The sequence below is a fragment of the Sorex fumeus genome, unplaced genomic scaffold, assembly GCF_029834395.1.
Source record: "Sorex fumeus unplaced genomic scaffold, SorFum_2.1 ptg000007l, whole genome shotgun sequence".
In the NCBI taxonomy this organism is placed as follows: Eukaryota; Metazoa; Chordata; class Mammalia; order Eulipotyphla; family Soricidae; genus Sorex; species Sorex fumeus.
This window is the reverse complement of record NW_026606064.1, coordinates 26,501,615-26,573,703: the sequence shown is the minus strand read 5'-3', so window position 1 is coordinate 26,573,703 and position 72,089 is coordinate 26,501,615.

Here is a 72,089-nt window from a genome sequence, read left to right as displayed (position 1 = left end):
TTACTGATTGGCATTCCTTTTCCTAATGTTTATTTAACCCTTTGCTTATTTCATTGTGCTTTCAAGGCTGTCAGGTGAATCCCCTATTCCATTGCCTAGAATGCATCTTTTCTATTTCACACTAAGCTTAAGTCCATTTTCCTTCGGTTAAAGATTATTTGCAAACACCCCACAATGCTATTTCAGATATCACCATCTTTCATTCTATATCTATGATAATATCTCTAAAATTAAAATCCAATCATGTAATTTCCATTATCTCTTACTAACAATTATGGATTTATTTCTCCTGTATTTTATTTATCTAGCATATTCCCTAGCCCCAACTAGTCAACACCAGTTGACTTTCCAACTATACCACATTGACTTTTTCTTGGCCAACCCATTGACTTTTGACATTAATATATTTCTTTGGGGGGGCATACTTATCAGTATTCAGTACTTACATCTGGTTTGGAGCTCAGAGATCATTCCTGGTGATGCTCATGGGACTGTATGAAGTGCCAAGAATCAAGTATGGGTGGACCACTTGCAAAGAAAGGATGCTATATCCTCTAGTCTCTCTGGCCCTGATATATTATTTTTAAAAGATAATATTTCTCCAAGACTTCTACGTTTTTGGACGGGGTAATGATCAAAGCCACATCTGGTGGCCACCAAGTTCTGTGCTCAGAGATCACTCCTGGATATGCTCAGGGTAATATATGTGGTGTCAGGGATTAAATGAGCAAGAATCCTGAGTAAGACCTGAGCAATCAGATCTCATCTGCAAACAAAAAAAAAAAAACAAAACAAGAACAAACAGATGAATAGAAGTCTTTTTTCAACCAATATCTTGGTAAAATGTAAACTGGTTAAATGTGTTTAAAGTAAAATGAAATAAATAATAAAAACAATTTAAACAAACCTGAAATTTTGATCATGAAGTAGAAAATTACAAATGGAACAAAGGTATGAATGAGATATTACAGAAAATGTACTTCCTTTTTTTTCTGAAGACTTAATAAGCAATTTACATTTTATAAATTAAAATACCAGGAAAGTTCCAACCACCTCACAGCAGTCAGTGTAATCTTTCTAAAATGTAATTCAGATCATGTCTTTCCTAGACTAAAAATTCCCCAGTGGTTTCCCATTATACTTAGAATAAAATTCAATTTCTTCACTATGATCTACCAGGACCAATATAATGTGATTTCTAAATACTTTCTGATCTCATCTCATCTTATCATTTTTCATACCTTGTATTAGTTACCTATTGCTGTACTACAAGCTGCCCCCAAATTTAACCACTTAAAATAACACATATTTATTGTTTCCACATTTTGAAAGGCAGGAATTCGGAGGTACCACTACCCCTTTAACCCCCACCCCACTTTTAAGGTCTTTCAGAAGGCTGAAATAAGATAGACAGGTGTGCCACTTAAAGATTCAATTGAGGAAAAAAAAACTCTGCTTCCCAGCTCACATATGTGGCTATTGGGAGGATTCTGTTCCATAAATGTTGAGTTTTTCACAACTCAGTAACATGATATAAGAAACAAAAACCAAACAAAAGAAATAAGAAACAGGGGGCTGTCTGGGCACAGGCAGGATTCGGGGGCAGCATTTAGTGGACAGGAAATGGCCTCCCCAGGTTCTTCCAGGACAATGGGAGAAGGATGGGTGCGGGAAGACTCCCTGAGTGGGCATACAAAGGTAAGGTTGAACATTAACAAATAAACAGAGGTAAAGCCACTCCTCCAGGAGATCAACTCAAGGACAAAATCTCATCTAAAGACATTACTCCAGATTACTAAAGAGATCACTCCAGGGTCCATCAGCCCCTCATCAGGACCCTGATCTTGGAGTACAAGAGCAACTGAGTCTTAAGTCAAGTAAATATGGATGCCCAGGAGTAAATATTATTTTGGAGTCAATTAACTCCCATGTTACATAGTATAGCAAGTGGTGCTCAGGGACCACTGGATTCACACACCTTCCAGTGCTCTCATAGGTCATGTTTCAGTTATCAAATTGAAGTCCTGGTACACACAGGCATGCATTTTATCCTCTTGATCTAATTCCTGGCCCTTTATTTTGAAGATATCATGCGTATTTTGTTTTGTTCACCACTCCACTTAGGGATCACTCCTGGTGGGGCTTGGGGTACCTATGTTGGTGACTGAACCCTAGTCAGCCTCATCAAAGCAAATACCCTCTCTCTTTACTATTTCTATGGCACCCATGCAAATTTTTTTAGTAACAGGTTCTGAGGAGCAGATAATAAATTAACTACTAAGATCACAACCCTGGAACACTATTAAAACTCCAATCATTCTGACTTTAGTGATGTCCTTTGTCTCATTACTATCTACTAGGGATGTTGAGCCTGATGTCAGGGTCTTGCAAATGGGCAGAGTGGATGAAGCTCCAAGATTGTAGCTGAATTTACCTAGGAGCCTTTTCTAGGATCAAGTGATTCTCCTTTGCCTTCTGCTGCTCCCTAATGTTCAGAACAGTAATTACAGCTAAGCTCATAGCACTAGCAGAGATGGCCAGGGGAGGTAGGCAAGAGACTGAACAGCACAGTATCATCAGCTAACATTTCCAGTAAAATAAGGGATTTACTTTTTAAAAAGGAAAAAGAAGAAAATTAAAAGGTGTGTTTATGTAATATACTGAAATGTTCATTTGGATAGGTGTTTTAGTGTTGTTGTTGTTCTTCTTCTTCTTCTGCCCTGCTTACAAGAAAATTAATCCATAAAGGGAGTGCTTCCTCTTTGAAGGGATTCAGACTCTCCAGGAAACACGTTTTTTATTTGTTTTTGTTTGTTTGTTTGTTTTTTATGAAGTAGCCTTTCTCTTCTGACTTTAAAGAAAACATGAGGGGCTGGAGCAATGGCACAGCATTTGCCTTGCACGCGGCAGACCCAGGTTCAATTCCCAGCATTCCATATGGTCCCTTGAGCACCTCGAGAGATTCCTGAGCGCATGAACCAGGAGCCAGGAGTAACTCCTGCGCATCGCTGGGTGTGACCCAAAAAAGAAAAAAAAAAAAGAAAGAAAACATGAAAGCTGGTAGAAAAGTCTAGAGAAACTATGTAATGAAATCTAGACTACGTCATAAACTATTAAATGTTCTTTAATTAGAAAATAATTGCCCAAACGTAAAGCCTAAGTTAATTTTTAGATGCAGATTGCATTATATCATACTAAACATGCTTTATTCTCACATTTATTTCTCATTATCCCCACTTTACTAAGGTGAACTTTGAGTTTGGGGACAATTATTTATGTTTGTTTGTTTGGAACACACCGAGCAGTGAGTGCTAAGGGCTTCTTCCAGGCACCACCCTCTGGGATCACTCCTGGCAGGCCTCGGAGGACCATATGTGGTATCAGTGATTATCCCCAGATTAACTGTATGCACAGGTATTACCCTATGTGCTATATTATCTCTGCAGGCCCAAGTTTTAGAGCACTTTAAACTTGCTCTTAAGGGACTGGAGCGGTAGCACAGTGGATAGGGTGTTTGCCTTGCACGCAGCCAACCCGGGTTTGATTCCCAGCATCCCTGAGTGCATGAGCCAGGAATAACCCCTGTGCATTGCCGAGTGTAACCCCAAAAGTAAACTTGCTCTTAAAGTCAGTTAAAAATGGCAGAACTAGACAGAACTTTCTATTTTCATATTCCAGATTCTGCTTTTCCCATTATAGTATGTCTTTGCAGTCCCTCTCTTTTATTCTTTTAGCTCTAATTCCCTCTCTAGGTGACCTTTTACATTTCCTAGATCAGTTTAGGCTTCAGTGTTTAATTGCAGCTTCTCAGTCTTTAAAGTACTGGCAATAGTTCTTATGTAATAAACTTTCACATCCAGCCACAACCACCCACACATTCTTCCCACCTACAGACAATGCAAACTTAGAATACTTTGGGAACTTTGAAAAGATATATAATGAAAGATATCAATAAATTTAAAATCCGTGACCTTTATCTTTTAGAGATGGTGGGAGGGAGCAAGGTGTCTAATTAAAAGTTAATTGATTATATTTCTTCACCCCCACAGGCTTTTCCCGATCATCCCACACTTCAATTATATGGGCCTTGAGAAAGACCATTTCAAGACCCACCAATGATTCACCATGTGAATATAAAGCAGAAGTAATAATCACAGCTTGGAGAGGCGGGAATGGGAACACGCTTGCTGAAGAATAAAGGGCAGTTTTGAAGGGAGAACCAGGAACTGCTCTCTCATTGTTTTTTTCTGCCTGTCTTCAGTTCATTGTGTTCTTGAAAATGTTACTTTTCCAGTACCTAATGAATGATACATCAAGGACTGCCATGAAACTGTAGGGAGAAACTTTATGGTATGACTCATGAGCCGTGCCGAATTACAGATCTTTTCTCATTAGTCTGATTAAAAACCTAAGCTCATTATGGCTCAGGAAGTGATTTAGTTTCAATGCCTTTTGGTTATGTTCCTTTTTTATTTTCCAGGAGCACATATTTTGGCTAAGAATTCATTTTCTATTTTAAATGGTTCTAAATTTCAATTTTTTAAATGTGTGTTCATTATCATATCATTCAGACCTGTAAATGTTCTTTTTATGTTTTAAGAACTATTTTTTAGAAGCAAAAGTGATTTTGATTTTATCTCACATAATATTTTCTTCATAAAAGAAACTATACAAGAAATATTTTTGGCACGTACATATTTTTTTTATCTTTCTGAAGAAAACAGACCCACGATATTGTGATAGATAAGACAGATTCATACCTTGGCTATTTCATGCAATTCATCTTGATCAATTCACTGAAAGTACTAATCACAATTTTTATCTTTCTGAAAAAATAATAGTGATTTAAAAGCAGAAATATGAAGAATGAATATGGATTTAAAAAACATGAAACAGCAGCTATCAAACAAATGGTAGACCCTCTTTCTCTGCTAATTTTTATTTCTTTTATATTTCTCTGCTGGTCAAAATTAATTTCGTAGACTAATTTTAAAATATCACATTTCTGTTAAGGAAGCTTAAGTATATGTTTGTAAGTCTGTTGACAAATGTATGTTTCATAATTTAAAATAAGAGTCTATTGTATGAAGCTGTTTGAATTATCTTTTTACAAACTCTATCTGGCACAAAGCCATGGGCTATATGTGAAGATGTTTTGAATGCCAATTTCCACGACTTTCCAATGAACACCTCAGAGCAGTCTACTTTCCTATCTTCAAAATAAGCTGATTATACTTATGAAGGTATTTCTTCTCTCTTGATAAATAGCACCTCATATTTTAGCATCCAACTGATGTACTGACAATATCAACATTTTTTATAATAAGTAAATATGCCACTGGTCAATTGTAGCCACAGTCATATCCAAACCAATATGGTCATGCTTCTGAATGAGTGGGTTATTTTCACCTTCCAGGGAATATTTAACAATGGATGTAAATGCCTTTGATTCTCACAAACAGAAGTTTTGTAAGGTATCTTGAGCATGGTAGACCTTAAAGTGCACAGACCAACACCCTTACAAAATGTTATTTGGCAAAAAGTCAATGTAATAACTATTAAAGAATTCTACTTTGATAAAAATCACCATATTCCAAAGTGTTTCCACCATATTTCAAAATGTTTCCTCGGTATCATGTAGAAACACCTAGACACTTTAAAAGCCTAAGGAGTTGTCATGGCTATCGAATAGAGATGTGACCAGCTGTGCTTTCTTTCCACACTGAATTGATCGAGTGAAAATAGGTTTGAGGTGCAAGAAACCTAATCAGAATTTAGGAATAGCTTTCTGTTAAAAAAGAAGAGTTGTGCTATTTATATTTATCTTGGCATTAGAATTTTAAGACAAATTAGGAAAACTGATTTTCTTACATATTATTTTATATTGAAAGAATATATCTTTTCATATCTCTAGTTAGATATGTTCAAAAAAATTAAATAATGGAAAGAGTAGAGCTTGGGTTTCATAAATATTTACAAGCTGAAACTGTTTGTTATGCTCTCATTAATACTCAAATTTCCCAACAAAATGCCATCTTACAGCAGAAGAAAATCTTCAGAGAATGCTCTTTTCTCTTTTCTCTCGTTTTTTCTCTCTTAAAATTATTTTTGATTTGGTTTCCCCTGGTTATGTTACTGTGTCCTTTGGGTATCTATGGGAGTCAACAGTAGGTTCTTAAACACAACCAAAATGACAAGTATGTGTAATTATCTGTTTTAATTGTTAGAAGACGCATACTGAGAAAGAACAGGTGTTTAAAGGAGTATTTTTATCAGCAACTTGAGACCATTGAGGTATAAAGTTTCCACTGTGTCCACAGTCACACCTGACTAGTCCACTTAACAATTTCCATCACCTTTCACTCCTATAAAGTAGGGTTTGGTGTGTGTGTATGTGTGTGTGTGTAAAATTGACAATTTTATTTAATAAAAAATAGAAAGATGTGAGGATAAAGAAAGAGAGGAATACATGTTCAAGAGACAAAATAGATTTAACAAAGAATCAGAGATAAGAAAGGGAAATACATGTTTGAGGGAGAACTCTGACTTGAAGAGTAAACCTCTTGTGAAGTAGTTTTATGATAAAACCTAAAGTTCCATGACTTATTACACACTAATTTTAAGTGAGCTACATATTGTTAATAAGAGCTTTATTTGTGTTATTGTTTATAGGCTGCTAAAATATCTGCCCTAAGAAAACTATCTACAAATCAACAATGCATGTGCTTTTATCCTATTTGACCTCATTATTCTGTTTTCCTTATGTGAATTATTTCATTACTATGAGTAAGGTAAGGTAAAGGTAAAGGTAAAGGCCCTCCCGTTGATCGTTGATTTGCTCGAGCGGGCCCAGTAACGTCTCCATTGGAGACTTTGTTGTTACTGTGTCTGGCATATCGAATACTCTCGGTAGCTTGCCGGGCTCTCCGAGAGGGGTGGAGGAATCTAACTCGGGTCGGCCATGTTGGCCGCTTGTAAGGCGAACACCCTACCCGCTGTGCTATCGCTCCAGCCTAAATTTAGAATTTGCTTTTAACTGTGAGGTGATATGTACACATGTCAATATATAATATAGGCATTTGTTTGTTCTCAAATGTTATTGTTAGAATAGTAACGTATAAGGCTAGACATTATTTACTTGTGGAATTAAGCTACATGTACATCAATTAGGAACTAATAAAATATACATCAATTCAATGAAATTCCATGTTTTGTTTATTTTTTGAACAGCATAGGATTTATTTATATGATTTGGCAGTAGGTAGTGACAGAATAAGCAGAGAGGATTCATGAAAACTAGTCCAGGGCCAAATAAAGACATCCCAATGCACCCCAATCACCTCATAGAATAGGGCAGGTTTAGTGGTCTTAGAGACTCTAATAGAAACATATGATATCAGGGATTGAATTAAGGACTCCAGCAAATAAAGCATGTTCTCTAGTTTATTAGCTTATCTTTCTAGGCCCTTCACTATCTGTTTATTCTCTTCTGTGTTCCATGGTACAAAATGGAGACATTCTCCAAATACTTGTACTTTCATGAAAACATTTTGAATTCTAAATCTGAAGAATATGCCTGTGACACAAAACGTGTGTTTGACACTGATAAAAGCATCACTGGTATAATGAATTTAATGAGTAAAACTTACAATTTTATTCAGATAAGCAGTAAAAGTGTCTCCAGCACATCTCTGAAATGAGGAGACAGTAAAATACCTATCAAACACAGGGGCGTTTTCTCTTTGATCTGTCACATGTCATCTATGTCTGCCTCTTCTGAGCTGTACACCAGCTCTCTGCCAGACAGAACTTCCATGCAGATGAACAGGTGTAGTGACTTATCCCAATGGGAGGGCAAAGATTAATGAAGTGAGTGTGTACATTCTAGGAATAAGAGAAGCAACAGTTAGCATTTAATAATGCCTTCATTAGCACTGATATAATGCATTAACTAACCTTCAGCAACACATTTTGATTTATTTGTTAATCTTGTTCTTAACAGCAGCTGTTCAATTGTCTAAAAAAGCAATGCTTTATTTTTGCCTGTGATTGGAGGCCAGAGCCAGATAAGGCAGCCTACTGGACTGAGAGACAGTGATCAGTGAAAATAAAAAGAGCACAAAACAGTGGGCAAAGAAACAGATTTTAAGTCATTATTTATATATTCAGAATTATCAGGATTTATGATTCCAGCACAGATGTTTATTTTTAAATTTTAGGGAGTTTTGGGCCACACCCGGTGATGCCAAAGGCTTACTCCTGGCTCTGTGCTCTGTGCTCAGGTATCACTGCTGTCATAGCTCAAGCAACCATATGGAGTGGTGGGGAGAATTCATTTGCTCTCCAGTCCCTCACACAGCAAATTTTATTTAGAATTTTGTTAACAATTATGACAAATCACATATTAGTTTTATTTATTAGTATTTGTCTTTATTCAAAGCTAGATCACTTTTTACTAGTTCCTCTTCTTTACTGATTCTTATTAAATAACCAGTGTTCATGCTTCAGTAATTTATTTGCTTCTATTATTTCATTGATCACAATAATACACATTGATCACAATACATTGATCACAATACACATTGATCACAATACATTGATCACAATAATACACATCACAATAATACACATCTGCTTAAATTTACCTGAAAATCCCACTAGTCTTTCTTTGAGACTTAGGGACTAAGTCTATGTTTAACTTATTTCTCTATTGATTGAGTTTAGCACAGTGATTGATACCGGTATTGGTCTTAATAAATGTAAAATCAATTAATAGAATCTACTCGAGTCATGAAGACATTTGATGTAAATTCATAATTACTTATATTTACTTACAATCAATAATATATAAAATAATATTTTATATAATATGTCTGGGCCCTGCTCACAGTGGGCAGGGCACTTGCCTGACATGCGGACAGCCCAGGGTCAATCTCTGGCATCCATTATGGTTCTCTAAGCACTGCCAGGAGTGATCCCTGATTGCAGAGCCTGGAGTAAGTCCTAAGCACTTCTGGGTATGACACAAAAACAAAAAATAAAAAAAACTAATAAGTAAAATAACATATCTAAGAATGTTTTTATTTTATGAAATTTATGATAAAAATTAGGTGTTAAAGCCAAAACTGTAGCCTTATCACATTTTGACTGATCAATGCCTGAAAGTTCTGCTAAGGATAAAAATTCTGCCAAGTGTTGTAATTAAGCATCGAAAGAAAGGGATGCCAAAGAAATTTTCCCAATATCTATGGCTTTAAAATTCTTTGTTTCATTTTCTGAGTCACTCTATCACTGATCTGCTAACACTTTTTCACTTTTTAAATCAGCTTCATGTAAAAAAAGGATAAAAATATTATATAGATATAGATATGGATATATACCCAGCCAAGTAACTATCTTGGGTAAAAAAATTCAAAGCAGTGTTTTTCACTAATTTATTTACTTTGCTATTACCTAAACTACTTTACATCTTTGAATTTAATTTTTCTATAAGTGCATCCAACACACATTAGATTATCAAAAATATTTTTAATATGTTAAAGCAGTAAGAGAAGCTTTGGATTGTGTTTAGTCTCTATGGCATTTAGTCTCTATGGTGACAATTTTCATAGGAATATTTTCTTATCAATAATAATAAATTTATTTTAAACCACAACTGAGTAAACAAGTGAAGATACTGAATCAGGGCTTATGTTCTGATGCACTGTCTTTTCTATGTCATTCTTGAATTGAAGCGCACAAGGAGTTTAATATGTTTAGTCCTATATTACTCAATAGCTTGCTTGGGATATTTTGTTTTGTTTTGTTTTGCTTTGCTTTGCTTTGTAGCTACACTCAACAGTGCTCAGGGCTTTCTCTTGTCTCTCCACTCAGGGGTCCTTCCTGGCAAGCTTAGGGGATCACACTCACTGAGCGCAGGGCACTGAATTCTCTGCTTTGTGAAAGGGAAGTTTGCCACCTGTTGTATTATTCTCTCCAGTCCCCAACAGCTTGCTTGATTTACTGAAAGTAAAGTTCATTATTTTAAAGAGTGTATCACCAACAAACTCTGACCTCTACCCCCAAGACTCTCTTGGTTAATAAATGTAATAGAGACTTTAACCTACACCATTTCTGAAAACTATTTCATCATGAGGTGGCATGTACAATACTGTCTAGCTACATCAGGCCTATGAAGATTAAAAATAAAACAATGCCTTGACTGTTTCAAAAATTTTATTTTTGGAATTCTTAATACAAATATCTATTAGATTTGGCAAATCATAACCCCTGTAATATTTTGTTTATAGAGGTTGGGTTTGCTAAGTCATTATATAAATTTTCTTTCCTCATTCATTTAGGTTATTCTCACTAATTAAATAGTGTTCTGAATCATTACAATAAGCATTGTGACAAATGTCAAAGATTACTGAAAGTATTTATCTCATACTCCAATAAGAGTTCTTTGATAATGTGGACTTTGTCTTATTCATCTTTGTATACTCATTCTCATAATGCATAATATAAAACATGTAGTATATATTTGGTAAAAGTTGTGTAAGTTATCATTTAATATATTAACAGTGCTACAGTGCTACATATTTAAATGCTTTTTTCTTACTATAACACATGTACACATGTATTTATACTTCACATTACATAATTTGGGATATTAGAAATTCTTGAAGTCTACATTACTGTAAATTCCATCTTTTGTGCTACAATTGCTGGCTCTATATTTCCACATTTAATGTTACATTTTCCACTTTATGAATTATAACTAAGAGAAGTCTCATTCTCCAGTGGATTCCTTACATAGCAGAATCGAAAAATTCCTTTGATATCTTTATGACATGAAAGACGTTACTAATAGTTCCTCCTGCAAAGCAGAATTACTTAATTACATTGTCAGATTGGTGGTGGTCCTGGTAGGACTTGCTGATAATTGGGGTAAGATAGGGAGGAAAAATGCATGATTCTAATTTTTTGGAATGGAGGTGATTTTCTTGAATGTGGAGTTAATACAGAAAAATTTTTCACATTAAATATAAAAAAGCTATACCAAGAAATGACATTAAAATAAAAGTATGGAATTAACCATTCCATAATTTTTATGTTATTCCTATTTGTAGTTGTCATCATCATTATGATCATAACATTAGCCTATTTTACTTTGTGAGGGCATCAGCCACAGCTGTTTCTGGAAATATGGTCTAGCACAGATATGTGATATTGAAATAATTATTTTGTCTCTGGAGAATTAAGAAAAACAGAAATTAAAGTAGACTGGGGATAAACGGTGCAGCAATTCTTTAAAACATGGACGGAAAAGCAAAGATGATTTGGGCATTGATTAAAACATTTTCAGGTCTAGAGAATTTTTAAACCCATTTGCAAACCTGATCAAGAATTAGTGGAATAAATTAAAGCTAAGTAACAAAACAAACCCTTTTGTGTCCCAGGGAGAGATAGTTTGAGTAATTAAGGAGAGGTCTGAACTTTTATTTCAGTAGAATAATATTTGCATTGCATATTAGAACTGTATTAATCTGACAGTCAGTCTCTGTACTCACAATTCCCTTTCTTAGTCACTGATACCAAAAATGATTCAGAATCTTCCTGTAATAATAATCTCTCAACAAATTTCAGCCAACAAGATTCCATTAAAATAAATCCACTCACCTGATCATTTTCTACAAAAGCAGATTTAGTTGTAGACAAGCAATATCCTGCAAGTTTAGTATATGGATTAGAAATTGTAGTATCTAACTATGAAGTGTGATTTAACAAGTCCTTTTGGAATAATATTTTAACGTAGTTTTGAAAAAAAACAGTTGTACAAGATGCAAAATAAATATATATGTATATAATATACAATTTATAATTTGTATATAATTTAATATGTAAACTTCCATTTATGTATTCCCAGTCTGTCAAATGATTTAGGAATATTTAGAGTTTGAGGCTTTAGAGTTTAAGAGACACTACCTTCCAATATATTCTGTCTGATCCAAAGCACTCATTAACAATCTACCTACTTTTAACACTGATTTATCCCATTATTCAAGAGCAATTATTCCCTACATTTCAATTCTTTTTCTCAGTCAGTATCCTTTGTCAATGCAATACTTTAAGGTAGAAAAGTTTACCTCATGTTTTCTATATCTCTTAGTTTCCCTAATGCTTAGATTTCAAAGAATGCCTCTTTCTGGCTCCCAATCAAATCAAGGCTCAAAGGCTTATTTTCAAACTTCCTGTTATATAGTGAAGACCATAAAATTCTTCACCTAGATCCTAAGGATAAGATTGAAGTTACCCCCTATTGCCTTTATAATTAATTGCTCTTTTTTCTATTTATCACCTTCAGCACCTTTTAAACTATGCAGAAAGTGTGGAGAAGAAAAGCACTGACTATGCTCTCTATACTGTCACTTCCTACTCAGTACCCCACAATGAATTGTAGTCTCATATATTTTACCCATTTTTTGAACATTAAATTTACAAACCCTTCTCTTTTGCAAAGAGATTAGGGCTGGAGTAATAGCACAGCGGGTAGGGCGTTTGCCTTGCATGCGTTGGACCTGGGTTTGATTCCTCCATCCTTCTCAGAGAATCCGGCAAGCTACTGAGAGTATCCCGCCCGCACAGCAGAGCCTGCTTGGCAAGCTCTCAGTGGTGTATTTGATATGCCCGAAACAGTAACAACAAGTCTCACAATGGAGACATTACTGGTGCCCCCTCAAGCAAACTGATGAACAACGGGAGGACAGTGCTACACACAGAAATGAAGACCTGAGATAATCTTCCCAATTTGATAAGTAATTTTCATATTTTGATACCCAATCAACTGTCACTGTCACTGTTCTCCCATTGTTCATTGATTTGCTCGAGTAGGCCCAGTAACGTTTCCATTGTGAGACTTGTTGTTACTGTGTTTGGCATATTGAATATGTCATGGAAAGCTTACCAGTCTTTGCCGTGCAGGCGAGATATTCTCGGTAGCTTGCCGGGTTCTCCTAGAGGGGCGGAGGAATCAAACCCAGGTCGGCCAACTGGCTGCGTGCAAGGCAAACATCCTACTTGCTGCACTATAGCTCCAGCCCCCCCAATCAACAAACAAAATGGAAATGTCTACGCAATATCTTGGTGCCTTTCCAATAAAATGTTTTACTTTTCTGACTGTGTGCATATTGTAGATTCATGGCATTGATGCTAGAAGACTATTTCAGATTTGTATTCTGAAAATCTGACATTCTATAATTAGGAAATTAAACAGAGAAAGTACAGATTTTTAACAAGTACTGGTTATCATACCATTTCAAGGATTTAGCAAGACAAAGAAAGTTATGTGTCTGGCAATCCAAGATAAGTTAAGGGGTGTGCAGGAACTAAAACAAAATTTTAATAGCTTAGTTTGTTGGTAAAAATGCTTAGAACAAAAACAGTTTAGTACTAATTTAGTATTCTTTCCATGCAACCACACTAAAATTAAAGCATTTAAAATTCCCAGACTGTGACAATAATAGTATAAAAGCCACTGCCCTGGGTCTTAGAACTTAAGGTAATAAGAAATTCAAATCTTTCTCAGGCCTTTATATTAAGATATACCTCTCAAGTGGTATCTTGGTTAAAAAATATGACTATTCTCTGCTTTAAAGAAATAAAATAAAACACATGAGTGCAAGATGGACCTACATTTAGGATCTATTGCTTTTGTCTAACTAATGACAGAGACCATTAAGTCTCCATGGTACGTTGCAGCAGTAAGTAGACTTTCTTTAGTGTTATTTGATTCATCTTCTGAAACTGCAACTACCAAAGGGAGAAAGAAGGGCAAAAGGGAAAAGAAAGAGTTTGTTTTACTATACTTAATTTTAATTTGGTTGGGGGCAAAGGAGACGATTTTATGATCCCTTCCAGCAGTACACAAGGTTTACTCCTAACTTTAAGTTCAAGAATCAATCCTGGAAGTTTTGGGAGACCCTGTGTGGTGCCATGAATCCAACCCCGGTGCAATGCATGCACCCTACCCTCGTTGCTACCATTATGATTCCTTATTATATTTTAGACTTGATTTTATATAAATTAAAATTTCAATCATGTATTTGACACAAACATCTTCCTTTATAGGCATATGAAATTATATTTCTCATAACTAGAATTTGTCTTTTACTTACAACTTTCTACTTTTTGTGCGTGCTTTTAAAATCAATGATATTTGCCTCCACAAATAGGGAACTTGATTTTCTTTTTGAAATAATATATACGTTGGGGCTGGAGCAATAGCACAGCGGGTAGGGTGTTTGCCTTGCACGCGGCCAACCCGGGTTTGATTCCCAGCATCCCATATGGTCCCCTGAGCACCGGCGGGGGTAATTCCAGAGTGCAGAGCCAGGAGTAACCCCTGTGCATCGCCGGGCATGACCCAAAAAGCAAAATAAATAAATAAATAAATAAAATAATATATGCCTCATCTATAACCCCTACTTGAGCACTAGAGTGCCAGCTTTAGAGATTATTTTAAGATCCATTTCCCCTGTCTATACCAAATACCACTGTAATAAACTCAATACATCATGAAATCTAAATTTATAAATAAATTCTCTGGATGCCATTATATTTTCCAATTGGTAAAAATAGCCGACAACATTTTGTTCCTTAACTAAAGCTGCCACATATCCTTTGGTCAATACTTGCTAATTAACTCTTTTTAAAAAAAAAATTCATGCTTGCTTTTGTTAACAAAGAATGTCCTTTATAATCCAGCATAGTTTGAAACCTGTCCTTCTTATTATTACATAATCATCAGCCAACTCTAAGATAATTCTTGAACAGTAACCACAAAATATATACAGAGTTTGTGTTTGATTCTTTTTTAGTCTTATTATGTATGAGACTCATGGAAATTTTTCAAATGGAAAATACTGTATCTTTGAACTACAATAAAAAGCAATCAGAGAGTGAAAGTTTACTTGAGTAACTATTGGGAGCACTCATTTTCTGAGAGGAGATAAGGTTCAATTTCATAGCTGGAAGTAAGTTAACAAAGCATTTGGTTTGTGCTTTTGTACCTCTAGCAAGTGCTGTCATTATCTTTTGTGGAATATATGCTTTTGTAGGTTAGAAAATATTTTAATCTAAATTGGTTATCTGGTAAGATTGTAATGAGGCACAGGAAATTTCTGTGTGTAATACTTAAAAATAAAAGGAAATTTCTTAGCTTTAAAATTTTTGACTTTAAAAATTGCTAGATAAAATATCACAGGAAAGAATCATTTCTTGGCCTGCTTCTATGAGAACTTAGGGTGAATACATTTACAAAGATGGATGAAAGCATTCATTAGAAGTGAATCATGGTGTACTTTCTACAAATAATTTTCCATTCAAGTGACACTTAATTCATAGTTTATACACCCAGGGCCAATAGCTACACAATTCACATTCCATTAGGAGAACCAACAATTTCTAAGATGATCCAGGTTTCCTGAAAGTAGAGTATATTATGTCTACACAGAGGATAGTGAGAGGAGTGAAATGGTGAGATTGTCAGCATCCTTTTGATGTCTTTTAAACAAATATCTTAATTAACATTGACGCATTTTCATTCCATGTGATCTTATGAAAGAAAAATTTTGTTTGGGTCTTGGGATCTTAGGCATGCAATGAACCAAGATATCATTCCAACATTTTTTTCATTTTTCTGGTGGACATATTTTCATTCTTCAGATCTCAATCTTACTAAGCTTGAAACTTACAAATACCCATAGTGTTAAGCACATTTGTGTGTGTGATGACCTCAGTAATTACAAGAGTCCCTTGCTAGCATACTACTCCAGAGAATAATTCAAAGTGGGAAATAAATTTCCTACTTGATACTGATAAAAATTATGGAAAAAGCAATGGTCAATATATTTTTAAATGGAGATAGTGTTTGTCCTAAAAGAAACAAAATATGATTCAATTAATCTATAAAATTTTTGCAGGCTTGAAGTTCCATTTTATCTTATATACACTATAAAAATAGATTATTTCTGCTTAGTCTTACTGTTGAGTAAAGTTTCTATGTTTCAAATATTTTTCTGATATTAAAAGCTAAATATTTTGAGTAGAGTTGTTTTTATTTTCTGTTTTACCGTTTCTTCCAATGGTGTGCAGCGCCCCTTGGACACTCCTGGATATATACTGCACAGGCTTGATGATTCTTTTGCTTAAGTAGCATTTCTGAGGGAAACCGGGGTTATATTCAGAGCTGGTATAGTAAAGGGTATTGGCATGTGATACCAAATTTCAAATCTGGGGCCCCATGCGATATGTCAAACTTTGGGGCTGGATCCCTGATTATTAGTTGTGTTTCTGAATATTTTTAGTGCTCTAAAGGGGTAGAATAGACTGGAGTAGCTATTGCAGATAATGTTCTACATAGTGTACTAAATTGAAGAAAATAGCTACACTTTATTATGCTCCTTAAATTGTATCTCAAAATAAGAATTATAAGTCTGAACCAATAGGTATGGACTAGAAAGTGATAAATATATTAAGTATATTCCTATGACATAAACAATGATACAAAAGAGTTTAAAAGAGTATAGCCTTAAATTTCACAAACCCTATTTTCTGCTTAGTAGTGAGAGGTTTGGTTTTCCTGCTACATCACTGTATCCAAAAATTAAGAAAATTTTTAAAAGGAGGATGAGATAGGGGCCTAAATAAGTCTACTTCAGTTTCTCTTCAACACCACAACCAGCCCTCAACCCCCAAAATTAAAAAATAAAAAACTGTATGGGAACAATGATAGCTTCAGCTTCTCTTATTTGATGTTCTGCCTGTCTATGTGGTGATTATCTTCCTTAAATTTCCTGGGCGGATCAATGAGAGGAAATCCTAGCCTTCTTTTACTGGATATTTACACATGAATCTGAAGACATTCATAGTATACAAGAAGAAATAGAGAATAGTTATTATAGTGAGATTGGAGGGAAACTATTCTGATGAGTCTTCAAATTAAGTTCAGAAATTCTAGTAAAACTAAGTAAAATAAGTGTCAAAACACTATGGATATCAGCAAATGACTTAAGTTGAAAAGAAGACAATCTCATAGAAGACACACCAATATTTGAATCTTTCTTAATCACTGAGTTAAGGACAATCTGTAATAAATATTATAATGAGAACACAGTGGGAATGATAATTACCTGATCATTAGTGATGATAATAATAATGACTTCTGAGCATTTCTGTTTCTACCTATTGGCCTAAAACATTGTTTTAAATCTGTGTAGGTATTATCATATTTAATGGTAATGACTTTGCCTGCCAATGAAAACTTTCTCTTAACTTCTGAATATTGTTTTCTCTAGTATATACCTTATACTGAACTAGGTGAATTTTACAATTTAATTTCTATGATAATAATATTTTACTCTTTTGAAAGAAACTAGATAATGAATGGATGACTCCCAGAATAAAGAAGCTCAGAGTCTTGTCAAGACACAGACTACATTAGCATCTATGAGAAGACTATAATGAAATAGTAATCCTGATAAAATGAAATTGCTATAAACTATACTAACGTCTTCTCAGATATAATATCTATTTAATAGGTATAAGGTATATAATATTTACAAATAAGAATAGATAAAAGATTTCAAAGCATGATACTGCTTACTAATTCTATTTTAAAAGTTAGAAAATAAGGTTCAAATGAGCTGTTTCTGTCTAAACATGTTTTCAATTGTAGAAAATAAAATTCAACCAATTAAGTTTAAAACATGTTCATTATACAAATATGTTTTATATTATCTTTCATTTTTTTACGAAGACAGAGAAAAAGCTTAATTTGACAACTTAGTTTAATGTAATAGACATATTGCTTTTCCAGAAACAAAGTAGACTATTTTTAATATATATTATCAGCATTTACAGAAATTTATACTTAGTCCCTAAAATATTTGTCATTTGAATTATTTTCCCTAAACTTAGGCATGTATGAATGACATAATGTAGCCATTTTATGGTAGGATTAATGGCTTGATGATCTTTTTATTATGTAATTAGATTTTAAGCTCTTTAAAATAATAGAAGCATCTTTCTATCATCATGGTCTGTGCCTATTTTCCCATATTTTCCCTTGATTTTGTGTCATCCTGAAAAAGTAATCTAGAAAATATAAATAATGAGGAGACATTGGGAACTCATGATTTTCCTTCAAATTCACTTCTGAAAAAACAGGGGAACTGAGCAGTTCTCTAGAAAGTCATCCTCCAGTTGGTTCTGGAACATAAATCATCAGCTTTCATTCCAAGGTTGTATATGCTGGCCTTGGGTAAAAGCTTTCTCTGGGGTACGTTGCATTTGTCTGGATAATGGGACACATCAAAGAGCACACATTCATGTACAATTATTCTTCTGATTATAGATCTCACAAATGTGAGATGTTGTTGCCCATTTACAAAATATGCATGACATCACTCCACATCTGCCTGCCCTGGTATTTCCTAAGTAAGTAAAGTAAAGTAAGTAAAGGCCCTCCCGTTGATCATCGATTTGCTCAAGCGGGCCCAGTAACCTCTCCATTGGAGACTTTGTTGTTACTGTGTTTGGCATATCGAATACGTCACGGGGAGCTTGCCAGGCTCTGCTGTGTGGGCGAGATACTCTCGGTAGCTTGCTGGGCTCTCCGAGAGGGGCGGAGGAATCGAATTCGGGTTGGCCATGTTGGCCGCTTGCAAAGCAAACGCCCTACCCGCTGTGCTATTGGAGCAATAGCACAGCGGTAGGGCGTTCGCCGTACAAGCGGCCAACATGGCCGACCCGAGTTCGATTCCTTCGCCCCTCATGGAGAGCCCGGCAAGCTACCGAGAGTATTCGATATGCCAAACACAGTAACAACAAAGTCTCCAATGGAGACGTTACTGGGCCCGCTCGGTATTTCCTAAATCTAAAAAAAAAAAAAAAAAGCCTTTTATTTTGATTTTTCGGTCACACCTGTTGATGTTCAGAGGTTACTCCTGGCTCCACACTCAGAAATTACTCCTGGTGGGTCTCAGGGGACCATATGGTATGCCAGAGATCAAACATGGGTTGGCTGCATGCAAGACAAACACCTTTCCTGCTGTGCTATTTTTCCAGACCCAAAGCTTGTTCTTTATTATCTACAGTTTCTCTCAAGAAAAACTGTTTTATTTACTATTTGCTAATAAAATTCAAGGGAATTTTAGTTTCTTATATTATAGTTTCAACAACCATCTTAGAAAACATATTGTACCTGAAATGAAAAGTTCAATTTTGCTATCTCCTTTCTTATTTTTTAATTAATTAATTAATTTATTTATTGAATCGCTGTGGGAAAAGTTACAAAGCTTTCAGGTTTAAGTCTCGTTCATGCAATAATCAAACACATTTCCCTTCACCAGTACTTATTTTCCACCACCAAGAACCCCAACATAACCCCCCTCCCAATGCTCCCAACGCCTTTCTTCTTTTTGAAAGTCATAATTGATGTAGTATAAAAGAAACATCAAAATAACAATTGCACAATATGTCCTCTATCCCCAACACAACCCTAACATACACCCAAATTATCTTTCATTCTATCCTCTCTTTCTCTGTACATATTCTAATTACTGTTCCTTGAAACATGCAAGATGCATTTCCAAATGAAAGAGGGTGTTGTATATAGAAGTCTTATCTCACTTGCATTTTTCTCCTATTTTCAAAAACACTAATCATATTGATTTTTCTAGAAAAGCAAAAAAGGAGCAACATACATTAAATAAAAATTGATGGAATAAAAAAACTGGTTGTTTTTGAATAATCACTTTTTTTTTTTCTTTTTGGGTTACATCTGGGAATGCACAGGGGTTAATCCTGGCTCTGCATTCAGGAATTAATTACTCCTGGGAGTGCTCAAGGAACCAAATGGGATGCTAGGAATTGAACCTAGGTCAGCCACATGCAAGGCACACACTACCCACTGCGCTATCACCCCAGCCCTTTGATAGTCACTTTTTAAAAAATAATAAGACTTGAAGAGTCCTAGAAAGTTTATGAAAAAAATCAATGGAGCAGATAACTACAACACAATTTAACACCACAAATACCTGTGATTTAAATATTTTCTTTGCATGTGTTAATATTTTTGTGAAAATATTTTGTTGCTATAGCACATAAAAGCAATACACCTTTTTTGGGGTGTTCTTGTTGTTGTTGGACTATAGTTGGCAGTGTCCAGGGCTTACTCCTGGCGGTACTTGTATGTAGTGATGGGGATCAAACCAGAATTTGATCGTGTGCAAGGCCAGGTGTTTTAACCTAAATTAGGTCTCCAAATATGCACTTTTTATAAATTAGAATTTAAACTCAAAAGGTTTTGGACTATAATTTAGAAATCATGTCTCTAGACCTTGTAGATTATTAGGACCTTGGATTTTACTTTTCCATGTCTAGGAGTGCAGTCTAAGAAAATGACTAAAAATATGGCCAAGTATATATACATTAAAAAAATGCATTCAACATCACTTGCTGTAGTAAATAATTGGCTACAAGCTAAAGGTCAAAATATGGAAATGTATGGCTTATTTGTTAGTTTTGATTTGCTCGTCTAATTCCCGTCCCTAGCATTTATACCTGTCTCCTCTCACTCATCAAATATTGCTCCCTCTCCTTATTTGAAAGCATTAATCTGAGTAAGATGAGGCCAGTGAGAGGGAAAGCTCTGCACGCCTGGTGTGGATGTGGTATCTCTGTGATCTTCATTGGTATGTGGAGGTTCTTGAAACATCACCATCATTTGGGACATACATATTCCCGCCTCTTACAATGGTACAAAGTCAGTGTCTCCTCTAGAGAAATTCCTCTTTACACAGACTCACTGCTGGAGATCTCATTACTTTTCTAGGCAGCATACTTAATATAGGCACAAAAAGGATAATATATATCCTTTTAATATAGGTGCAGGAAGACAATCTATTTTATAGCCCCTAACTGATCATGAAAATACTCATATATCCCTCATCTTCAATATTCTAGGGATTAATGACTTTCCCAATGAAGTCACTTCTATTTTTCCAACATCACAATATCTATCCGGCCCAAATCCCCAATTTTAGACCTTTACAGAAAGGAATTTAACACCATTTTTTGTGACCTCATAGAAAGACAGGACACCAAGGAGGATGCCATGGTGGCTTTTTGGAATCTTCTCACTTGCCCTGAAGAGAAATAGAAACACTCCTTATTTACCCTGTGAAATAACTGAATATATAGCTTTACTTCAAGATATTTAGTCAAGAAAATATTAACTCCAAACATCTGATCTCAGTTATCTTGCAAATACTGCAATGAGTGCTAAGTTAAGAACCCATTTTATTTACCTAAGGATAAAACTATATGGGCTACTTTCTTTGCAAATTTTACTATAGTGTCACCTAGGTGACACATAGCTCTTTGTAATGTTGTGGTAGTTGGAACAGGTGATACACCAAGCCTCACATTCCAAGTTCAATTTGAGACAAAAATTCAGTTATTTTTACCTTGTTTTATATTGTGCAACATTACTTGAAAGGATTCATATTCCATGACAGAACACAGGAAATTCTGATATTGGTTTTGTCATGACTGTCCAAAAAAAGCAATCACCACCCTAAAACCTAAAATGTAGTATGATTAAATATATTTAAGTAGATGAGTGAGCCAGAATTAAAAGAAAATATTATTTTAAAAAGTGTCATAGATAATTTGGAGCACAGCTTAGAAAATAATTTCTTAAAAAGATAATCCTAGGCTTGTCATAGTATCTAGCAGTCCTATTATCTAGAGGTGAAATGTTAATTTATACTCACACAAAAACCTGCCTGTAAATATTTTTCATGACTTGATTCATTATTTGCTCAAACTAAAACCGTTGTGAAAGTTTTTAATTGGCAAATGGACAGACTGCCATACATTAATCCAAAGAAAATTTTTTCACCAGCAGACAGGAACTTATTACCAATAATTTTCCAATATGGATGACTCTCAAAAGAATTCTGAAGTAGGGGCTGGAGCGATAGTACAGCACGTAGGGCGCTTGCCTTGCACCCAGCTGACCCAGTTTCGATTCCCAGCATCCCATATGGTCCCCCAAGCATCGCCAGGAGTAATTACTGAGTGCATGAGCCAGGAGTAACCCTTGTGCATTGCCGGGTGTGAACCGAAAACAAAACAAAAACAAAAACACACAAACAAAAGAATCCTGAAGTAAAGGGTTCCAGGTTCAAAAGGTTCCAAAATATATGATGCTATTTATATGCTTATGAAATGAAAGTGAACGCTATATTTTGTAAAAAATACTTATGTAACAAATTGATTCTCATATCCAACAGACAAATTGGCTAATTTCTTTTTCAAAATGTTCGAAAAATAAGGGTGGATAGTAGTAATAGTAGTAATAATAGTAGTAATAGTAGAGTAAGTAGAGCATTTTCATCCATGCAGCTGACCCAGATTTGATTGTTAGCACCTCACGTTGTCCCCTGAATACCACCAAGAGTGATCTCTGCCAGAGTGAGCCCTGAGCACTGCCAGGTGTAGCCCCACTTAAAAAAAATCACGAAACTCTATAAAAGAGATGAATTTAATTGTATATAAATTAAAATTCAAATAAAAATGATAGCAAATGATTTCTCTAAGAACTGAAACATAGAAACTGAGAATCAGAGAAAGAGGAATGATAAGACAAGAGTAAAAATGCATAGCTATCAATTCAGTCATGTCTTTGTAAATCAAGTTCTGGAATCCAACCTTTAACCTTCAGTGAACTATTAAGGGGTTTAACTTAGTTACAAATCACTTATAGAGAGATCATCCAGTCCTTAATTTTAAAATAAGAAAGTTAAATAAGATCTTAAGCAGAAACATAGTTAACCAGTAGGTTACAATTGTCCACATAAATTTGGAAAAAATGCATTGGAATCTATTCATTTTTAGTAAATATGTTTTGAGTGCCTCTTATATTACAGATAGTGAATTGATTCCTGGAAATATAATGGTCAGTAAACAAAAAAATACTTGGTTTAAAACCTAGTAGCAAAAACAGAACTTAATTTTATGGTCAACTCTAAGAATTCGAGAATAGGTATAATTATGAATGTGTGTACTAGAGGGAACTGTGTCAAACACGGTTAGTTACTCATCCAAAAATGATTCTTTCTGGGCACTGGTGGAGGGCTGGATTCTTGATCACTTTATAACTTAAATGTAAGCATGAAAGTTAGTAAGTCTGTAACTATACCTCACGGTGATTCATTTAAAAAAAATGATTCTTTCTACCTTGCTAACAAAATATCTCCTTGTGTTTAGGGCATTTATCTTTATTAAACAAAAAATGTTTCCCTATTTCTATAACAAGGGTAGTCAAATGACACAATTCTAGTTAGGGATATAGAAATGGAAGCATGTTGAATATTTTTAGAAAAATATTGCCCTTTTTCTTTAATAGACATTCCATGTTCCATTATTTCTTCTCCAGTCTCTTCTCTTTTATACATGGGATAATGGTCAAACTAATGATAATGTCAATATCTGTATTGGCATGGCAACTATTTAATGATTTTTCAATTTAATACATATTAATATACTTGTCTCTCTCTCTCTCTCTCTCTCTCTCTCTCTCTCTCTCTCTTCCTCTCCCTTTCCATTCCTCAATAAGCATAAAAAAATGGTCTCTTCTGCACAGCATAGGCCACTTCCTAAACATTTGTGTCTCTGCCTTTTATACATTACTTAAGTTACATTAAAGTCTCAAGTTCTTTAAGCCTAGTACAAGCTACATACAGTGAAACTGGTTTTCTATTTTTTCATTTAAAAATATTTTAAACTGTGACAGTACTAATTGTGCTAGTATTCTCCAACATTACCTTGAAAACCCTTGTTTAACAGGCAAGTATTATCTCAACAACATCTGCAACGTAATTGGGAGATATTTGCAAGACATAGTTTTCATGAAGAAAAACTATGTCAGAGAAGCACCAGTTTCCCTAAAGAAAAATATGGGGAGAGCCTTATAGATATCTTTTATAACATTAAAAACATTATAATCTTTTATAACATTATATCTTTTATAATATTAAAAAAGATGAGATCATTCTTTTTGCAATCAGCAGACTAACCTACATCTATACTGCTTCATTGCAGGTAGATTGTCCTGAGGATAGCTATCACTTATTCAAAATGAAACTGTGACAATAAGAGGCTGAGGCCTTGAAATCAGAGCCTTCATTCTTACCAACCCTCACGTTAATGGGTCCTAAACTTTCTGAGCAGCTTTACTGGCCTAAGCACATTTCCTGCCCAGGGAAGCCATCTTCATCATTCCCAAAGGAGGTGAGGAGAGGTAAGGAGAGGTGAAGAAATGAGAATGAATACAATCGGCACAAAATGGGGAATAATGCAAGCGGCCTTCTCTGCCAAGCAGTCTAGTCACAAACGGAAAGGAGAGCAAGTCATGAGGTTAATTTTGTCTAGTTTTAGGTACAAATTACTTTATTTTAGTTTGGGGGGAAGTAAAATGAAGCAATTCAGAAAGAAGAAAGAATTCCGGAAAGAAATTCTATTCTTACCAACCCAGCAGGGATGTACATTTCAATTGCTGAGAGGAAACAATATTAGATGTAATACTAGAGGCTCATTGGAAACGGAAACAGGAGCCCTAATTTGAAGCAGGAGCCATTCATAAAATGACTCACAAACTTGCTCGCAAGAATTAAACCAAGTTTATGAAGAATAATTCTTATTTGCATTTTTTTCTTTTAGAACAAGTAATGATCAGTAATATGGCCCATCCCCAAGGTTGTGTGGGTCTTTTCTTTATTTAAAATGGGTCATTAATTAAAGTAAGAAACTGGTGAACAGTTAAGTTTGCTTGTCCAAGGGCTTATTGACAGCAGGATAATATTGGAAAGGCTTGGCTCCTGACCAGATACTGTATTAATAGGAGTATAGAGCATAGGGTTAATAGTATTTCATACTTTAGATAAATCTGGGTCCCAGAGTTTTCCCCAAAAGGACATTAGGCATAAGTTTAAGCCATGACAGTTCCTTTCATATGCTAGCATGTCTGCCTCAAGGGATCTTCATGATGAAAGCAGACAATTAACAGAAATCATGTTTTCACTGTGGGGCTTTTACACATTTCCTGCTGGACAGCTCTGTAGTCAGATGGCACCGTTTATTAAATTAATTGATCAGATTAGTAGCAATGTCTTGCTGATGTTCTATGTCCTCCCCCAAATTCACGTTTTTCACCTCCCTGAGATAGAAACAACTTCATAAGCTGTGGATGCCAGCAAAACTTCCGCAACTCAGAACCAAAAGAGCAATATCTCCTTCTGACTCATTTCTCAAGACTCCTGGCTATTACCACTTTATATCACATTATTGGGCAAGCAAGCTGCTTTGGATCACAGACTAGCTATGCATTCCAAACTTCCTCCCCAAGAGAGAAACCACAATGTAATGTAAAGTCAGGAGTATGAATGAATTTCTAGCCTCGTCATAGATTGTTGTCAGTACTTTATTGCCAAGGGGAATGAGACTGTGTCTAAGCAGTTCCTGAAAACTGCCCTTTGACCCTTCAGGACTGTATGTGGAGAGAAAGAATTGGATATTTAATTCCCTAGGAAATCCAATTCCAGAGTGCCAAAACTTTCTCAGCTGAAACATGGCTCAGTGATTAGGTCTGCCATTATTAAGTACTTCCCCTTCATTATCTTCTCTCCTCGCAGTCACTGCCTCCCTTTTCAAAGGTATGCTTTTCAAATGTCTAAGAAGGAGAGTTGGGACAGCATGCAATTTATAAGACAATAAAGTTGGTAAATACCATAATTGCTATTAATATTTATTGAACACAGAGGAAGTGCACTTATCTAAGTACTCTTACTCTAATTTACTTGGGGTTCATTACTTAAATAACTTATACAGCCATAATTTAAAAAAACACTCCAGTGATCAATATTATTTTTATCCTTATTTTTCAGCTAAGGAAACTGAGGCATGAAGAAGTTACAATGAAAGCCCAAACTCAAAAAGTTTATAAAGTGCTGCATAGTTATTAGACAGGTAAACTGACTCCAAAATAACCACTTGGGGCTTCTATTTAGCGATGACATATTTTCAGAGTATTATAAAAGATATTTTTTGGTAAGAAATGTAGTTAGCTCATAGAAGGATCCAGAAAAGGAATTAATGGGAAAAAATGTAAGGATGCTTCATGTATGGATACATATATGTATATATGTATACGCATGTCTATAATTCTCTGAAGCTCTCAGGCACTGCCCTTGCAGAAACATTCAAATTTCATTGTCAAAAAACACCATTGATTTTTAAAATATATTTTTCTATAGACAGAAATTGAGTACTTTTGCCTCCTGCAATTAAAAACTGGCTAAGTAGGTGACTAACAATAATTTTTTTTAAAAAAGACAGGTTGGAATATCTAAATACAAATTTAGGACTTGAAAAACCTCATACTTTTCAGTAAAAATGCTTTATATTTCTCCTAAAAGTTTAAACATAGGTAAAGCTGCTATAAGTTGAACATGAACTTGTATTTTATTTGGTAGCCACACTCAGCAGTGTTCAAGGGCTTTTTCTGACTCTCTGCTCGAAAGTGACCCCTAGTGGTGATCACTGGGCCAGATGAGACACCCAGGATTCAAGGTCTAGGTCAGCATAGTTTTAGGAAAGGCCAGCCCTCATGCATGACCTTGTATTTTCAATATTTTTCTTACTCAATATTTTTCAGAGTTCATCACCTACATGTCCCTCTTAGGAAAGTCCAATCTCCTTAAAATACTCTAATCCTTTGTCAGAGGGGATAAATGTCTATATTTTATGTGATTTCATTGAGATATAACATGTGTAAATCATGAACATGTAAATAACTATATGGTCCATAATATGAGTCAATAAGTATCTAATTAAACTGATGATTAAAAAACGAACAAGAAAGCAAATAGTATTAAATAAGTCCTAAATATGTATGGGACCTTCTTATATAGTGAATAGGATAACACCTGATTCATCCTTCTTAATATAAATTCTGCAGATTTTCCTACTCTAACATCTCACCCATTCTTCCTCTGCTAAATTTTAAACCTTCTTGGATCACTATAATGGAAATACCACATTTTCCTCTTTCATTTCACACTTGGTGTATTATCTTAAGTCTGGCTTTACCTTCAGGCTGTTTCTTATGATCCAGAGCCTTATTTGGTTCAATCCAATTTAATTCAATCAGCTCAAAATAAAAACAAATCTTGAGACTTCTTCAATATCATAGAGAGAAGGTTAAAGAAAGATTCTGTCTTAAATTCCTCACACCCTTCCCTTGTTCTTCTTTAGGTCATGATATTGATAATCTCCCTTTCTAATAGGCATTTTGATACTGCATTTATTTTGCCACCACCACTCTTATATCAGACAGGCCAAAGCAAGTCAGAAATCTGGAAATGGCTAGCTGGTTCTAAAGGGGCAAGAATGACAGTCTCAAAAATCCGTTCATTATGTGTGAAGTGCACTCATAAGGAATTCTTCAAAAGAAGAGCTAGTTTTCTACTACATCAAAGATTTAATAAAGCCTATGAGTCAAGGGAATTTTTTAAGGCAATAATGAATGTGACATGAACTGGCCTTGTTCCTATGAGCAAAGAGCATTCTTCAGTTTCTTTCTGGTATCTGTCTGCAGGAGACTAACTCAAAAGCCTCCATCCATAGAGACCATTTTCTTCTTTCTTTCTTTAAACTTTACCCTTTTGTTAAGGACATTATCATTCTAATTTCATTTGGGAACCTAAACACTTCCCTTTGTTTGCATTAGAATATTAACAATCCAAATACCACAGTCATGAGGGAGTATCAAGTCCTAATAAAGTTGGTATACATTCTACCAAGATTCCATTGTTTTCCAGTGAAGTAACTTGTTCATTTGTGGCTAATATTTCTGCACTACTCTTACCAAGTAAGGTGAAGAGCAGACTTCTAAAAGGCAACAGTTCCATTATGCTAAGACTCTGTTATGTCCTGAAGTGATTTGACAATGAAAACAATCCAGAGTTCAGAAAGAGGAGGAAAAGTGAGAAGCATAATTATGACCCAAAGATTTGGTAAGATGGCCACATTTTGTTTCTTTTTTTTTAATTATTTTTTTATTAGTGAATCACCATGAGGTACAGTTATAGACTTACAAATTTTTGTGCTTGGGTTTCAGTCACACAATGATCAAGTACCCATCCCTCCACCAGCGCCCATCCTCTACCACCACAGGTCCCAGCACCCTCCCACCCTCCCAAGCCCCCCTTCCCACCCTGCCTCTGTGACAGGGCATTCCCCCTTGTTCTCTCTCTCCTTTTGGGTCCTGTGGTTTGCAAGAGAGGCATTGAGTGGCAATCATGTTTGGTCTATAGTCTACTTTCAGCATGCTTCTCCCACCCTGGGAGGATCCTCCCAACACCCTTTATTTGGTGCTCTCTTCTCTATCTGAGCTTCCTTTTACCCTAGCACATGTGGCTGGCCTCCAAGTCATGGAGCAAAATTCCTGGTACTAATATCAGCCACTCCTGGGTGTTAGTCTCCCATTTTGTTGCTTTATGTTCCCCAGATGAATGCAATCTTTCTGTGTCTATCCCGCTCTTTCTGACTCAGTTCGCTTCACATGATACTTTCCATGTAGTACCACTTGTATGTAAATTTCATGACTTCATCTTTTCTAACAGCTACATAGTACTCCATTGTGTAAATGTACCAAAGTTTCTTTAACCAGTCATCTGTTCTCGGGCATTCAGGTTTTTTCCAGATTCTGGCTATTGTAAAGAATGCTGCAATAAACAAACAATTGCAGATGTCACTTCGACTGTACTTTTTTTGCCTCTCTGGGATATATTCCCAGGGGTGGTATTGCTGGATCAAATGGGAGACCAAATTCTAATTTTTTTGAGAATCGTCCATACTGTTTTCCAAAGGGGTTGGACCAATCAGCATTCCTACCAGCAGTGAAGGAGGGTCACTTTCTCGCCACATTCGCCCAGCACTGGTTGCTTTTGTTCTTTTAGACATTTTGTTTCTTATGCTACACTGAGAGTTATAGATAATTGTCAAATTCCAAGAACAAAAAACAATACTTTGATTCTTGTGAAACTCTTGTGTGCTCTTTTTAATACAGAAACAACTTCTTTAGCCAGAGTGGTTTTATTAAAAATCCAACTGTAGAGCTGGAGAGACAGTACAGGGGTTACAGCACCTGTCTTGCATGCAGTTGAGCACAGTTTGGTCCCTGGTACCACATGCAGTCCCCAAAGTACAGAATCCCAAGTTTATCCCCCCAAAATTAACACCATAGGCTGTATAAATTTTCAATTTTTGAACTGATTTCCTGTGATTTTTATATAGCTGTTGATAACACAGATTATGACATGCAATATTCCAACTCCAAAACCATACTAATGTCAGAATTTCTCTGCCAATGACCCTTTTTTTCCCCTTTCCCCTCTATCCTCTTCAGCAAATTTATCATTTTCTTATTTACTTATTATAGTTTGGGCTACATGATTAACATTGTGTTGATTCTTATGGTTTAAAGTATATAGTTGCTTCACCTCTATATGACTAATACATTCAAGATCCTTGACCAATGCCAATCTGCATGGTCATCTCCACTCCCACCCCTCACAATTCTCATACAAGTCAGCAACAAAGAAGTCAGTAACCATATCAAAATGAAGAGAGGAGATGAACAGGCACTTCCATGAAGAGGACTTAGAGAGGACTTACAAGTATAATGGAAATGATTCATTATCACTTATTATCATGGAAATAAAAATAAAAATGACAATGAGTTACCATCTCACACCAAAAAAACAGTATATGGTATAAATATACTAACAAAGTGCAATCAGTTTTGTTAGGAATGATTTTAAAATAGATAAATAGAGGATTCCCTCATTTACTGCTGATTGGAATCTTGTCTGATTTAGCCCCTCCCTGTCAGAAAACAATATTGCTATCTCTTAGAATAAAATTAGAGCTACTTTAACCCAGTGATTCCACTTTTTTGGTGGAATCTACTCCCTCTCACCCCCAATGTGGAAAATATCAAAGGCTAATGATCACAACTATATTTTGTAGTGAAGAGCACAATAGCCAGGATATGGAAATATTTGAAAGAGCCAAGAAGAATTAATAAGGAATTTTTTATAGATAAGGGCTGGAGTGATAGCTGTAGGGCATTTGCCTTGCACGTAGCCAACATGGTCGACCCGAGTCCGATTCCTCCGCTCCTCTCGGAGAGCCCGGCAAGCTACGAGAGTATCTTGCCCACATGGCAGAGCCTGGCAAGCTACCCATGATGTATTCGATATGCCAAACACAGTAACAACAAAGTCTCCAATGGAGAGTTTACTGGGCCTGCTCGAGCAAATCGATGAACAACGGGAGGACAGTGACTGACAGTGACTGACATTATGGAATACTATAGTCAAAAGAAAATATGAAATCCTGTAGTTGGCTGAAACCTGGATGGAACTGGATATTCATCTTATTTTCTTAAGCAGAGTAATTTAAAGGGAGAAAAAAATAGTGGATGTTCTCATTTTTATATACTGTATGGATTTCATCTATACTATATAGATTATTAACAAGACAAGCAAATGGAAGATATCAAAGGATGATAAACCCATGACCCTGGGTACTAATTTATCACCTGACTATAGAAAGAATACCTACTGTTCAAGCAATGCTCAAATGATGTGTACTTTATACTGCTAGAAAGTGATAGAAGGAAGACTTTGCTGCTCTCCTAACCCTCAATAATTTCTGGATTGTGCTTGCAAATTCCTCAGAGTGCTTGTCTTTTGCATCATTTACTCATCATTAGTTCCTGTTTATTTAAACTCTTTTACATTTCCAAATCACAATCCTCCCATATGTTCCAATGAATTCTATGTTTTAGCAGTCAATTGACATTGCTTGGGGGAAAAAGAGAATTTTTGATATAGATGCACGTCTTTTAGAATATACCTAAAAGATGTATTATAAATAAAAATATCAACAAGAAATCAATAAAATCACCCTTTTCTGTTCTCAAATTTTACCCCATTAAGTATTCAAGTCATTATATAATGTATTACTATTAACCAAACATATTCCTTTTAATGTGTGAAACAAAGTGAAGCAATAATTTATGAAGAGGGAAAAATCTTCTCTTACACTTCTCAAAATCACCGAGATACTTAAATAAAACCACTATTTTTACCACTCACATAATAAGCAGCATGCATTTAATTTTAATATGAAGCCAATCTCTGCTCTTTGGGAATGTGGACTCTCCCCTTTAAGAAAGCATATTTGCATCTCTTTCTCACTGTTCTTCCCTGGTCCTCCTCTTCTCTCACCTAGACTTTGTGACTTTTATAGTGTTCATGCAAGAAGACCATAGAAAGAAAGAAATCAACACTGGGAAAGGAATAAGAAGAAAAGAGAATTAATGGGAAATAAAAGAGAAATTCTACAGCCAGGATAGCTATCTTCTAACCATGAGATAATCAAGTAATAAAGAAAGCCAAGCTACAGAATATGGCAGGAAAAATGTAGAAATTAACCTGAGTTCTTGATAAAATTGTTGAGCAACTGAGCCAATGCTTTCATTCTCCATCTCCTGATTTCTTATGTGAGATCAATAAGCCTCTGGATGTTTAAGCCATCTTTAGTAGAATATTCAGTTATCTTTGACTGAAATTTCTTAATGAGTCAACATAAAGTTTTCTCCATCCAAACTAAAACTTTTCTTATTTCTAGTTCCAAAGTCTCAGAATCAACTCTGACTAAACTGGCAAACTCATTTGTGTGCAAAGATTTAGTGGCTAATAGTGACTTAATGAGTTACAATATCCTGGAAGGCATTTATCTTTCAACAGTGGCTTTAAATTCTTAATAAAGAATTGGGGAGTATGATAATGAAGGGGGAGTTGAATCAGTGAGGAAGATGTTTTGGATAAAAAAGTAACATTTTTTTCCCTTCAAAAAACACTTGTGGACCTGTATTTGAAATCATCCTAAAGAATAGAAGAGCTTACATGATTTATAAAATAAATCACAATTCAACAGGAGGAGATGTATATAAAAGAATGCTCTAAGACAAATAAAATAACAGAAATTAGAAAATTTCCAAAGATATTTATTAAGCTACTTGAACTATCAGAAAAAAATTTTTGTACTTGAAAACAGAGACTGAAGATGGTGACTATTCTTTTTGTAGAGGAAAAAGAAGAAAATTCCGAACAACAGTTTCCAAGAATTTTCTACAGATGTCTCAGTTTCAGTATTTGAAAATCTGAACTCAGATCCGTTTCCCTAATTTTTTCATTCTCTTATTTACTGATTGGCATTCCTTTTCCTTATGCTTATTTAACACTTTGTTTTATTCATTGTGCTTTCAAGACTGTCAGGTAAATCCTCTCTTTCATTGTTTAGAATGCATATTTTCTACTCCACTCTAAGCTTAATTAAATCCATTTTCCTTTGGCTAAAGATTATTTGCAAACACCCCACAATGCTATTTCAGATATCACCATCTTTCGTTCTATATCTCTGATAATATCTCTAAAATTAAAATTCAATGATATAATTTCCATTATTTCTTATTATCAATTATCAATTTACTTCTCCTATATTTTATTTATCTAGCATGTTTCCTAGCCAACACCAGTTGACTTTTCAACTATACCAAATTGACTTTTTCTTGGCTTCCATTGATTTCTGACAATATATTATGTTTATGTTTTTGTTTGGAGGCTTTCCTATCTTATTCAGGGCTTACACCTGGCTTGAAGCTCAGGGATTATTCATGATTATGCTCGTGGGACTGTATCATGTGCCAATAATCAAATATGGGTTGATCACATAAAAAGAAAGTATACTATATTCTGTAGTCTCTCTGGCATTAACATTTTCAATGGATAATCTTTCTCTAAGACTTCAACTCCTACATTATTGGAGGGGATAATGATTGTAGCCACATCTGGCAGTATACATACAACCACCAGATTCTGTTCTCAGAGATCAGTCCAGGCTGCGGTAAGGGTAATATATGTGGTGTTAGGAATTAATCCAGAGTGGCTGCATGCAAACCAAGTGACAACACCCCTGTACTATCTCTTGGGGCCTTTACTCATGAGTTTTAGATTTAATACATACTTTGAACTTGTGGACAACAGGAGAGTGAGATCATTAGAGATTGTTCAGACAGAGGTTGTGGAAAAATCCTCCTTTTAACTCCTAGTTTTCTTGTATATAAAATAGTACCTGGTAATTATGGCAATTAAGAAAACTGTGCAATTTAATATAAAATAAAACAATATATATTTCCAACTAGAAATGTAAATCTCAACCCTAAGGTATATAATGTTGATTGTGTGGTTTGGATTGTTTTGGCATTATACATGACTATGTTTAAGGCTTACTTATTTTTGACTTGATCACTCCTGGTGAAGCTTAGGAGACCATATGTTGTGCCAGAGATTAAATCCATATTGGCTTTGTAAATGGCAAGCATCCTCTCTGCTATACTATCCCTCTAGTTCCTACTATAATGTACTTTTCAAAGTTTAAAATAATGTTTAGCCTTAGTCTCCATTACATAACTCTTCCTATAATTCATTATTGAATATATCTCAAATAATTGAAGAGCTCATTCTTTCACTTAAAATCTTTTATCATGGAGTAGCAATAAGTTACAATCTGATTCAACTCGCCTCTATATAGAACGTAATTATAACTCTGAATGCCATTGCAGAGTCAGTTCTTGATTTGTGCATGCCTTGTCTGAGTCTGGAGTCTATAAGATTCTGTTAACATAATAGGAAACATAAGGACAATGATGGTGACCATGAACACTTTAGTGATGTGGTGTGTAGTAACTTTATATATTAATAGAATAAACTTAAGTATTATTGTTATATAATACTTGATCATTTGATTACTTGACATCCTGTTACTCATTTATTTGCTCGAGTGGGTGCCAGTAACGTCTCCATTCATCCCTGTTGAGTGCCAGTGTAGCCCAATGGTGTCTGCTCACTCCAAGAAAAAGAAGAGCCTCAAACTGTTCATTAAGGGTCTTGACAAAGAAGTCTGACCATCATAGGTGGGCAGCCATGCGATCTTTTGAAGTCTCATTGAACGCAGTCTGTTATGGCTATAGTCCAGCAGTCGTCTCCAAATCGCATTATGTGTCCAGCCCATCTGATTTTCAAAGCCTTGGCAAATGAGACAGCGTCCCTGATTCTTGATCATCGACAGAGGTTGGAACTCCAGATTACTTCTCTCACTTGAGTGAAGTGTAAGAGAAGCATGGCTCTTTCGATTCCTTTTGGGAGACCAGAATTGTGTTCTCATTCTGTTTTTATAACATCGATCACATCACGCCATTTTCCACACTGGAGAAGACCTGTTCCTCGGAACATGCAACAAAAGAGGCATTGGTGGTGTTGGTGTCCTTGTCAACACGAACTTGGCCATGAACATTGATTCATTCAAATGCCTAACAACCCGAATTGTACAACTACTCTTGAATAGATGTGGCTCATTGTCGGAAGTTTCTATCTTTGTTGTCTACGCACCAATATCCAATTACAATGAAGAAGAAATTGAGAAATTCTACATGGAGCTGGAGAAGTTCTATAAAGAAGTCCATACCTTCTATAAGATCATTGTCGGTGATTTTAAATGATAGGACCGAGAAGAGCAGCCAAAGAACTCCACATTGGGACCCATGGCCTAGAATGGAACAAACAAGGTGAGAGACTGTCTGAGTTCATCATATCGACCAAGACCATCCATGGTAACTCGCAGTTCCAGAAGGCTGAATCTAAACTTTGGACATGAGAGTCTCGCAGTGGACAGTTCTACAATGAAATTGACCACATCATATTCAATCGACAGTTTTGCCTGACTGATGTTGCTGTTGTCCCAAAATTTCAAACGGGATCAGACCACCACATCCTTTGTGCAAGATTCTACTTCACAGAGTGGAGATAAAGGGCTGCAAAGTTTAAGAAGAGAACTCCCTGACCACCATCTGGGAGCTCTTTGGCACTATTGCAGCAACATGGGAAGATGTTGTCATTGATGACATTGATGAGGAATACGATCGACTGGTTCAGCACCTCCATGATTGTGTGAGGAACGCTGAGGGAAAGAAAGCCGCAGAAATACTCCTGTCTTCAAAAACTCTTGAGCTCATTCGCCAATGTGGCTGGGCGCAAGCCTCAGGCAACCACAAGCTAAAGTCTGAGCTCTCAAAGCAGTGCAGAGAAGCAATAAAAGAATACCTTAAAGAGAGAAGAGCAGCAGTACTGGCTGTTGCTGGAGAAGTGAGGAAAAGCATTCACAATGCCTGCCTGTCCTTTGCCAACTACAAGACCAAGATGACTGCCCTCCAACATCCTGATTGATCTATCATATCTTCCAGAAGGGCAATAGAGAAGATTATCCATGACTTCTACTCAGATCTCTTTGATAGCCACGTCTACCTGCCCACATACCAAATTCCACAGGATGGATATGTAGTTCCCAATGTTTTCCCCTCCGAAATCTGACATACCATTTTGTCAGTAAAGAAGCTAACAGCATCTGTCCCAGATAAGGTCAGACCCAAACACCTGAAGAATCTGCTGTCAGTACTCATCAATACACTGGGTCGGCTCTTCACACGCTACCTGTTTGAATGCAAGGTTCCCTCCAAATGGAAAACCAGCAGGACCATTCTACCGTACAAGCAGGAGACATCCATGACATTGACAACTACCACCCGCTTTGCCTGTTGTCCATCGTCTACAAGCTGTTCACTCGAGTCATCCTGAAGAGGTTTGGCAGAACACTAGATGAAGGACAACCATGTGAGCAAGCCAGGTTCTGAAAAGGATTCAGAATGATCGACCACATCCACATGGTAATCAAGTTCATTGAGGTTTTTTGGCAGTCCAAGTTGCCGCTCCGTCTAACATTCATTGATTTAAAGAAGACCTTTGATTCTGTTAAGACTGAAGCAGTCATTGAAGCCCTAGCCAAACAGAGCATTCAAATTCAATACATCAGGATCCTCTGTGAGCTATATTACGGATTCATGACCAGGATCTCACCATTCTACAAGGAAGTGATCATCCATGTCAAGAGACGGGCTCAGCAAGGTGATACCATTTCACTGAAACTCTTCAGTGCCACCCTCGAGAACATCATGCAATGACTGGAATGGGAAGCAATGAGAGTGAAGATAGATAGTCAGCAACTACATCACCTCCACTTTGCTGATAACATCATTCTAATAACACCAAACATTAGCCAAATAGCACAAATGCTGGCCGACTTCAACCATGAGTGTGGAAAGGTCGGACTGCAGCTGAATCTCACAAAGACAATGTTCATGAGAAAGGTACTCATTCCTGATGTTCCATTCATTCTCAACAGAAGGGGCATCTCCGAATGCAGCAGTTATGTATACTTAGGTCGATTACTCAACATGACAAATGACCTGGCACCTGAGTTGCGCAGGAGGAAGAGAGCGGCTTGGAACGCCTTCAAGAGCATCGAAGAAATAGCTAAGATGATAAAGAACCTCTGGCTCTGGGCACATCTCTTTGACTGCACCGCTCTTCCTGCATTACATATGTTTCAGAGACCTGGGCCCTATATAATATTCAAAGTATATAATTAAAAGGAATAATTTTCAAGTTGTGTGGTTCTTGTTTTTAATTCCACAGAGATTTAGTTTCATTCTTCGATTATGTGAACAAAAAAATTTACTCTTTCATAAAAAATTTACCCAGATTGTCTTATCATTGTGTTTCTTTATTGTTGTGGAACCTTTATGTACCTATTAACTCTTAGGTATCTTAATTCTAGTTCAGTGGGATATGGGAGGGAATGAAGGAAGCATATTCACAAAGACTGTCATAGTGTCTTGAAGACCCATAGTACCAATAACCATTTTGTAGTACTTACTACATTTACCATTTTGTAGTACTATTGTTAGCTATCATTATTAACAAAAGAATATGTCAAACTGCAAGTAATTAAAATAAAACATCACTTACTAGGCTAAATGTAAGTGTATAGTCTCATAAAATAGGTAGCTAAAAAATAAACATAACAATTATTTGCAAATTTTCAATTGTGATCAAAGTACTATCCTTAGAATATTATCTAATTTTCCAAAATAGTTTTACATATCAGATTGGAGCAATAGCACAGTGGGTAGGGAGTTTGCCTTGCATGCGGCAGACCTGGGTTCAATTCCTCCATCTCACTCAGAGAGCCTGAGATACTACCAAGAGTATCCCACCTGCACGGCAGAGCCTGGAAAGCTCCCTGTGGCATATTTAATATTCAAAAACAGTAACAACAAGTCTCACAATGAAAATGTAACTGGTGCCTACTTGAGCAAATGGATGAACAATGGGAGGACAGTGCTACAGTGCTACTTTTACATATCCAAATATTACATTTCCTTTCTGGGATTGAAGAAAGGGAAAAAATAGAATGAAGAACAAACTAGAGCTACAAATATATATATATATATGTGAGTATATATATAGATATACACACATATATACATATATATATATATATTTGGTGGCAAGGATGAGAGAGGTGTCCACATCTGACTGTGCTTCTGGCCTACTGCTCTCTCTGTGCTCAAGGATCATTCCTGGCTGTGCTTAGAGAAACATACGTAGTACAGAGTGAGGAATGAACCAGCATCAGCCATATGCAAAGTAAGTGCCTTAACTGCTATGCTGTCATTGCCATACAAAGTTTGTTTTTTTTTTTTTAGAGAGGTTGTGTGGGTTCTTTTATTCTTTATTTCTTTAATGTCAATGCATTGTCAGATGTTTATAGTGTAAATATCTTCTCTCAATTTTTAGGCTGACTTTTTGTTTGTATATTAGTTTGTTTTACTATGTAGCACTGTAACACTGTCCTCCCTTTGTTCATCGATTTGCTCGAGCAGGCACAGTAACATCTCCATTGTGAGACTTCTTGTTACTGTGTTTGGCGTATTGAATACGTCACGGGTAGCTTGCCAAGCTTTGTAGTGCAGGCGAGATACTCTCAGTAGCTTGCTGGACGCTCCAAGAGGGGCAGAGGAATCAAACCTGGCTCGGCCAGGTGGCTGCACACAAGACAAACACCCTACCCACTGTGCTATCGCGCCAGCCCTGTTTTACTATATAGAAACTTACTTTATTTCATGTGATTTCATTTATTGTTTATTTCTTTGCATTAGAGATGAACATCCCAAGCACATCTTTTGTATTGAGGATCTCTAGTAGAGCACTTATATTTGTTTCTATAGATTTCAAACTTTCTATTTTGTTATATAATTTCCCAATTCATTTTGACTTAAATTTTCTGTATAGTAGAGAAATGTGATCTAGGATTAATCTTTGTATTAGTTTTTATGTGTTTGTTTCTATTTTGCATTGGCTCACGTGACTGTATGTAGTGCCAGACTGGGATAGAATTAGGAATGGCAGCATGCAATTCAGGTGCTTTAACTCCTATACTACCCAGATCTTCCATCTTCCAGTAGGCAGGGATCACACCAACCAACTGCGCCCCGGCGCCATGCAATCCCATCAAGAGCCAAGACCCAAAGATTATAAAACCCAGCTCTCGGAAGAGAAAAGCACAGAGTCTCCTGCCGCCACACCTGGCTGTCCTCGCTGGGGCCCCTTGGAGGTGGGTGGGTTGAGTTTCCCTCCCCATCCCGAGCAGAGCTCTGGCAAAGACCTCCAGAACCAGCCACAACCATGCTGAGACCACTCTCCACACACATGAAGGTACCGGCAGAGGAACATGTGGGTCCTGGGGCTGAGATTTCCAAGCCTGCTCAGACCGGAGCTGAGCATCATCCACCCAGATCCTCCATCTTCCAGTAGGCAGGGGTCACACCCACCCACCGCCCCCCTGACCCCTGGCACCATGCAATTCCATCAACGGCCAAGACCCAGAGACTATAAAACCCAGCTCATTTGGACAACCTGTCAGGCTACCGAATGTAACCTGCCCACACTGCAGAGTCTGGCAAATACCCCGTGGTGTACCCAATATGCCAAATACCAGTAACAATGATGGGTCTCATTCTCCTAACCCTGAAAGAGTCTTGAATATGGCACTTTTTAAAATCTCAGGGCTAGGGCGAAGGAGACATTACTGGTGCCTGCTCGAGGCAATCGACAAACAACAGGATGATCGTGATCGTGAACTCCTATGCTATCTCTTCAGTCCATGAAACTACATTTCTACTCTCTTTTTATTCGAACGTTGAAATAGTTCCTGGAATTAATCCTCATTAGATTTGGTCCTATTTGTAATATATTCCATGCGTTTTAGATAAAAGAGCTTTTGAAATTAAGTTCTTGGGCTTTCAGAGCAGAGAAAAAAAAGGAGAGGTAGTATAAAAATTGTATTTATAGCACAGGATTATGAATATGGACAAGCTACCTCTTATTTCTCAGATTTCTAAATAGATGAAATAGTAGAAAGTTTACATAATATCTTAAGTATGTTTATGTATATGTTATGTATGTTAAGTATGTTAAGTTTATGCTTGGCCGCCCACCTGCCAGATGATCAGACTTCTTCAAGACCCTGAATGATCAGTTTGAAGCTCTTCATGTTCCTAGAATGAACAGACACCACTGGGCTACACTAGCACACGACAGGGACAAATGGAGATGTTACTGGCGCCCGCTCAAGCAAATTGATGATTAACGGAAAGTCAATTGATCAACTGAGAGACAATTGAATTTGATTTCCTGATCAGGAGGAAAGGGAGGATAACAGAGACTCATTTAAGTGATAGAATTCTATAAACACATTGAGCTTATAAAAAGGAGGGGGTATTTCTGGAACATAGATATCTCTAGTATTTTAGTCTTGATAGAAATAATACAGGGCCTTCATATTTTACACATTTCATTAATCCTAAATTTATTTCTACATATACTCACAGCTCTCGGAGAGCCCGGCAAGCTACCGAGAGTATTCGATATGCCAAACACAGTAACAACAAAGTCTCCAATGGAGACGTTACTGGGCCCGCTCGAGCAAATCGACGATCAACGGGAGGGCCTTTACCTTTACCTTACTCACAGCTGCTTTTCCCGAAGGAAGCATAAAATGAGGACTCCATAACCATGCCACTGGTCTCTGCGCCAGGCTGTTTTCACTCGGGGCGCACCAGAGAGGGACAAGTAAGAACCTCCACTCCCCAAGGGACCCAGGCCCAGCAGCCGACCTCCACTATCCAACTGCTCCAGGTCGCTTTCCACACACTCAGGCTGAGCCTCACATATGAATGAACATATTCCTGGACTGCACTGCTGCGACACATCATAAGACACTCCTACCCATTTTCCATAATTACCACACCATATTTGATGGGGTTCAGACAGTAGGCAACAAATCAGAGGGATATATATATTACATATATAATATATATATATATATATATATATGAGCCTGGCGAGCTATCGAGAGTATCTCACCCGCATGGCAAAGCCTGGCAAGCTACCCGTGTGATGTATTTGATATGCCAAACTCAGTAACAAAACTCAGTAACAAGTCTCACAATGGAGACATTACTGGGCCCGCTCGAACAAACCGATGAACAATGGGAGGACAGTGACAGTGACAGTGATATATATATATATATATATATATATATATATATATATATATACATCGGAGAGCCCAGCAAGCTACCGACATAATCCCACCTGCATGGGCAGAGCTGGCAAGCTATCCATGGCATATTCAATATGCCACAAACAGTAACAATAATGCGTCTCATTTTTGAAAGAACCTCCAATATGGCAGTGTTGGTAAAGATGAGTAAGGAGAGGCTGCTAAAATCTCAGGGCTGGGATGAATGGAGACATTACTGGTGCCCACTCTAGCAAATGGGTGTAACCCAGTAAACCTAAACTCCTTGTGATGGAGGAGAAAGGATGAACCAATGTTAAACCTAAAATGTTTAGAACTGTAATTCAACATGGGCACTTTTGGAGTCTCAATTTAACCCAGAAAATTCAACCTACTCACTGAACACTTAATCAGTGTAATAAATGTCTACAAATAGAAGTAAATGAAAGGAGTCAATAACCGTGTCCCTGTTCATGGTTGATAATTGCATTCTTTTAAAATTCAGATGTTTGTTTTATTTAGTTTCTTTTTTATTAAATGCATTAAATGGAGTTATGCTATTCTATGGAATAGGAAAAGATTTTGCAATTTGAAAAAAGCTCATCCCCCCCAGAAATAAGAAATCAGTACTTGAGTGGGATACCAGTTTGTTTATGTCTAGAGGTTTGCACCAGCATTTCAAAATTACATCTTTGCATGCAATTGGGCTTTCAGAATAAATTTTGATATGAATTGGAGCCCAGCCCCACACAGTAACAACAAAGTCTCCAATGGAGACGTTACTGGGCCCGCTCGAGCAAATCGACGATCAACGGGAGGGCCTTTACCTTTACCTTTTACCTATGAATTGGAGATTCTGGTGAAGATGTGAGATGGAATTTGGGGGGGGGAAGTGAGCAGTACTATGAGAGCTGAGGCAGAATTGATATTCCTGTTGAGAGTTTAGGTTTACTGGGTTACACCCATCATAGTGCTCCAAAGGCACTCCCATTCCTTTGTGTTTATCTTTAACTTCTCCTCTGTGCTCTGATTCCCCTATCTATTAATCACCTATATGCCCAAATTGGACCCTGTGACCTGTAAAGTCAAATCCTTCTAAGGAACTCTGGATTTTGTATTTGTAAGTTAAATGTTGTTTTTCCCCTTCCCTTACGTCCTTTTCATAGTTTACTTCAGAGCAAATGTCCTTTTTTATAGACACAGGAACACAGTTAATGCTACGCTTTTATAACTTGGGAATTAATTGACTCCAAATAATATTTACTCCTGGGCATCTGTCATATTTACTGGACTTAAGCCTCTGTTGTGCTTAGTTCCTAGCACTGCAAAAGGAGGATCCTGATGAAGGGACTTGGATAGATTCAGGGCAAGCTGGAAGCTATCCTAGCATTGAAACATGACAGGCCACTGTCACTGTCACTGTACTCCCATTGTTCATCGATTTGCTCGAGTGGGCCCAGTAACATTGTGAGAGTTGTTACTGTGTTTGGAATATTGAATACATCACGCGTTGCTTGCCAGGCTTTGTCGTGTGGGTGAGATACTCTCAGTAGTTTGCCGGGCACTCTGAGAGGGGCAGAGGACTTGGCCTTGGGTCCGCTGTGATGGCTGCGTGCAAGGCAAACGCCCTACCCGCTGAGTTATTGCTCTAGTCCAAGTGCCATAAAACTTACAATAAGTTAAGAGCATGGTCATGGACAAATTCTGTCATGACTTAAAGACAAACAACTGGATAAAGACCGTAATGGGATTGGAAGGACTAATATGGCCTGAGGACTTTAGTCTGGAATCTATAATGAGATGTCCCCAAGAGAGACACCCTTTAAGCTTAATGTATCTCTTACTGTATCCAAACAAAATGACTAATATCATTAAGAAATAGAATTAATATGACTATTTAAATGGATATGGACTAAGGAAAGCGGAAATATGCCCCTAGAATGGTATTCTGCTCTTAGGCAGATCTACTTGCAGGATGAGAATTTCTCCTAGAAGGAGGTTCCCCTGAGGAAAAGACTTTACAACGACACTTATGCATAATTTCTACCTTCAGCCCTTCATGATTTATCTATAACTAACTCAGTGAGACCGCTTTTGGGGAGATTAGAATCGGAGAGAACAAAATATGAGGAGGACGAGCCTGAGGGACAGTCCCTGTCACCATCACTGTCCTCCCGTTGTTTATGGATTTGCTCAAGCAGGTCCAGTCACTGTCACTGTCTTCCCATTGTTCATCGATTTGCTCGAATGGGCCCAGTAACGTCTCTATCGGAGACTTTGTTGTTACTGTGTTTGGCATATTGAATACGTCATAGGTAGCTTGCCTGGCTCTGCCGTGCGGGCGAGATACTCTCAGTAGCTTGCTGGGCTCTCTGAGAGGGGCGGAGGAATCGAACTTGGGTCGGTCATGTTGGCTGCGTGCAAGACAAACGCCCTACCATTGTGTTATCGCTCCAGCCCAAGCAGGTCCAGTAATGTCTCCATTCTGACACTTGTTACTGTTTTCGGCATATTAAATACATCTACAGGTAGCTTGCCAGGCTTTGCCATGTGGGCAAGATATTCTCTGTGACTTGCCAGGCTCTCCAAGAGGGGCGAAGGAATTGAACCTGGGTCAGTTGGGTTGGCCATATGCAAGGCAAATGGCCTACCTGCTGTGCTATTGCTCACAGGAACAGTAGGAGACTGGAATGAAAGGCAGTGTGAGCCTGAACTAGGGTCAGAGATTGGAATAAATGGCAACTGATCATCAAAAGCCTGGTGATCCTGTTCCCTCCTTCATGCATTTGTTGTTGGTGGTAGCAGCAGGCCAAGGTGGAGAGATGGCTCATGGCCACCTAATTCATGCAGAGCGTATGCCCACAAATTTTGTGAACACACATATCCACTCAAAAGGATACATGGAAAGTGAGAAACTGGATCAACATTCAAATTATAATATGGCTTTCATAAATTATTTCTTATTTTTATACTTAAAAATTTTGAATTTTTTTGGATATTTTACATGAAAACAGAGGTTATAAAGAAAAATACAGTAAATATACCTAATCTCATCACCCTGAGTTTGAAATACTGTTATTGCTCTGTTTTATGTAAATAATTAAAAATTACAACTTATTAAAATAATAAACATGCTACAACCAGTTTCTATTCACCATATTTCCCTTGTAATGGTCTCATTATTTTACTTTAATAGGAGTGCCTCCATTATCTTGCTAATTTTAGAAAATCTACTTGTGTTGGGCTACAAAAAATAACTAATCTTATTTAATCTTTCTTCAAAATTAGTGAAATGGTATGTCTGGACTTTGGAGTCAAATAAGTATCAAAATTAAATTAATATCTGTTACAGGCTATTTCTGACAAAGTAAGTTAATGTCACTTCTCCAGATTTAGTTTTTTATATGTAAAATGAATTATATCATGATGATATTATTTTGATTAAAAGAAATCATTAGAAGTTTTTTTTTTTCAGTAGGCGCACAACTACATGAATGTGTATAGCTGAGTATGTATATGGGTATCATATATACATACAGTTCCTGATACTGTGATTCTATTCTTCTGGTACAATGCCTAACAAGTAAAGGAGAAACAGTTTAAGTGTACAGATAGTATGATTTTACAGTCTTTGAAATATATAGATTTCAGACATGGTTTATCACCTCAGGACGTATTTATATTTATGAAGATTTAAATTTATACTAAATGTGCCTTATTCTGAGACTGCAAAAATATCACTGCTTAATGAAAACCTATCATGTTAAATTGAATAGGATAAGGATTTAAAATTACCTTTGCTTATCTAATGTTTAAAAAACTGGAATGTGTAGTATAAATGTATGTAATACAAGCTCCTTTACCCACAATAAGCTAGTGAGAACATAATCTTTTTATACATGTTTGAATTTGTACATACAACAAACACACATGTAATAGCACCAGCTTAGAGTGTTTCTAACTATCAGTCTCTAAGATGATAAAATAACAAGAAATTATTAAAAACTAACCTCTAAATACTAGTAGTAAATTACATGTTTTTTTCATTCCTAGAAATTTAAGAATTCATATTGTCGGACAGAGCTTATTTTCATTGCAGTTGATATAAAGTGGTATTTTTTTTAATCTAAGAAAAACTATAAATCAATAGTATATTAGATTTTCCTTTTCAATATATTTTGTTTGAGTTGTAAAATGGGCTGGAGCAATAGCACAGCGGGTAGGGCGTTTGCCTTGCACACAGCCGACCTGGTTAGATTTTTCTGTCCCTCTCAGAGAGCCTGGCAAGCTACCGAGAGTACTCTGCCCACACGGCAGAGCCTGGCAAGCTCCCTGTAGTGTATTCGATGTGCCAAAAATAGTAACAAGTCTCACAATTGAGACATTACTGGTGCCCACTCAAGCAAATCTATGAACAACAAGAAGACAGCGCTACAGAGAGTTTTAAAAACCTCCATTATTTTCACACACCTTTTATTTCACAAAGAGGTGAAAGAACATTAACAGTAAATATAACAATAACCATTCAATAACAACTCTGATGAAAAAAGCAGTAAACACTGCCACACTAGAAAGTTCATATTTAAAATAACATGTCCTCTTAGACATTATCTAGCCTAAACCTATAGTGGTTAAAGATAACATGATAAGTTATGAAATATGCATTCCACATTGTTCAGATAGAATAAGGCCATTCTCCAATTTTTAGGTTAATGTCTTTCTTCTAGCTACATTGCCTCTCTTAGGTACCAGAAAAAAAATATCTTTCAATTTTACCATGACTTAAATTCAGTGATCTATCGTGGAATGCCCATAGCTACTAACTTGAGTCATATTTATTCTCAGAGAAATTAAAGAACTTGAGGAGAGAAGGCTCTTCCCCTAAAGCAGTAGTCGTCAACCTTGACAGCATACTGGCCTCACCTGGGGAGTTGTGATGCATTATGATACAATTCCTGGTCGTTTATTCAAAGACCTTTTTTTTTAATTGGTCTGGGGTGGAACTGAAGAATCACTGGTTTTCAAAGTTACTCAGGAATGCTTAACGTGCAGGAAGAGTTGTGAACGGATGCCCCAAAGCCTTAACCATAAATCAAAGAAAGTCACACAGGTAGAGGACTGCTTGATCTGGATTCAATCAGGAAAAAAATAATAAAAAAAAAACACTGGAATAGTTAGAAGCAAAATAGCTAGGTTATATTATCCTGTATGAATTTTCAAAGTACTTTGATATTTGGTTCCCATGTGGTTTTAAAAGGAATCTAATAGAGTGTTTATGGTTAGAAATTAACTATACAGTCAGTCAGAAGGATTCTGTAAAGACATGACATTTAAATATAATGTGGTTTCCTGGACGAAGTCCTGGAAGAGAAAAGGGTCATTTAGCAAAAACTAAAAAAATCTGTCTAAACACGGTAAATAGTACATCAAAATTGGTTGATTAATCATAACAAAAGAATCAGACTACAATATGTAATATAGGTTATTAAATGGAATTTTTTCTATCTTTGCATCTTTTCCATGAATCTAAAACCATTCTAAAATTAAACTTATTTTTAAATATAATTGCACTAAAATATATCTATATCTTTATAAAGTACAAGTATCTTATCAGTATTCTTTTTGGCTCAAGAGACATAAGAATAATCCTAAAACTTTCATTTACAAGTTGTAGAATATTTTCCTTACCACACCTCTAGATTTATAACTCTATATATTTATAGATATCTAATTTTAAATATGCTATATGTAATTTTTATATTCCTTCAAAAACTTTTGAGAAGAATTTTCATGTAAAACAACAAAACCCACATAAACAACCCACAAAAACTGAAAAGAATATATTAAGATTTTGTCAAAATATAATAAAAGAGAAATAGAATTTGTAGACCAGCAGAACACAATCGTCCTTACTACCAGTAATAATAAAGCTAATTCAGAGACTTAGGAGTACTGCTAATATTATTTTAAAAATCCGCTGAACTGAGAGATTATTTGTCACTCATAGTAATATATTAAGCATTTAATTTTTTTTATAAATTACTTGTCACTGTTTTCAAAGTTGTAGAGTTGAGCAGATGGAAAATATTAAATAGTGTGGGTGGTTTACTTGGCTTGGCATTGGAGATTGAATTCTATAATGTTAAAAAAAAATCTATTGAATGCAATTATATCTCTTTTACCAACACCCTCATCTAACCTGCCACTCTGCCCAGAAGGGGCATTTTGACTGCTGGAGGCTATCCTGCATCCATTTGTCAACATCATTTCTTTCTCTTTTCAATTCCACAACTTTGCACAATAGAATTACAAGGGAAGTATGTGGGTGGGTTTTGCAATTTTCTCATTCAAATGTTGAAACCAATATCAAATGATTAACTTAGGAGAGAGAACAAATAAAGGGGGGGAATCCCATCTCATTAAAAATGAAACAGCCGGGGGTGGTACAGAAAGAGGGACATTGTCCACCTCAGAAATCATCCTCAAAAGAGAAATGCTTTAACCTACCATGTCAATTCTGATAGAAAACTTGGGACTTATTTGATATACCAGTTATCTCAGACATTCTCATTTCTCAGACAGAGACTTTGGGATCAACAGTAACTGACAGAAAAATAAAGTTCCTCCAGAACAACATCTTAAACAACAAAAAAGACAATTCTACATGCTGCATCACAAAAGTAGATTTGATTTCAAGCTCAACCACTTGTCAACAGTTTGATCCTGAAAATTTTGCCAAAATTCACATGCAAATTGATAAAACAAGGATGATAAAGCATACTTTCATAAGGTATTCTTACAAGAAATAAAGTAGAATAAATTAAATGTTTGTCATTGTTACCCCAAATGTTAACTTGGGGTAACTAACAATGGGTGTGTTTCATTTTCACAGCTCTTAGTAATTATTGTTTGATTTGGAATTTTCTGGGGCAGAAACTATGGCTATGTGGTATGTGATAAAAATCCCTTAATAGCTTTCTCTGCCACACTTATAAATTATGATTTTATATAATAGTCAGCATCTTAATAATAAATTAAGATGCTTTTAAGGGTGAAGCTATTTAAAATATTTAATATTGATTCTATTAGTTCAGTTTTCTTTGGAATGTGGAAATTCCATTTGTGAAGATGCCATGTAGACAATCAAATTAATAACATTGTGATTTCTGTATATGGTGTGCTGACACAAGTGATAATTCTCCTATGATCTTCTTGTGTTTTCAGGATAATGAATACTATCATTCTAGACATCTCTTGACATTCTAGTTTGGATGGGGTTGAGATATTGCTTGTAGATTATGTTTCTAAGAAATTTGGAATGCAAGATAATAAAGATTGACTTGGAGTAACAATCCTATGACCACAGTTCTAGAAGTTAAACCAAAGAAACTTGAGAAACATTTCTAGCAGAGACAATTTCATTTTGCTCCTGGATGCTAAAAGTTGATAACAGTGGCTGAGAATACTTGAGAATTGGTAGTTGAAAATACTATTTCTGGATGGGGTCAATATCTGCATAATTTTGAATTCAACAGTCAAGAGTCAAGAAATATTTCCTGAATTACTCTGGCATCAATTGAAAGAGTGATTTATTTTTTTCATTTTAATTTTATCATTGTTTTGGTCATACCACATTGTGCTCACAGCTTACACTTGGTTCTGTGCTCCGGGAATCACTCCTATCAGGGTGTAGGGCACCAATCCGAGTCTGGCTGAGTGTAAAGTTTCCCCTGACCTTAGTTTTCTTTTTTATTACCCCAACCACCTTCTATTCAAGTGTTGTCAATCTTGTTGTTGATTTCAGTGGCTGTGTACTGAACAAAACTATTTGCAGTGCTCAGGTTGTGATGTTTGCACATTTGGACTTTGTGTTTCCCAAAGTTGAAATTCTTTTAGTTATGATGGTGCATATGTTCTTCTGGAATTTCACTCCTCTGTTGTAATATTTACATGATCCTAACTCCTATGTAGTTAGAAAGTCCTTGCAGCACTGGTGACACACATAAGAGAGATAGTGGGCTCAAACAACTAAGCATTAAGGTTGTGTTCATTTCAGGCAACGACACTGAGGACCTGGACTCTTGAACACAAACTTATAAGGAAGATTTTCTAAGCCACTGAGTTTTTCTTCCAGGAGCCCCAAAAGTGTTTTAAAACACTCAATTCTCTATGAGGAAAAAAAATTAGAAACCTAGACAAAGTTCTTTCTGTTGGGAATCCCTAGAGTTGTTTCTTTCTTAAATTTCATTTTGCCTCATAGACCAGTAGTTTTCTACAGCTGCCTGTCCACCAACTGATGCAGTGTCCAGAAATTTCCTGCTAGTCTGCAATGAATGTATTGCTACTTCACAGAGTATGCTTGGATAAGAATTTAATTTTATAATATTAGATTTTTTAAACAAATATACAAAATGATATTATAAATAATGATTTTAATTTCTGTTGTGACAGTCCATCCAAAAAATATTTCTCCTGGTTTCACTGTTCTAAGATATAAAAAAGGTCGAAAACCACAGTAATTAACTCTATACTCTTCAGCCTGACACAAGACCAGATTTTCTTATTTCTTAGATAGAAGTAAAAGCAAAAAAAGTTATACTGATTTTTTAGGGTCAATTCAAAATAGACCCTGCTATGATCAAGTGGCATCCCCAAGAAGGGTTTCATTTTGAATTTCAGGTTTATTTTTTGGTTCATATATTGTTTTTGCTTCTACATCCACTTCTAACCTTGCTCTTTGCACATTGTTCTGTTTCCCGAAGGACTCTTCTTTTTGGATCACCATTGCAGGCTTCCTTGATTGCTTTCCTGTTGCATTCAACTACTAGGAAATATTGGCAAGTGATCAACGAGGGAAATATAGGAAGGTGGATCTCTGGATCCTTCAGCCTTCTCCTTCCAGATACCTTTCTTTGAAGGTGTCAGTCTGTTAAGAAACATTCTGAGGCCAATTATTGTCAAGAGGAAGTCCTTACCCCAACTATGTCAACATGCATTTGCCCTAAGTTCTGGTAAATATTAATTTCTTTAATTATTCTTGCCTAGATACAATATATGCTTCCAGTTATAGGTTATTCATAATTCCTTGTTGGTATCTCTTAACCCTGCTCACACTTTAATATAGTACCTTTATTAAATTCTCAATGGTCCCTTTTTGCATGACATTTGTCTTATGAAAGAGCATTACAAATGAAAAAGTAACTGGATTATATAAATTAAAAACTGAAAAAATAAATGAAAAAGAAACATATCAGAGGACTCCTATTTCTTGAGAAACTCATGCTCACTTCTGCCCACATGCCCACCCTTCAGATCTCTACTCATACTCATGTTTTAATGAATTAATATTTTTAGATTATTTCCACATTTCCATTTCCATGGAATATAAAACACTGTTCAAACCTCAGTAGCTCCCTTTTGTCTTAGAAATGCATATCTTATTATTCCAGATGATTTTGTTGTTCATGAAATATATCCCCCCTTTATTTAAAATTTTTTTGTAATTGACAATATTATATAATTTAAGGAGATATTTTAAACCATGTGTCTATGTGGAGTCACCAAAAGCATCAACGTGTTTTTCAACACTACCCCACCAAAGAATTCTCTTTACATTCTTCCCATTTCCCATAAATGACTACTATAAACCTCTCTCAGTCTGGAAGTTAATTTTGTTATATTTTAATAATAGAAAAGTTAACCACAAATGCTGTGATCAGAAGAAATTAGTAGGCCAGCTCTACATGCTAGGGGAAAAGGAAGCTCAGATAGAGAAGGGAACACCAAGTAAAGGGTGTTGGGAGGATCCTTCCAGGGTGGGATATGAATGCTGAAAGTAAACTATAGACTGAAGATGATTGCCACTCAGTGCCTCTTTTGCAAAACTCAGCATACAAAAGGAGAGAGAGAACAAAAGGGAATACCAAAGAGGCAGGATGGGATGGGGGGCATGAGGGGGTGCGAGGGATACTGGGATCAATGGGCACCGGTGGAGGGATGGGTACTCTATCATTATATAACTGAAACCCAAGCACAAAAACTTTTAAGTCCACAACTGTACCTCATGGTGTTTCAGTAATAAACATTTTTTAAAAATTAGTATCAGATGAGATTGGGCGCGTTCAGGGTGGTATGGCCGTAGTATAATGAAAACAGTTAGAAAAGGACCTAGCACAGTATAGAAATTAAATTGTATACATGATGAAGATTTGATACATGGTCATATCATATTTCAAAGAAAAAGAATGAATTTAAGAAATTATTTAATATGCGAGACTTAATTCTAATCTGTATACCAATAATTTATGCAGAATAGACTAGGTAGAGAATAACCTAAACTCTTAGCTACTATGCAGTTCAGCTAGTAAACTATGTTTGTTTGAGACAGAGACTGATTTTTGTTTGTTTTTTTTAATGAAAGGAATAATGTGTATTATAATCACATAAAAGATGAAATTCACTAAAAATCTTGTGCTGTTTCCCTGAAGTCAAGGAAATGACATTGCCATTTTAATTTTCCCCTTTATCTAAATGTGCCAGAAAGAACAGGATGAAATTTAATGTTTCAAAAAGAGTTATATTTGTTAGGATACCAATAATTTCCCACTTGCACTATAACTTAAATATTTCTCGTTGATTAGGGAAGTGGCACACTTGGTACTCAATGCAAAACTTATTGTAAAGGTGTATAAAGTGAAAATTGCAAATAAAGGGCCGATATGCCTTTATATCACTAACATATAGTGTTGCATATTTTGTATAGCACATATATGGCATATCTTGTTATTTAGTGAAATGGCTAATTATGTTTCCAGATACAATACAAATAACATGCAAATTAGCAAGAATGCATGCAATTAAAATTTAACAAAACTTCTTGGATATTCAAATGGAAAAATATCTCAGGAAGTTAAATGAGCTTTCTGTAAGAATTTGGAATTTCAATTCACTTTTTATCCGGTATCTCATCTCATATTTTCCTGCCAAAACTATTGTATTATGCTACAATTAACTAGAGGTGCTATTTTACACTTGGACTATTATTTCAGAAGCTTTGCTTCCGATGTCTAATAAGGTTTCCACACATAACTCCCACACCCTAGAGCTGCCTTCAAAGGTCATTTCTTCATCCCGTTCTTTGCCGACATAATTGCACCTGCCACGTGAACTGCAAAACAAGTCCCAAGCGCATAGGGTGAGTCAGTCGCTGTCATCCAAGTTGCTTTCCTGTTTATGCTCATCCTGAGCATTATGGGCTGGGAAGGCTCTGGGGCCATTTGTAGCTTCTCCTTTTGATAGCCAGAATTTTCCATACGTTAGTTTTCAATTCCCAGTTCCCCATAGCAGGAAGTGGAAACAGACGTGATATCAAAAAGGAGGGTTTTTAATAAGCTTAAACAAAGTGGGGAGGAAGGGGAAAAGAGAGAGCAAGAAAGAAAAGGAGAGAGAGACAGAGGGAAAGAGAGAGCTAACATTTCCAAACATCTCAATTGGAAAAAAAGAAATATGTCATGTTTCTGAAATGTTTTAGAAGAGCCTGTGACTGACTGACAAATATCTTGCTCACATTTCCCTGTCATGTTTACCTTTCTTGTATTCTCCGAGGGGCTCTTTCAGTTGAAATTCACATTTCCTTATTGCTGCTGAAAATCTCATAGCAAAGTCAAATTGGTGTGTGTGTGTGTGTGTGTGTGTGTGTGTGTGTGTGTGTAAATAGATGTGCCTAATATTCCCAGTTATCTCTGCAATTGGAAGAAAAAAGGGATTTTCTAAAATCATATTCCACTATTAAAATAAGATCTGATGATATGATATGACCTTAGCAAAGCATATTGTTCTGAAAATGAAGAATGATGTGAGTGGCATAATTCAATACCAACTTTCAGGAAAAAAATGTATTTCTACATATAGCAAATGTTTGTAATGACTTTGCAGAAAATAAAGATAAATAGAGTGTTTAGAGAATAGTTTTATAGTTTTGCTAAAAATGTAAAAATATCTGGGATTGGATTACACTACTGTAGTGTAAGAATCAGCAAAGCATAAAGCGTTATGTAATTCAAATGCTTTATCTCCTTATCAATCAGTACAATGCTTTCAATTTCCTTTCATCTCACTGGAGAAAGGTTTCAAGCAAAATCACTCAACTAATGAATTAGGTGTGCCAGATACTATAGTAAACCCCTCAGTGCTCCTCTCAAATCATTCCCTGGAGATGGGTGCTTATTTCACTTTTGAAAAATAAATTTAGTGCCACTGCCTTGACAAAATTACACAGCTAAAAAAATTAATGTGTACTGCATTCTAATTAAGTGTATTTCTAAACCCTGAACTTTTCTACCCACGCATAAGCAACCAAAATAAGAAATTTTATCATAAAATTATATTGAGTATTATAACAATTATGCTTTTATATGATAATGTTATATCAGGTTTATCAATTTAATATCATAAGTAAAAAATGAGTCTTATAACTCTAAAAGACTTCATGACTGAAAATTATTTGAGATTAAGTTTGTCTAGGAGGCCAACTCAGGACAACATGGGTGTCTGCCAAGAAAAAAGATGACAAATGCAACAGGTTTCAACAAGTTCCAAGGGAGAGGCTAAACTGGATTAGAGTCATCTACCTAGAAAGCTGAGTCAGGGCAGAAAGTAGCATGAGGTCTTTAGAAATCAAAGCCTATTCTTAGATGTTTTTTAGGTGATTGCTGGAATTTGTATCTTACTTAAAAAATCCTAGAATAGGATGAGAAAATAGGTAGTCAAATTACTATGTCTTTTTTTTACTATGTCTTATTTATATGCTCGAGCGGGCCCAGTAACGTCTCCATTGGAAACTTTGTTGTTACTGTGTCTGGCATATCGAATACTCTCGGTAGCTTGCCGGGCTCTCTGGGCTCTCCGAGAGGGGCGGAGGAATCAAACTCGGGTTGGCCATGTTGGCCGCTTGTAAGGCGAACGCCCTACCCGCTGTGCTATAGCTCCTAGCACAGCGGGTAGGGCGTTCGCCTTACAAGCACAGCGGTAGGGCGTTCTCCTTACAAGCGGCCAACATGGCCGACCCAAGTTCGATTCCTCCGCCCCTCTCGGAGAGCCCGGCAAGCTACCGAGAGTATTCGATATGCCAGACACAGTAACAACAAAGTCTCCCATGGAGACGTTACTGGGCCCGCTCGAGCAAATCGACGATCAACGGGAGGGCCTTTACCTTTACCTTTATTTATATGACCACATATCAACATTTGAATCATAATGGTTTGGCTAATTCATTACTTGAATAGGTACCATTTGATACTCCTTTGACTACCTTTTAATTAAGTTAGATTTCCAAGTCCAATTTCAACATCCCTACAAAAAGAAAAAGAAAAATCACAAGGTACTTATGTTACCTTCACACTTGCAGTTACCAAAAATACAAATTAGGGAGCCTGAGGGATAGTACAAGAGTTTTGGTGCTTGTACTGCACGCAATTGACCTTGGTTTGATTCCCAGCACCTCCTGTGACTCCCTGTAGACCATCAGGAATGACCCTTGAGCATAAAGCCAGGAGTAGCCTCTTATCACCACCAGAACTGATCCTAAATCCTTCTTGCAATAATAAGTACAAACATTAACCAGTCAAAGTAAATGATTACTTAAAAAATGATGTGAAAGCAGATGTGTAGATATTTGGGTAGAGAATCATTACCAACAATTCATCACCTATTTTCTGTCAGTGTTTGCTTTTCCGTGAAGTTTGGATCATTCAATTTCTTGCATGGGGCACTATGACTAGTTTCTTCTGTAATATCTTTAACTCTGTTTTAATGATTATGTTTCTATAATAAAAATATAATGGCAATACCTGAATGAACCCCACCACCTCATGACTGAGTGCCATAGAGAACCTAATCTGCTGAAAATTTCAACACATGGGTCTATGTGGCCTTCTCAGAGTTGGGGTGGGAAACCTCCATTTTACCTCCTCATATTTCTAGAAGACCCAGTAACTATTCCATGCCCCACTGCCAATGCCATGTAAGCTTATCTATAGAGGGTATTCCAGAGACTCATAAATAAATTTCAGAAGAAAACACTTAGATGCAAAACCTGTCTGAGACCTCCAGAGCAATCTCAAAGTAAGGTGAGCCATCTCCTGCCCAATTAAATATTTTGCCCAGTTAAATATTCTGGACTTCCTGGAGTGTGTGGCTGCATTCATGGCCGCCTGACATCTCCAAAACCTACAACACTTACATCCAAGTAGGAGCAAACAAGAGTTTATGGGAATGTAAAACAGAAGGCAAGCAATCTGGACTAACAAAAACATTAACACAGAAGGCTTAACTTGCAACAACAGCTTAGTAAACCCTCAGACAAGAACTTAATGTCCCCATGGTGAGATATAACAATTTGCACAGACTTTCTTCTATGGAAATATTTTCTGATCATTCAATTATCCATTTAATGGTCAAAAAGCAATATACAATAAATTATCATGGAGCTACTATGGGGACAAATTTAGGGTGTCAAGGAAAATGAATACAATGGTGGAGGGAAGGTGTCAGTGGTGGTGGGACTGATGTTGAAATATTGAAAGCCTATAACAAATCTTTGTGAACCACTGTATTTAAATAAAGTGTTGGGAGAAATTGTAATAATAACAATAATAAAATAGCTTTGAAAACAATTTAGAAACATAAAAAAGAAATACAATGGCAATGTCTATAAGAAAAGATGAAATTATGTACTTTCGTGCTAAGTGGTTGGAACTGAGTGAAGTCAGAATAGATGCAGAATAATCTTTCTCAATTGTAGGATATAAAAGAAACATAGTAAAGGAATAACAAATAAGAAAAGGTAGGAGAAGCTGACAGTCTCTCTACATGATTTAGTGTAGTTTAAAGTGCAGAGGGTGGTAGATGGTTTTAACTATATTGAGGAAAGTCCCCTCTATCCCCATTTTGGCAAGGGTTTTCATCATGAATGGGTGCTGGATCTTGTCAAAAGCTTTCTCTGCGTCTATTGATATGATCATATGATTTTTATCTTTTCTTTGTTGATATGATGGATTATGTTGATTGATTTCCGAATGTTGAACCATCCTTGCATCCCTGGGATGAATCCCACTTGGTCATGATGTATGATCTTTTTGATGAGTTGTTGTATTCTATTGGCTAGTATTTTGTTGAGAATCTTCGCATCCATGTTCATCAGGGATATTGGCCTGTAGTTTTCTTTTCTTGCGGTGTCTTTGTTTCCTTTTGGTATTAGAGAGATATGGGTTTCATAGAAGCTGTTTGGGAGAGTTTCTGTTTTTTCAATTTCCTGGAAAAGCTTGAGAAGAATTGGCAATAGGTCCACTTTAAATGTTTGGAAAAATTTGCTAGTAAATCCGTCTGGGCCTGGGCTTTAGTTTTTGGGAAGACTTTTGATTACAGTTTTAATTTCCTTGATGTGAATAGGTCTATTCAGGTACTCTATATCTTCTTGATTCAGCTTTGGGAGATGGTAGGAATCCAGGAAAGAAGAAATTTGAATGGCAAAAAGGCACATGAGAAAATGCTCTACATCACTAATCATCAGAGAGATGCAGATCAAAACCACAATGAGATATCATTTCACACCACAGAGACTGGCCCACATCCACAAGAACAAAAGCAACCAGTGCTGGTGTGGATGTGGCGAGAAAGGGACCCTCCTTCACTGCTGGTGGGAATGCCGGCTGGTCCAACCCTTTTGGAAAACAGTATGGATGACTCTCAAAAAATTAGAATTTGATCTGCCATTTGACCCAGCTATAGCACTCCTGGGAATATATCCCAGAGAGGCAAAAAGGTATAGTCGAAGTGACATCTGCAATTGTTTGTTCATTGCAGCACTCTTTACAATAGCCAGAATCTGGAAAAAACCTGAGTGCCCAAGAACAGATGACTGGTTAAAGAAACTTTGGTACATTTACACAATGGAGCACTATGTAGCTGTTAGAAAAGATGAAGTTATGAAATTTACATACAAGTGTTACTACATGGAAAGTATCATGTTAAGCGAAATGAGTCAGAAAGAGCGGGATAGACACAGAAAGACTGCATTCATCTGGGGAACATAAAGCAACAAAAAGGGAGATTAACACCCAGGAATGGCTGAGATTAGTACCAGGAATTTTGCTCCATGAATGGAATGCCAGCCACACGTTCTAGGTGAAAAGAAGTTCAGATAGAGAAGAGAGCACCAAATGAAGGGTGTTGTGAGGACCCTCCCAGGGTGTGAGAAGCATGCTAAAAGTAGTCTATAGACCAAATGTGATTGCCACTCAAAGCCTCTCTTGCAAAACACAGTACCCAAAAGAAGAGAGAGAAAACAAGGGGGAATACCCTGCCACAGAGGCAGGATGGGACGGGGGGGATGGGGGGTGGGGGGGATGCTGGGACCCGTGGTGATGGATGATGGGCACTGGTGGAGGGATGGGCACTTGATCATTGTATAACTGAAACCCAAGCACAAAATTTGTAAGCCTATAACTGTACCTCATGGAGTTTCACTAATAAAAAAAGAAAAAAAAAAGAAAAAAAATTACACAAACACCTAGCCATGTCTGTACTCAATGATTCCTATTCCAAATATAGTGCAGGGAGGGTAGTGGGTAAAAAAAAATAAAGTGCAGAGGGTGGAGGGGAGTGGATACTGAGACAATATAGGAGGGAAGTGGATTCTGATGTATGCTTGAAACCCTCTCATTAACAGTACTTTAAATCTGCAAATATTTTTTAAGTATTTTAGGGCTGGAGAGATCATACAGAGATAAAACTGACCCGAATCAAATCTCCACCATCTTATATGATCCCCAAAGCTACCATCAGAAGTGGTCCTTGAGCTTAGAGCCAAGAGTGATTCCTGAGCATCACTGGGTGTGCACCCTCCCCTCACCATGCAAGTAAACAAAAAACTCAATGCCTCTGCCTTGTTTCAGAATAAATTTTAAGTCTTTAGTATTGCAAGCAAAGCCTTTCCTATCTAAAAGTCTGATTTGATTTTTTTCTCCAAATCTATGTCTATCTCATTACATGTTAGCAATATCAAAGTATGTGCACATCTCTGGAAACAGTAGTTTTTATTTGTTTTTTTCATCTCCTGAAGACATTTAAACTTGTTTTACACTTTGGCCTCTAAGGCCTTCTTCTCTCTTGATTAATGTGTGATCCCCTTGAAATAACGCCTTTTTAATGTCACTGTAGTAACTTTTCATACATATTGTTGCATTTATTATACTAACTACAATCATTTGCAGCTATTTTATAATCCTTTCATAGACTGGTGGATTCTTTATAGTCAATGTACTCTCTTATCTATCTTTCCCTGGGTTTTTCATGAAACATGGAAGAAATGCAATTATGTTGGTTGTATTGAAATAAATTTAATTTTGTCAGCATCAAAGTTTTCCCACAAGATCCTGCACCACTTTTCAGATGATCAAAGTTATATGTATACAAATTGGGAGGTCAAGAAACAACTTGAATGCAGAAATGTTTTTCCTTAACTGATGGGAGAAATGAGCTGTACAAAGATAATATTTGCTAAGCTCAAATATTTCCAAATATATTCAGTTTGCATCTTAGGTTATATGATCTTTAGTATGATGTATTGATTTTTATAGAAAAAAAACAAGATATATGTCAAGCAACAGGTTCAATTTAAAAAAATTAGTACTCCAATTTTTATCTTTTATTTTTTCTTTTTGGGTCACCCGCAGTGATGCTCAGGGGTTACTCCTGGTTCTGCACCCAGGAAGTACTCATGGTAGTGCTTGGGGAACAATATGGGATGCCGAGATTGAACCCGGGATGGCCGCGTGCAAGGCAAATGCCCTACCTGCTGTACTATCACTCTGGCCCCTACTCTAACTTATTATACTATGTGTGTCACAGAAAATATGAGGCAAGAATGTCACCTCTACTAAAACTGATCATCATCTAAACCTATTCAATAATTCTATCTTTGCAAATGAAATATTGGATTATTTCTTAACCATATTTTTTGAACAGAATACCTTACACCACAATATCTAAATTGTACTATCATGCATTTTAGGTAAAAGAAAGATGGAATTATCTGCATCAAAGTCATAATTTTATGCAATATTAATTTTCAGTTTGCATTCTGAACTTGGGCGATTTTCCATATTCATATTCAGAAGAAATCAGAATAAAATAAAATTTATACATTACCATTAGCAACTGTTGAGTTTAAGTAGTGACAACAATCTGATAGCAAATAGGCTTATTAATATTAATTGGAAAATAAGACGCTTCTGATAAATTTAATTACAGATTTTTCCCAAATAGGTAGGATTCTTTGTGAAGAGAATCACTGCTCAAAATTTCAGTATGCAAGAATAGATTATTTTAATTTTTATTGAAAGTTATTTCAATCTCAGTGCACAAAGTACAATTCTAGAAATATACTAGAATTCCAGAACTTTAAAAAGTACCAGTGATTTATTTAATTCAAAGATATTGATGGAATTTCTTTATTACTTATTTTTCCTGTGTAAAAAGAAGACATAGATAGCCCAACCCACTGTTTCCTAGAGATTTGGAGTCATTCTGTTGTCCTGGAAATTTGTAGGTGCTGTGTTTATTTCCTTCATTCCCATTGGCATCATCATCCATTGGCATCACATTCACATCATCATTATCATTATAAAATATCTGCAGGAGCATTATCATTTTGGTCATCCGCCATTTCAACAATATCATTCATCAGCAGCATCTCATCATTATCTACAATACTACACCTTTTACTTATTTAAGCACAAGCACCACATTAATAACACAGTTGTCATTAACTCAACTACCTACTATATCATCAACACCATAAAACCATGCCTAAACTATCTTCAGAACTAACAATGGCAGAGCACCAAATTATTTTATCTATGTGGTAGTTAGACCTCACATATCAAACATAATTGGTTCATTTTTAACTTTATCCACTCTAGCTCCTTTGTCATTAAAACTTCCCCTCAGGTTAACATTTTTAAACAACAAAGATAATTAATTCTATGTTTCAAGATGTTTAACTATGTTAGTTGAATTATCAAATATTTTTTCCTAGAAAACCTCTACTGCTATGTACATAATTACCATTTGGATAGTGTCAAGTATGATGTTCATATGCAAATATATGTCACAATTGCTATACGCTAATACTTCATTAGTTTGGAAATACTGGGTTTCATAGAGTGAAAGTTTAAACAAAAACATGTGGATTAAGCCAGAGAGATAGTAAAGGGACGAAGGCACATTCTTTACTTGAAACCAACTCATTTTCAATTCTAGACACCACATGGTCCTCGAAAGCACTGGTGGTGCAGCCTCAGAGATGGCACCAATAGTCCCTGGCACAGGCATCTCAGGACCAGAGTAGAACTAGAGTTTCAGACTTTCATACTGAACCAATCACCTGTATGATCAAGAATCTCCAAGAAGGTTTAACCTGACTTCCTAAGTAGCACTGTAGCACTGTCCTCCCATTGTTCATCCATTTGCTTGAGCAGGCACCAGTAATGTCTCCATTATGAGAACAGTTGTTACTCTTTATGATATATTGGGTGGGATACTCTCGGTAGCTTGTCAGACTTTCCAAGAGGGATGAAGAAATCGAACCCAGGTTGGCTGTGTGCAAAGCAAACACCCTACCTGCTGTGCTATGTATCTCTTTTAATACCCTTAGCCCCAAATAAACTAAGTAGATTGCAATTATATGCTATGATTCATAGAGCATAATTTATATTTCTAGTCCTGCACACAATGTTATATGATACATAGAGACTAATATGTAAAATGGTATGTTAATAATTTAAGTCATCAAGTATTTTAGTTATCTTATCTTTCTAATAAGCTGTGGGTTCTTTGGAGGGCAAGAATCAGTTACTCTAAAACAACTAGCATAGAAATTCTCTAAGAGTAACAACTCGTGTGTATTTAAATGAATGTTATTTAGATAAATTATTTAATAAAATCCAAAATATAAGGGCTTTATCAACTTAAATAATAAATATTTAACTCAACTATAGCTCTTGGAGCAATATGTAAACTTAGTTTTAAATCTTGTCCATAGATATTAAGGTAAGATGTCTATTGTAAAGCACTTTAAGGTAAAGGTAAAAAAAAATTCAGGGCAAAGTGCATTGATTAACAATTAATGAATGTTTCCTTGAAATGAAACTGGAGGCACTGTCTTACTTTCTTACCTAAATTTCTTGGAAGCAGCAGTTCACTAGAGACTTTTAAGATCCCCAGAAAACAATCTTACTCCACCCACTTTTGAAAATGACCTCATCTTACATTTTTCTGATAAAGTTGAGGTCACCAGGAACAAAGTGCTCAGCTCCATCTCTGGAAACTTAATTGCAGAAAAAGTTGGAAGAATCTACAACTTCTTTCAACTCTCATAGTCTGTCACCATCCCAGAAATGTCTCTTCATGTTCACTTCCTTCTCTTCAATATTTTCACTCATAAGAAACCATAGTTGGAAGCCTGCCTGAGCTGGGGGAGAAGGCAGCTGGGATAGAGAAAGGATCACTAAGTCAATGATGGTTGGAGGGATTGCTTGGGATGGGAGATGTGTGCTGAAAGATAAAGGACTAAACGTGATGGCCTCTTACTATCTGTATTGCAAACCATAATACCCATAAGTGAAAGAGAGTAAGAAAGAAATTGTCTGCCACAGAGACAGGGGAAGGGTGAGATGGAGGGAGAGGGGAGGGATATTTGGGACATTGGTGTTGGAAAATATACACTAGTGGAAGGGTGGGTGTTCAATAATTGTATCACTGAAACTCAAACAATTGTAACTCTTGGGGATTCAATAAAAAAAGAAAATTTATTTTAAAAATTAAAATAAATCTTCACACTACCAGATAAATCTTAAAAATGAATATGCAAACTTGAAGATGTTTGAGATCATTGTTCTTGTTTTCTATGTTTACATGGGGGTTGGTGTCTTTATTACAGATTCTGTTCCTACTACTTTATTTCATCAGGTCATTGGCTTGAATATAGTATAATGCAATAAAGAATATCACTTGAGAAGCAGGGGTAGGATCTACAGAATAATAGAACATGCTTGAAAGAGTTGCATGGGGGTGTATAGGGAATCACAAAGGGGAAAGTTGGCACTAGTGATATAATCTAGTACCACTTGTCTGCTTCGTCCATCATACCCTCACCATTAAGGTGCCTTCTGTGAACTAGGACACACACAAGCCAACAGAAGCTTCTGCGTGGCATGAATATCAAAGTCTGCACTCAAGTCCCCCCATTTCTTTGCTAGTTTCATAGAAAGGAGTTTCATGAAGCAAATAGAAAAGCAAGAGAATTTTATTTGGGAAATAAAAGCAAGGAGAAAGAGACTAGAGAAGAAGTGAGTTGAGATAGTAGGGAACAAGGAAGGTTGACTTGAGAAGATGCTTTCTCCTCTCTTCTCACCTCAGCTCGATCACCAACATTCATTCATGTTTATAGTTGCCATGATCACCTCCATGGCAAGGATACTCACATCCTGCCAGCCTCATGAGGCAGCCATCAGGCTGAGCCATTGCGCAGGAGATGATCCCTGCCACAGAGTATCTTGGAGAGCCATGGACTCAGAATGGAGAAGGAATTGTTCTCTGCAGAAAAGCCACACTTTGTACGTGAGGATTCTTCTGTGCATCTGCCAAGTAAAGCCACAGATGTAGACACCTATGAACCAGAAAATGAACCCATACCAGACACTGAATTACAGGTATCTTAATCTCAGACTTCCTATCTTCCAGAACTAAGAGAAATAAATTGTTTTGTATAGTAGATAATGGACTTATATAGTATTCTGGTAAAGCAGTATGAACTAAGACAAATGTATAAGAATATGCTGACAGAATTTTAAGATCAAGAAAGAAGAAATTCAATAGCATTCAAATAAGAATAAGAATGCAAGCAACACACGTGACAGAAAAAAACTTAGTTTTGCATAAAATAAAAACTTTATCTCCATAGAATAAATTTAAGGTAATGGATTAGGCTTGGACTGTTGATTCAGTGGTAGGGCATATGCATTGAAGTGTGAGGTCTGGGATTAGCCTCTGTATCACAAAAGGAAGTAAAGAAAAAAAGAAAGAAAGAAAATAGTTAAACTACCCACAGAATGAGTTTTTATAGCCAATTAAGTTTTATTTCATCTAAGAAGAAAATAAAGAATCAATATTATTGTTACTATTGTTGTTAGAAAGATACATTCTTCCTTGGAAAAAAAACTCAGTAAAACTTTCAGTTTGAAAAAAATAATAATTTATCTTCCCACAAAATATTCTCCTCATCAATCAAAAACAAATTTAAAGGAGATTTCTGGTATAAAATGTCAAGAATTACTAATAAATCAAAACTAAAATGCAAGTTAAGTATAACTTTCTTTATTAATATCACCAATCAAGGAAACTACTTGATTTTATTACCCAAACATTAAGTGCTTACTATTTGAGATTTAAAATTTTGTTTGTAAATATTTGTTTGAGTCCTTAATTAGTTCGGAGGTCTATTCAACAAACCATAAAATAAATATGAATAAAAGACATGATAAACATGCAATAATTTGAGAATACTTTAGTTGCTAGTGAAGACTTTATTAAATGGTAACTTTTTTGTTTTCATTTTTGGGCCTCTCCTGGTGATGCTCAGGGGTTATTCCTGGCACTGCATTCAGGTATTATTTCTGGCAATGCTGGGGGACCATCAGAGATGCCATAAATAGAACTCAGGTTTTACCACTTATTAGGCAAATACCCCACCTAGTGTACTACCGATCTGTATGGTAAAGGATAACTTTATATTAGAGATTTTAGTGGGGATTACACCTAGCAGTGTGGAACATGTGGTGCTAGGGGATAAAACATGACTCTCTTACATGCAAAAATGTTCTCCAGTCCTTCGAGTTCTCGTCACATTTTCATCAAAGGTAACTTAAAGCTGAGGCTTAAAAATCAAAAAATTGATCTGCCTATACCAGGCTGTAGAGAGAGCATTCAAAGAAAAGGTGACATTTGTTCCAATTACAGGCATACATGTTGAATAAACAGAAGAAAGCAAGTATTTTTCAAATATGGTATCTACAGAAAATAACTAGATAATATATGTAACTATTTCCCCAAGACAGCCTCAGTCTATGTCTGTTTTCTTCATGTAGTAATGATAGCGCTCTTTTAGATTTAATAGTGGTCTAAATTGTACAACAATGACGTAGACAATCTCAAAAGATAGAAAATGAAATCTGAAAAGCATACAATGTCATAAACAAAATGGATGACTCCTGACTTAGTACATTCAAGTTTCATTTTCATCCAGCAATACATCAGGAGGAGTAAAGTTACATCAGAATAAAACAAATCCATTTTATTTATAGCACCTATGTCTAACGTTAATGAGAGTGACAATAAAGTCCCAACCAATAAAGTACATTAGCTTCCTTGTTATATATGTGTATATATACATCATGTATAGAAAATTTTATAAAAATATGTATGCATTTTGCTGCAGAATCTCTATAAACTCCTCTACACACATCCTTCTAAAGCATAGCTATATAGATCATGATTTGATTCACCTTGAATTTGCATGTGGCTTTTCTACTTATTGAATAAATATCATTATGCAGGAGCTCCATCACCAAGGCAACGAGATGTGGAGCATGTGAGTGTTCAACCTTGCAGATAACCCAGATTTAATTGGTCAGTCTCTACTTTGTGATGAGAAGATTGTAAATATTCTTCAATTTATTATTATTGTTCAGCTCCTTTACAACATATTGTGGAAGAAAACATTTCCTATTAATATACTTATTGAATATATTTCATTCTATGTTACTCATGTGTATGTGTTTTTCTTCTTAAAAACTGTAACATTCCCTTATGATCAATAATGTGTACTTAAGAGAATTGCTGTCAGTCTTGGTAATCAGGGTAAAGAATTTAGACTTCATTCTTGTGTTGCAGAAAATTTATAGAAAAATGAAAACAGAAATCATATATGACCATGGTTGTACAAATAAAATAGAAAAGAATAAGAGTAGAAATAGAAGAAACAGTTAAAATGGTATACATTTGGGACATAACTTTGGCTTGGTATAAAATCGGCCATTAGCAAAGGACAGAAATGGATGAATTCAAGACTATTTCGATGCAAAGCAAACCAGACTTGCTAATGGGTTAGTTGTATGAAGAAAGATCGTATGAAATAGAAATCATGGACATAGTTTTCATGATTTTAATAGTTAATTGGGCAAAAGTTATTTAGTGCAGGAGAGTTAGGAAAATGCAATGGGGTATGTGATATCTCATGAATAAAAATTTCAATTCTTAACTATTTATTATATATAAATAGCTACAAAGTTAAAGGAGATATAAGCCTGACATAAAAGTTCGGGAACAAGTGTTGAAGACAGCAGCAACAAAAAACCTTATGAAAGTGATAAAAAAATCTTCCATTTGGATAGGATTACATCTGGAGAGAATTTAACTTGAGATAAGCAGGGGTCCCAGGACTGAACTATGGAGATTTTTAGAGAACCTAGAAAAATAGAATTTGCTAGAGAAACTTTACAGCCCACAAGTAGAAGTTGAGGGATAGACATATAACTAAATTAACTATAACAAGTTAGAGACACAAATCATAACTCTCTATTCTCCTGATTATGGTGTTTGTTTGAAAGAAAAGAATGAAATGAGCATGATACTTATATAGTTCTTTGAAATTGTTCGTAAGAATTTTACTTTGTGAGGTTGTGCTATATGTGGTGATGCTTGGTGTTTACTTATAAATCTATGTTCAGGGATCAATCCCAGTAGTGCTCAGGTGATTGTATAGTGCCAAAGATCAAACTGGGATCAACTGCAAGCAAAGCATCCTGCCCTCTATACTATCTCTCTGACCTAAGAGACCCAAGGTTTTTTCTTTAATGCAACTTTCAGAAGATAATTCTACTTTATTATACCGTGAACCAGATTTCCATATACCATCAAGGCCCTAACTTTTCAGAGGTAGTTGAAGAATAAACCTGAAATTTCCATTATTAACAATTTATATTAACACTTATTAATTATATACTACTCAGTAGCACTTACAAATTATAATTCTATCCCTCTCTGCTGACCTATAAGTTCCTTGGGGCAAAAACTTTCATTTTTTAAGAGCTAGAAATGTGTATTTCTAGCTCTTAGAAAGTTGCCTGGTACACAAACATTTTGCTAAATATTTTGAGAAAATGTAACATTCATATATCATATGGCTCAAAATAAAGACAAATCTTAGTCATTTTAACTAAAAGAAATGAATACCTACCTTCATGCAATCACCTGTATGACATCATTCCTTTTGTCCTAATATCCTATTGCATTTCCTCTCCACTTGAATTTCTTCCTTCAATTCCAAGGCTAAATTAATAGCTACCTCTAGGAGGATGCTATAAAGTGTGTTGTTTAGTAACTAATATATATCCCTGTGTTATATTTTACCTTCTTGTCTCATCTAATTATAAACCTTCTAAGGATAAATAAACATATCTAATAGGCTGTCCCATCCATATTACTTTTTAAAGACATAGCCTTTCCATGGTGTGAAGAAGTACCAGACATAAGTACCTTATATAAATATGCAAGCACATTGTCAACTCAACCTGCACTGTCTAAAAGGAAACATATCTATCAAAGCCATCAGGCTTTTCTATTTTTTTTTTTCGGTTGGGTGTGGGGTCGTGGAGACTTCTCTAGCTATCAAAATGTTACCAGTGAGGGGCTGGAGCAATAGCACAGCGGGTAGGGCGTTTGCCTTGCACGCGGCCGACCTGAGTTCAATTCCCAGCATCCCATATGGTCCCCTGAGCGCCACCAGGAGTGATTCTTGAGTGCAGAGCCAGGAATAACCCCTGTGCATTGCCGGGTGTGACCCAAAAAGCAAAAAAAAAAAAAAAAAAAAAAAAATGTTACCAGTGAAAGGAGGTATATTGAGAGACTGTTTATCTTCTCAGAATCATTTTTAGTTTAAAACTCAGACTAGAATCAGTGCCATTTTAAGGTGAAAATCTGTAACTCCTGATACAATTGGAGAAAATGACTTGGAAATAGGTGAATATATAGAAACCAAGGCCACCTAGAGAGTGACCTTATTTTGTTCATATGGTTTTCCAATTTTCTGTAGTTTAACTTGTATTTTGTTTTCTGCCCTTTGTTTACATGTGGTTCTTCTGTGCTCCCTGTCATGAACGCCTTTGTTGGACCTAGCTTAATCTATTTTCTGTTCCTTGCAGAAATCAACTTCTACTAAAATCAAGCCATGATATCTCTTTAAATTTATTTTCATCAAGTGTGTTCATGTACTTTGCGCAGAGCAGAGAGTGAAAAGAAAATTAAAAAGCCGTTGTGTCTATCTTTTTTATAATCTATATTTTTCCTTTCCCAATAAAGAGCACCGTGTTTGTGCACAAAGGTCAGTATGATCTGTTTCTTGATATGTGAATTTTATACAACCTGTAGAAAGTGCTTCCCAGTAACGTCTGAGACACCACACTGATAATGTGCAGCTTCAATCTCTTGTTTCAAATGCCGGTGATAAAGCAGAAACACTAGATTTTTACAAGAGCAGATTAAAAATATTTCTTTAAAATGTCAGTGGCAAAGACACTTTGAAATGATTTCTTCCCACAATATGCATCTCCAGATTACTATAGTTCTGGTGCCTCCTTTACTTACGTACAAAAGGATTATTTTAAGTCAAGTTGTTTTCTCCAATGCTGCCAGTATTCACTAGATTTATTTTCCAATGAAGTACTTTTTTTTTGTTTTTTTGTACTTCATCAAAAGATCTCTCGTCCTTGCTGGGCTGATGGTTGAGGATCAGAAAGCAATATTCCAGCTGTTCTTAAAACCAGCATTTCTTAGCAAGGTTAAGCAGTGCCTTTTCAAACTCCCAGTGCTATATGCGTCATCTCCTGGTGAGTCAAACTGTTATGTTAGTGCATCACATAAAGGCCAGGAAACTTTGAAACTTTGAAAATTCAGCTTCTTTTTGGCCTACCTATGATGGCCTGAGATATGTTTTTTCTGAACTCACCTGCCGCTTTTGATTCAATAAGCCTGTTCTTTAAACAGCTGGTGCCATTTTCTATTTATCTAGAAGTTTCTGAACTTTCACTACTTCCCCAATGAGGAAAATAAAATAAATTGGGGTATACAATATTTTTTAACAATTGAAAAAATATATATATATAATATATATATATATGGACTCCATCTTTAAGAGGGTGTTTTGGGAGAAATTCCTGAATAGTAAGGAAAATATAATAAATTAAGGTATACAATATTTTTTAACAATTGAAAAAATTATATATATATATGGATTCTCATTTTAAGAGGCTGTTTTGGGAGAAATTCTTGAATAGTGAGACAACAACCCTTCTTTCTGACACCTGAGACCTTATTTGCTTCTTAACATTTCTGACACATTGTATCCAAATATTAGATATCCTCTCCATACACAATAACAAATTTCTCAGTGTGTCTGTTGTTGGAACACAAATATAGTCATGATCACAGTCACGGTCCTCCCGTTGTTCATCAATTTGCTCCAGCGGGCCCAGTAACATCTCCATCATGGAACGAGTTGTTACTGTGTTTGAATACTTCATGGGTAGCTTACCAGGCTTTGCCGTGCAGGCAAAATAATCTTGGTAGCTTGTTGGGCTCTCCGAGAGGGGCAGAGGAATCGAATCCGGCTTGGCCGGGCCGGCTGTGCACAAGGCAAATGCCCTACCGCTGTGCTATAAATTCAGTAATTTCAGAAAAGTTGGGTTGAACAAAATTGACATTTTCTCATTGTGCAAATTCTCTATTTTTCAAATGTTGAGTGTTTTGCATTTTCAGGAGAGAGATAATAAGCCTCTGTTCCTCAGTTTTATTTGATCACAGAATCCTTGATTTAGTTGAAAACTATTTAGAGGCCTCTGTTGTACAGTTCCATCTTTGAACTCTTGGTCATGGTTAAGTGTAAAAGTTTTGGTATTTGGATTTTGGGAGATTTTATTGTTCTAAAATCTCTTATCTGGAGTCTGAGTGATAGAACAGTAGGTAGTGTTTGCCTTGCATGTAGTCAACCCAGTTCAATTCCCAGCACCCCATATGGTCTCCTAAGAGATCCTTGCCAGGAGTGATCCCTGAGTGCAGGGCCAGGGGTAGGCCGTGAGCACCACTGGGTGTGGCGCCCAAACCAAATAATCTTATATCACCCCAATCACTTATATCTCCATTCATTGCACAGGCATCCTTAATATAGGCTAAATCCCAGTTCCACTGAATCAGAGCTCCATATCGTCATTTATACATTGTGACTTCTAATTGAATTATTCTTCACTTAAAATGATTTAATAAAATGTGGTCTTATTTCTGGTAAAATTCAATTTCTTTTTTCTATTAAATGTGTTAATGGAAAAGATCTCCAAATTTTTCTTGTCCAAGAAACTTGTAAATGAGAAATATTTACTTGAGGTCCCATAGCTAATGCATGTTGCCTAGAAAGAGAATTCTAGAACTTGATTGCTAGCTGTCCCATGTAAAAGAGGATATTTTTAAGACCTAGGTGATCTGGTGAAGGAATGAAGAAACAGGTGAGAAAGAGCAGAATTTGGACTTTATACTCCAAGAAAGAAATTGAACTAACACATGAAATTCATTTGATCCCATATTTAAACAGTTGGATAGGCAAAGAACATAGATTAAATTGAAGAAATTTATGACATTTGGAGACTGGGCTCCTCGCATTAAGTCACTAAATACGTAAGATCTATTCCTGAAAGACCTGAAATCCAGTTACTGAAAGAATACATCTCTGGCACTTAAAAGAGACGTTGCGGTTCTTTGGACTTCACTTCTGATAACTGATTTCTAGGTCTCTTAACTTCACCACAGCATTTAATTTTTGCTCTGCCACAGTAGCCTTTTAAAGGGTGAATTTGCTAGAATCTCAGAGAAAACACTTCAGTGGTTCTTGGGATGGTGTGAACTTTATTTTGCTAGTTCTGGAGAAAATCTTTCCTGAGTCATCCTCAATCTATCATCTGGCAAATTTTTAACAGAATTTTTTCATTCCTTCCGTTTCTTTGTTACTAGGTAGTTGAAAATTATCTTAACATATACAATCACAGTATACCACACATTTTAAGTAAGTTTTCTACACCCTATTTTTAACAAAGATGATGAATTTTGTAAAGCTATATCTATTCTTTTGGTTTTTGAGACATTTTATAAAATTCAAATTTTTTGGTCAATGCTTTTTTATACACTCTGCCACCTAGACCATTTATCTGGGTTTTTATTCGTTTGGATGACATTACACATTGTCATTTGAGATCCCCTGGTGCTCAAATTCAACATTCCCAAAGCAGCACATTTTTTCTTTAAACATATTTTTCCATCTGCATTTTTTTCTGAGGGAATAGTATCATTCCCAATCATTAAAGCCCAACAACTAAATTTCATCTAAGAACTGGCATTATTTTATTATTCAGATATAATTAGATATTTCCTCATTAAAAATGTTTCTTGGATCCACTCCTTCCTTTATATATCTATGACGAAGTTCTTAGGACTGTATTGTACTAGTCTAAAGTATTGCAGTGTTTTAACAAAACACAAATATAAGTACTACTTGCATTATACAAATACAATTAAATTTAGAAATAGAATTATAGTAATCTTGTATAGTCCTCTTGAATTGTTCCATATCCTTTATCTCGAGTCATTTCTTCCCACAATTCTAGGAACAAACTGTGGGAAATAAAACCTTACTATGTCATATTCATGTTGTTGTTGTTTTGATTCAGGGCCACATCCAGTGGTACTCAGATCTTATTCCTTGCTCTGTGCTCAAGGATGAGTTTTTGTCAGTGCTCATGGAATCATATACATGGTGCCAAGGATTGAACCTTAGTAGGCAATATGCCGGGTAAGAGCATAACTTGCTGTAACTACCTTCAAAGCCATCATTTTTCATTCTTCATATTTTGCAATAGCATGTTATTACATTTGCTTAAAAGAATTAGACAACTCTACTATAACCTTTCTTCTCTCATTCATGAATCATCTCTTGCTATAATGCCTGTCAATCTAACTGTAGAGAAACTATTTGTAATTCCAATTTTTTTCATGTTCCACCCCTTACAATTGATTTCATTTTCCTCTTACCTTGAAAGACTTATCTTCTTCCTTATTTATATTTAAGATTTTGTACTTCCCTTCATCTGGTATATTTCACCTATGTCATCCAGACTAATGTTCTTCCTTTGTATCCTACAGATTGTGTCTGTTACTCTTAATAAATTCTAAGTAAGAAGCCATTCATGTGTTAGTTATCAGAGTTCAATATGTCCCCCAAAACAGTGAGACATTCAGTTATTTTCTAACATGACTCAGAAATGTGAAGATAATATGTGAAGCTTATTACAATAAAATATAAAGTTTAAAATAAACAAATGGGGAAAAATACATTATAGGTTTATATCCCTTGGTCAATTTTTTTGTATTGCTATACATAAAGTTACCCCTATGCTATGTCCCAGTTACAGTCATTATTTCTCCAAGTATGTTTTGAAATTGTAAATCATTTATTTTATACTCTGGGAAGTAAATATTTTCTTGGCCATCTCTCTCTCTTTCTCTCTCTCCCTCCTTGCTCCCTCTCTCTCTCCCTTTCCCCACTCTTTCTTTTCTAACTAAATTTCTCCAAATAAAATTGTTTTACTTTTTGAACCAATTTTTACATGAGCAAGTCAGCTCATATAGCTAATCTGTTTATACCATAGAGTGAAAGTTTCTCACTGAATAATATACTAGTTATAGACTACAAATCCATATATTCTACATGATCATTGTTACAGATAGTCCCTTCACCTTACTTTCTTATTCTATTGTTGTTTTTTAGTAGCAATTGGTAACTGCCTAAAATCAGTGTGTTCATTTATTTCTATATTCAATTCCCTTTTACTAGAATGAAACCTCCCTGAGGTCAAGAATATTAATTATATCACTCATTTCCTTATTCCAGCATTGAGAATAGTGCTTAAAATGTGGTATTTACTTTACATCAACGGCCAATCATGCAGGGAGAAGCATGGTGGGGTAGCAACTCACTGAATTGCAATATCTATAGGAGGGACTGGATATATGTATACAAGTTCTCATTGTCATGGGTTTCATGAAACACTGAGTATCCATGAAGCATACCATGTGAGCAGGTACCCTGGAAAGGGGGATGAGAGGGGAAAGTGCAAAAAATTCAACATCACCTTTTCCTTTTCAGCAGGATACTACAC